The 71,228-nt window shown below is 41.7% G+C and overlaps 4 protein-coding genes across 4 annotated transcripts; 1 reads left to right on the top strand and 3 right to left on the bottom strand.

Annotated features, from left to right (window-relative positions):
• Positions 1-2,682: 2,682 nt before the first annotated feature.
• Positions 2,683-13,954, bottom strand: LOC146653168 (uncharacterized). The gene is made up of 9 exons (XM_085382102.1): positions 13,555-13,954; positions 13,093-13,245; positions 12,345-12,450; positions 12,026-12,149; positions 9,401-11,758; positions 9,101-9,269; positions 5,117-5,279; positions 4,878-5,010; positions 2,683-4,040 (listed from the first exon to the last, which is right to left on the bottom strand). The coding sequence occupies exons 1-9, from the start codon at positions 13,617-13,619 to the stop codon at positions 3,874-3,876; spliced, it is 3,438 nt and encodes a 1,145-aa protein (XP_085238228.1). The 5' UTR covers positions 13,620-13,954; the 3' UTR covers positions 2,683-3,873.
• Positions 13,955-14,902: 948 nt separating this feature from the next.
• LOC146653169 (intestinal-type alkaline phosphatase-like) lies at positions 14,903-23,550 on the bottom strand. Its single transcript, XM_085381784.1, has 11 exons — positions 22,539-23,550; positions 22,196-22,312; positions 21,158-21,273; positions 19,080-19,254; positions 18,529-18,701; positions 18,095-18,220; positions 17,897-17,966; positions 17,484-17,622; positions 16,414-16,604; positions 16,209-16,325; positions 14,903-15,353 (listed from the first exon to the last, which is right to left on the bottom strand). Exons 1-11 carry the CDS (start codon positions 22,612-22,614, stop codon positions 15,082-15,084), a joined length of 1,572 nt encoding a protein of 523 aa, XP_085237910.1. The 5' UTR covers positions 22,615-23,550; the 3' UTR covers positions 14,903-15,081.
• A 409-nt stretch (positions 23,551-23,959) lies between these two features.
• On the bottom strand, positions 23,960-44,553 carry alpi.1 (alkaline phosphatase, intestinal, tandem duplicate 1). The gene is made up of 11 exons (XM_085381783.1): positions 44,343-44,553; positions 43,571-43,696; positions 34,230-34,345; positions 32,746-32,920; positions 28,693-28,865; positions 27,762-27,896; positions 27,597-27,672; positions 26,719-26,853; positions 26,369-26,560; positions 26,056-26,172; positions 23,960-25,223 (listed from the first exon to the last, which is right to left on the bottom strand). The coding sequence occupies exons 1-11, from the start codon at positions 44,434-44,436 to the stop codon at positions 24,943-24,945; spliced, it is 1,620 nt and encodes a 539-aa protein (XP_085237909.1). The 5' UTR covers positions 44,437-44,553; the 3' UTR covers positions 23,960-24,942.
• Positions 44,554-65,064: 20,511 nt separating this feature from the next.
• Positions 65,065-69,762, top strand: srek1ip1 (SREK1-interacting protein 1). Its single transcript, XM_085383008.1, has 5 exons — positions 65,065-65,212; positions 67,354-67,401; positions 68,128-68,280; positions 68,539-68,614; positions 68,924-69,762. Exons 1-5 carry the CDS (start codon positions 65,200-65,202, stop codon positions 69,159-69,161), a joined length of 528 nt encoding a protein of 175 aa, XP_085239134.1. The 5' UTR covers positions 65,065-65,199; the 3' UTR covers positions 69,162-69,762.
• Positions 69,763-71,228: the final 1,466 nt, after the last annotated feature.

The following is a 71,228-nucleotide window of genomic DNA, read 5'->3' on the forward strand; positions in this document are numbered from 1 at the left end:
TCTATATAGTTATACAAATGTAATATTGGTGAATAAATTGAGTTACAGTATTAAAGTAGAGTGTGTGTGGGGGTGTGTATATAGCTTTATACATACACAACACCAGGACTTAAAATCCAAACAATCGAAAAGATGCAAAAATAACTTCCACAAAATTGTTACACATTAAATACACAGTTTTTACCCTTTGATTTTTTGTAGTGTGGTTTCCACTTGCCATTTATAAATTACGCAATATATGCCTGCAAAGAGTTTTCTATTTGAAAATAGCATTAAATTTAAGGATTCTCTTAAGTTGTGAAAATATTCTTGTATATGCGAAGCTACTCTTTAGACTCTTTCTAAAGTTTACAAAGTGCAAGGCCAGAGAGATGCTTTTTTTGCCTAGGGTTTGCTGAGCTACCTTACCAGGAAAGTACCTGCTTGTTTTTCAAATGAAAAACTGATGTGTGCCGATTCTGTATTATAACACTTCTTGACCAGCAAAAATCAAGAACAGTACTGGTGGACTTGGAAAACCCCTGCAAGTGGTCTTTTAGTTTCACTTTAGTTTCACCACATGTACTGTAACAGTAATTTGAAGCTTTAAAAGCAGGCCTACTTTATATTCTTTAATTTTAGACATGCCTCTATTTTTGCGATTGCTTATATTATGTAAGTTAATGTCCATCATTTTAAGATGTTATCTAAAGAGTCTAAATTCAGAAATGTTTGCAGGGGAAAGAAGCAGTTACTTAATTTACCATTTATAAGAGATGTGCAGGCCTCGTTACTGGCTTCAGGACTGACACCAGTGGCAAATAAGAGTACACTTAGTGTTCTTTTGCAGATCATGTGAGAAATATTGCCTAACCACTAACAAGAAGCTGTAGATGATACAGAATGAGTCATGATAACAGTAATTAAAGAACATTCTTTGAAAATTAGTTGTGAATATTTTACCAAGTAGAGAGATAACTCATTCTCACAAAGCAGTTTTATGCGCACTGTTAATGACTTTGTGTGTGGGTGTGTAGGGAAGATGCAACCAAAGGTCACATTGATTTTTTTTAAGGGGGGGAGGGTACAAACAAAATGAAGGCGTATCAGACTTAAGCACAGTTCAACGATCTGCATGACATGTGGGCTACACCAAAAACCACCTTCAGTGAACTACAGCAGCTAAAGAGAAGTTATTACGTCAAGAGAATTGCCTTGTACACATAATAACAAAATTAATTACTTCCTTTGTCCACTAGAGGGCCACCAAAGACTGGGAATAAAGAAAGGACAAACCAGTGAAGCAGTTTGCAGATATATTTTGTTTCTTTTGTTACATTGAAATCACAGAAAGTCAAAATAGAGCATGTGATCACACATTTACATAAGTTGCAACAATGTATTTTTGTGCATGACAATTCAAAAAACAGTGAAATTAACAGACTACAGAGAAGGGGCTTTATTTTTCATAACAACATGAGGGCTAAATAAATCTACACAGTTTTCATGCTATTACACACTTAAAATAGTAGAGTTTGTTTTCATACCACTTGTATAAGAGTTAAAGGTTAATGCTCTCATATATCCAGCGCTTTACTCGCTCATGGAAAAGTTGAACGTAGATTTTTATTTTGGGGGGGGGGGGGGGGGGGGGGGGGTGCAACACATGTATATCTAAAATGCAATTCCAGTTGTTAGAATTAGTGTTGTTTTGTGATATAAAGTAATACCTGGAGCTTCCACATCATCCTGACACTGTAATAATGTCACTACTTAGCCTTCCTTTTTTTACATGTCTTATGAGATAATTGAGATATAACTTACATTCAGAATATCCTGAGTACCACATGAAATGGCCTGAAACATTGAAACTGTTTCTGCTACTGACTCAGAAAGTCTGCTGGGCTTCACATATGCAGATCATGGAGATATACTTCCAACCAGCTAAAGCATTCGTGTACTTCCTTAAATGGGTCAGCCACAGTCAAATGGCAAAACTGGGTTTAACACTATTATTTTCCAGTAAACTATGTAATTGTATATGGAGTTGGCCCTAGTGATGAAGCTCACCCGGCTTTAGTTGGAATCACAAAAAATAAATTGCTGCTTATTTTATATATGAACAGAAATACCCTCCAAAAACAATGGAACACAATTTCATTTGCTCTAATACCAGTTTGTAAATGGTACATTTGTTTTTCAAAAACATAGCAAAAAAGTTCATAATGATATTTTTTTATGATATTGATGAAATTATATTTATTTAGTTTTAACTGAGCTTTTTTTTTTATACTTTTAAAATAAGTGTTAGAATTACTGAGCATATCTTTTTATTATATTATTATTCAAAGCCATGCATGAAGATCACCTGACTATAACCATTTTCATATCAATCTGCTATGTAACTGTATTACAGACTGTGGAGAGGATGCTGCAGGGTGCAGTGTCAGTAAATGGCATACGTCAAAGGGCACAAATTAATATGCACAAAGGAGAAACATCAATGCCAAAGGTCAGATTTAAAAACACATGATTTAAAAATTAAATCAATTTTAAGCAAACTTTCTCTTATTAGTATGTGCTTGTTATTCATTTGACGTGGAATGTAACATCTCCATTATTTCAAGATAAAATCCAAATTGTTGCTGCATTACATTAACATTTATTTGTGTGTGTGTGTGTATATATATATATATATATATATATATATATATATATATATATATATATATATATATATATATATATATTCCATATGGGTAACCTGCAACTGCTATTAAGTGCAACCACTCTGTAGTGTCTGATGCACAAAAAAAAAAAAAAAAGGTTCCTTTTAAAGTTGTATATCTTTTTTTATTAATAATGGATACATCTATTTCATAACATCAGAAAGTTGCAGAAATAATCATAATAGATCAAATGTTTTGCCAATAAAGTGTAACATTTGTCTGTAGCTGACCCATAACACTAAAGCATCCTGCCTCTACTGCTGATTTTGTAAACACCTGGATAGAAATGTACCCACATCAACTTTTTTTTAATGCAATTTAACTGAAATACTATATTTACAAATGACAAAAGATCCTATTTTAGAACACAATGAGGTTCTAGGAAACCTAACATGCTAACCCACAGTTAAAAAGCCCTGATAAGTACAACATTTTTTTAAAAACAGAAATAGTAACCTGATTAGGTGTTCCTGTGTTTACTGCTCTCCTTGCTTCTTTGGAAAATTTTGCAGTCATAACCAATTTATTCTACAAGAGTCAACAAAAGTAACCAAATGGGAATAATGTTTGTAGTAAATAGCTTGATCTTGATTTCTATTATTAAAATCTTGAGTTTTTTAAAGTTTTGTGATAATATTGTGTCATCGTGTTAACCACATCTGGCCAGACCAAACAAAGTATGCTCAGAAAATAGCTCTTCAATCTCCATGAAAAAATTAAATGCAAAATGTGTGTTTTCAAAGTGAAATCCTCAAGTACTCTTTAAAAAAAACTACAAGTAAAAGATCTCAGCTAGCATAATATGAAACAATAGAAAATGTCTGCTAGTTGGGGTTCAAATCCATCATTCTCTGCTCATGGCGCAGCGTTAAATACGCTAAGAGCACTTTGAAGAAGGATATTTTAAAATATGACCACGATATACATTTAAGATGCTATAACTGAACTTAATGTCACATTTGTCAAACTGCAAATCCCTGGGTATGAGGATTCAGTGTTAGTTTATCAGCAAAAGATGATAAAATTCTGGTAAAAGTTCCAGAGCTCTTAATTTTAAAGTCATTACTCAATCTTTGTAAAATGAAGGATTGCGTCGTCTTCTGAAGTAGTGGTATTTTCCCTTCTGGTGTTTAAGCAGTTCACACCCCACTGCAAGTGGGTGTCTCTACTGTCTGATGTCAGCTGGTCTAAGCTGTCTTTCACCCTCAGCCAGGAAGATCTGCATGGCACGGTACAGCAGGTGGATGCCGAGCTCCCGTTTCTTCTTTGTCTGCCAGTTGGACACGATGCCATAGAAATCCCCTCGCTTCTGATTCGTGAGCATCTTCAACCCTGCAACAGTTGAGAAAGTCAAGTTGCTTCGCTGACAAATCTATCAGTGTTGTCAAACACAGTATTGCGTTTAGCAGTTTATGAAAACCAAACCGAGCACCTATCACAGGTTTAAACAGTAAAATGTTGGTATTAGTTAATATCGCTCAAACTTAATGCTGCTATTAGATACAATTTCTCTATTTTTCCTCAATGTTTGTGTTAATATCTTAAAATAATACAGTTTCAGGGTTTTTTTGTCCTCTATCCGCCCATTTTTATTTTTTAACTGCTTATAAGCCGTTCACATAGAATGCAACATGCACCATGCTCTAAAACCCATTCTTTTCCATTGCTTGCACTGCACAACAAGAGTTTCCTGTGGCATTGAGAAAAGCGTGCCAGCCAGGGCACACTCGCACATGGATCTCCACAGGTAGACCCAAGCGGCTGGTGGATCTGAACCCCAAACCTTTTTTGCTTTTTCTTAAACACTGCACCACTGTTCCATCACTTCAGAGTAACTTAATATATGCAGGGTTGCCAAAGAAAAAAGATACTCAGACAATTATCAATATTAAAAATTACAATATTCCAAGAGGTCGCTAGGGCTCAACAACACGGACGTATTAAACATGGAGGTGTACACTTCAACAGTAGTAATTTAAGGCACCAATGAGGCAGTGATGAGCCGCTAACATCATTGGTCCTTCCCCTATTTGGCTGATGTTTGCAAGGGTGGTTTCAGATTCTGATACATAAAAAGAGGGGGAAGTACTCAGCAGTCGTGCTGTGGATTGTAGTGATGTTATTATTAGTTATTTCAGTTTTTGATAAGTTTCGCCCTCATGCACTCACCAATCGCCTCCACCATACAGGCCTCTCTTGTGTAGGCTTCCACAGGAATAACATTTTGGAAACAATGCAGAGAGATGACACCCTGCCCTGTGTTCCACACCTGAAGGATGTGCTGGACTTTGGAGCACAGTTTCTGTGACAAGGAAGAACAAAAAAAAGAATCAAACTACATATTTACTACGCGATTAAAGACTATTTCAATATGATATATTAATACCGATCAATATTTGCATCCTTACCTTTGAGGTTTTGTCACCTTTAAAGTATTCTAAAGCCTCGTACAGATGACTGTAGGGACGGGAGCGTTTTCCTTTGCCAACATAAAATATAGCATGGATAAAAGTCTGGAAACACTCCTTTGGGGTCATGGTGTGACTGCGAAAGGGAAGGTTTTTTGTCACTCTGTCAGAGAGGGAAATAAACGATTCAATTAATATTTTTAGAGTTGAGAGGTGTTTATGGTATTCTATTTTAAAACTATATTTGGCTTAGACATTTAAACTGGGGGTTTCAAAGATGGTGCCAGTGTGCCGTCTTCACCTCTCCTTTCAACCCCTCTTTGTTGACTTTTGCATTGTATTCCTCATTCTCTTGGTAATATTCTCATCAGGTGGCAATGCACTAATTACTTATGACTGACAAACACTTAAATCTTCGATTCTCTCACTCCTATGGTTCCGATCCATGCTGGACTCTGGGAGACACCACCCTGTCACAATCGGACTCCTCCACCAGCATATCCTGACTACCCCTACCCACCATGTATAAGAAATGCTATAGGAAGCGGGGCAAACGGAGTGGTATTCACGTCCGTCTTAAGGCTTACCTTAAACCACAGGCTATGGCTAATCCACATGGATATTCTACATCCTCTCTCGTCCTCCCGTGATTGCCTTCTTGCCAGATCGCTTAGTCGTCGGTGGATCTGCTTGTCGGACAGCAAGTTTACCCAGCCCTCCCAGTCCCATGCCTGCCTATTCAGACCTGGATAACGTCTTCCAGAGGTGGCGTGCATCACAGCAACCTAAGCCGTTTGCGACGCACTACGAGTAGGGACATGGCGCCCATGACACGGATGGCTCTACTAAATGTAAGGTCGCTGGTGTTTTAAATGACTTTTTCCTCGCCTTGGGGCTGTTTTGTTCCTGACGGAGACTTGGATTAGCCCTGGTGAGACGTTCTCCTTCTCGGAACTTCTCCCCCCAGACTGTGCCTTCTTCAGCTCACCTAGGCTTACAGGCTGAGGTGGTGGCTTAGCCTCAGTTTTTAAAAATAAACATAAAATTCGGCAGCTCCCCTCCCCTACCTACCCTAGCCTTGAAGTTCAATTACTGGAGTTGGCCGATTCTTCTATAACTCTATGTGTTGTGGTCTACCGACCACCGAAATACAACAAGGCTTTTATACAGGATTTTGCTGAGCTATTAGGATCTGTTCTTTTTAAATATGACGGTGTTCTTATCACTGGTGATTTTAATATTGATATCTGTTGTAAGGATGATCCATTAGCCAAAGACTTTCTTGCTCTAACTGACTCTCTTAACCTTGTTCAGTGGCTAAATGAACCAACCCACTCTAAAGGCCATACCCTTGATCTGTTTTTTTTTTTTTCATATGACGTTTGTATTAAGAACACTGACAATGTTGGGATCTCTGATCACTTCCCAGTTATTTCTGATGTTGATTTATGCACCCTGAGAGCCTCAGACGCCCTATGCCCATAATTAATTTTGAAACTGTGGCTAATTTTTCTGTGGTGTTCGTTAATTCTGCACCCACTATTACTGATTGTCCTATACCTCATACAGTTGATGACTTTGCTAATTCTTTGCTATCCACATGCTCCTCTATCCTTGACGTTGTAGCACCTATTAAAATGAAATGTCCTCAAACCAATTCCCAACATTGGTTAAACGACTCAACACGTGCCCTACGACGTGTGTGGTGCAGAGCCGAGAGGAGGTGGAAAAAAGATAAGCTTGAGGTATCCTTTGATATCTTACGTACCAGCCGCCTGAAGTTTCAAAATGCTGCTAAAATGGCTAACGCAGCTTTCTTTTCTGAAATTATTGAGACTAATAGCCCTAATCCTCAAATGTTGTTTAAGATCTTTAATTCAGTGGTTAACCCCTGTCATGAAATGCCGACGGTGTCGTCTCCAGGTCTCTGCGAACAATTTTTAAATTACTTCACAGATAAAATTTTATCTCTCAAGTCTTCACACCCTTTAGTTGTGAGCCTTGCTTTCACCCCAGGATGTTTATCAACCTTTCATCAGTTTGCGCCAGTGTCACTCACTGCTCTTAAGCAAATAGCTGAACAACTGAAAAATACAAATTCTGTACATGATATTCTCCCATCACGCATTATCAAGGATAGTTTTGATACAATTGGGCCCAGTATTTTAACTCTAATGAATTCTTCATTGCTTTCTGGCCATGTTCTGACAGCCTTTAAAAATGCCATAGTGCAGCCTGTTCTCAAAACAAGAGCCTCGATCATAATGACCTTGTGAACTACAGGCCGATTTCCAAACTCCCGTTCCTGTCCAAAATCTTGGAGAAGATAGTTCTCTCGCAACTTCATTCATCAACATCAGTGATAAATTTCAGTCTGGCTTTAAACCACGTCACAGCCCTGAAATAGCTCTGCTGAGTCCTTAATGATCTTCTCCTAATTGCCGATTCAGGTGGTTCAGCGGTCTTAGTCTTACTGGACTTGTCCTCAGCCTTTGATATGGTGGACCATAATATTCTGCTAACGAGATTAGAACATACAGTTGGCATTAGAGGTGACGCCTTTAACTGGTTTAAATCCTATCTTTCGAACAAGGTCCCCCTCTGTCACTCTGGGTACCTATTCTTCCTCTGCAGCATCCTTCTGCTGTGGCGTGCCTCAAGGCTCTGTGTAGGGCCCAATGTTATTCTCACTCTATATGCTACCTCTAGGCTTAACCGTTGAAAAATGCAACATGTCATTTCATTGCTATGCTGATGATATACAAATTTACTTTCAGCTAAGTGACGATGTTGCTGTCACTGCACTGCTTCCTAGAGTGCATGAGAGAAGTCAAATGGCTTTTGGGCAACTCTCTTATCTTAAATGAAAAGAAAACCGAAATTGTGGTGTTTGACAGTCATTTCCCCCAGGGCCAACTAGTTGATACCTTTGGATCCCTTGCCACTTTTCTCTCTGACACCGTTAGTAATCTAGGTGTGCTGCTGGACAGCTCTTTCAAATATGACAAACAAGTGTCCTCTGTAGTCAAATCTAGCTTCTACCAACTGCGTCTACCACATAAGGGTCTTGAAAAGCTTATTCATGCCTTTGTGACCTCTAGATTAGATTAATGTAATTCCCTTTACTTGCTGCTCTTCTCCATAGATTACAGCTTGTCCAAAATGCTGCGGCACGCCTTTTGACTGGTACCGGAAGGTTTGCCTCTATCACCCCTGTCCTTGCTGATTTGCACTGGCTCCCCATCAAATTTAAAATATTGCCGCTTACCTTCAAAATTATGAATAATGCAGCCCCTAGCTATCTCGCCGAACTTCTTAGACCATACACCCCTGGGAGAGCCCTCAGATCGTCCGACCAATTACTCTTGGTACAGCCTCGATCTCGGCATAAGAGCAGAGGTGACCGTGCGTTTGCCCTGGTTGCACCTAACCTGTGGAACAACCTTCCCATTGCTATTCGCGCATCTGACTCCATCCAATTATTTAAATCACGATTAAAAACTCACTTATTTAATCTTTCTTTCCCGGTTGGTTAACGCCTGTATTTTATACTTAATTCCAATTTTATCTTTCTTAATATCTTCTTCTACTTAAAACCTATGTGTTTTTAGCAAGTTTTATTTAATATTCACTTTTATTCTTGTGTAATTAGTGCCAGTGACCTGTTAGCATATTCAGTACTTTGTTAATTCATGTTTTAACCTGCTGTTTTATTGTGAAGCACTTTGGTATACCGTTGGTTTTTAAATGTGCTATACAAATAAAGTTGTATTGTATTGTATTAGACACAAACAAGCCCATTACTAGCTCAATTTAGACAACTAATATGACTAGAGATTTATAGGGGTGAATCCAGAACACAAGTGCTCTCTGATGCATCTACTGAAGTGTGAATGTGAACATTTTCACACAGTCAGCAACAACTCATCTCCTCTGAATGCACAGAAGAAAACAAAACATAAATAAAAATGACGGTAAAAGCACCTTGGATCAAGCAGCAGGTAGTTGAAACTGGACTTGATGATGCCCTCTCTCCACTTCCTGTTCTGATCTGGTTGGTCAAACTGCTGGCACAAAGCCTGCTCATCAGCCTGGCAATTGGGAAGATTAAAGGTCTCCAGAACCCTACACAATTCTGGACTGTAACCTGCATCTGTAAAAATAAAAAACTAAATGTCAATGTATGTGTTCATATATTTTAAGAGTAGATATTATATTTAATGAAATGTTACAACAGAGCTCAACTTACCTTAAGTCACTTAAAAACTTGAAATAAAGCATTACCTGCTTGTGGTTGCTCTAACTTCTTCTGTTGATATTGTGACTGGCAGTTGGACTCCTGTACCAGGCGGCACAGTCTTCGCATGTAGGTGGGCCTTGTACGACTGCTGATGGGGCCTGGACTTTCCCCCAGCTCCACCAGCCTCGATCTGAGCTCCTTGTCAGTTATCCCTCTGATTTCTGGCAAAATATTGTCCACACACTTCTCATTTTCCGCCTTCTGTACCTCCACCTGGGGTTTCTGATTCTCTTTTTCTTTGCTGTCCACCATGTCAGCATGCAAAGTACGCCAGTCATAAAGTATGGTCTCCTCACTGCTGGTAGTACTCACGCTGGAGCTGAGGGAGGTGTCTGCTGTAGGTGGGACATGGGTCTCAATCAGTTTGTGGCCGCGTTCGGTATCTGTGTACAGGTACTCTACTGGTTCGTCCACATCCTGAATGTGTGGACGCCCTCCAGGGGTGTAGGACAGGTTAGCCAGGTGCTGTGGCCTACGGCAGCTTGAAAGCCTGCTCATGCTGTACCTCGGTGTGCAGCCAGTACCTGGGGTGCAGGGAAAATCAGAGTCCTCCTTGGATCTCCTTGGAGAACCATAGCTGGAGGTGGATGATGACGACACAGAGTCTGGCAGAGAGCTACAGTCCCTAGTTATCCAGGCATCTTCATTGTTTAGGCTTTCTGCCTGCTCCTCATGAGGGGTATCGTTTACATTTCTCTTTGTAGTTGTCTCATCTGAACTTGTCAGATCGTCAGTCAGAAATTCCCCGTCTTCAGTGAGATTACAGTTCTGTTCCTGCATAGCAAAAGCAATCTCTGCAATGTTTCTCTCATAAGCACTGACTGAATTGTCATTATTGCTCTCGAGTAGAAACGTGTCACACAAAGTCTGTGACTGAACAGCAGAGTCTGTCACACTTGTAGAGAGGAGAAGCGTATCAGCCTGGCTGTTACTAACACTTGAGCCTCTGAGAGTACTGGACTGTGTCTCTTGGCAGTCCACAGACAAGCACCCTCCTTCTGTGGGTCTGCCTGAAAAGCAGTGTGCACTGGATGGTAAGCGTGGTGAGTTATAAAACTCTTCACTGGTTGGAGATCTGGGAGTCTGGCGGCGTATTCGAACTGGTGTAGGCAGGGTATCTTCGAACAAAGATGTGGAGAGGCTCTCAGTTCTGCTTGTTCTCAGCGAGCAACGGCTCATTCTTGAGCGTGTCCTGCCTGTTACAAAAGGACTGGGTGTGAATGGATGATCACTTTTTTCTTCTACTGCTGCGGACTCAACAACATCTTCCTTACTTGGACTGTCTACATCATTACCACCACAACCCTGAACTATATCATTGTTTGGATTTTTTACTCCAGACAAGGTCAGTTTATTAAGCATACCTGATAAACGCTCAACCGTTTGAGGTTTGGAATCAGTATTAGCTTCCATATGAATCTTTGTAAGTTCACAATCAGAATTTGTAGAAATCAGAGTCTTTCTGTCTAATGCAGTCTTGGCAGAAACATCATCTGCTGCACTAAGTGAAAGACATTCAGGGTTTACAGAGGCATCCAGAGCACTGGTGTAATGGTCACTCTCACAGCTACTATAATGGCTACTACTAGTTCCACTGCTGCTGCCGGCGGCATGGCAGTGTACTTTGTTTTCATCACTGTTCCCCTGAGTGTCTTTTACACGCTCTGTTTCCTGTTCATCATCACTTTCTTCCAAAGCACAGTGAACAAGGACTGTTTTCTCCAAGTCCTCTTCTGTGCTCTCACTGCTTTCCCTGCAGAAAATGTAGACATGATCCGGTGATGTGGCGTCAATGCCCTGCTTGTCTAAAATAGTAGCCATGCGTTCTGAATCCAGGAAATCAGAATACTCAGATATGTCAAAAGGTAAGCTGCGCTGGCAGCCATCAACAGCAGGATTCTGCTGGGGAGATTCGGGGCTGAAAACAGGGTAATATTCATCCACGTCATCCCTGAAGCTCACGCTCTTCCGACTTGCTCGCATGAAGGAAACTGCAGGGAAGTTGGAAGGAGGGATTATGCCATCAGGTGAAGCAGTACATTCCTCGCCTTTCGATGTGGTATCATCGGTACAATTGCCATCTTCTTTAAGATTCGATACTGCAGCTGCAGGCTCCACCGCAGACATGCGAGTGCTTGAAAGTATGGAAGGATAAGATGGTCTGTGATGCGATACACTTCTGCAACTTAGTCGTCCATTAATGTTAGACAGGTTAAAAAATGATGAGCGCCTTGTGCTGCTCAGTGGGGCTTCTCCAAAGTCACTTATCATGGATGTGTGGGAACTAAAGCTGTAGTCCGATTCAGGATAGCTGGACATGTCTGTCTGGCCGGAATACAGAGCTGTGAAGGAAAAAAATGAACATAGTTTAGTCTGTCAGCAAAATTCTGTAAAGACAAACCTGAAACTTTTCTTATCCACTCTTTACACCCTGGCGGGGAGTTCTGCAGGTTATAGTTCTTGTGTTTTTTCATTATTTGATAGTAAAAACAGGTAATGCTACTGCCAATGTTTTAACTCCTTTGGTTTCACAATCGGTAGCGGAGCTTCTCAACAGCGCTCTCAGTGTGATTATACAACTGTCAAAGACTTGAAAAAGGTCATCTTACAGTATTGGAACTGAGGTATGTCATCCTCCTCAGTGTCTGTTGGGCCAGCCTGGTATTCCTGAAGGAGATGGGCACATTTTCGATTTTCCTGTTGCTCTGCAAGCTGCTGTGGAGTGTTTCCTTCCTGGATTAATAAAGCGGAAGTAAGAGAAAACTCAAAGTAAAATGTTCACTATATTCAAAGCAAAAGATTAGAATTTTATAGTATACTTTACAGTACCCTTCAGGTATTCTCTTGAAGTTGTCACAAATATAAACAACAGATTAACCTAAATGTTCCCAAAAACTAGTCTAAAAGCCACGATTAAGCAATTCATACATTATCTTTGATATATGGATTCCCTCCGTTCATCAAGAGCAGCTTGAGATTTTGATAACATCCCCACAGTGCAGCAACATGAAGAGGAGTGAGGCCTTCTGATGACCTAAAATCGACATTTCATCATTACAAGTCGGTGCAAAGTTTATGAAAAATCTGGCCAATATTTCAAACAAAACTACTGATATACCACGGTAAGTAAACAAATACAAACAGCACAATGTTGGCAATTCTGTCTCTGTAAACCACAACAGTAGATTTTAAATGAAACAATCCAGATGGGATTGGAGTGCAGACTTCACTTTTTGATTCAAAGAGTTTAACAAAACTTTTGCAGCAATTGTTTAGGAATGACAGTCATAACATACTGCAAAAGCAACCCAAGAATTTGTATAGAAAAATAAATAAGATGTCCTTCAACGGGCAACCCAAGAGAGCATGTTTTTCAGCTACTGAAGACACTGGCATAGACATAAACAAACCAGCAACTGAAGGTGGCTGCATTAGAGGCCTGGCAGAGCATGTCCAAGGCTTCTACACTTCAGGCAGTCATTAAGTGCAAAGCATTTTCATGCAAATATTAAATACAATCCTTTTATAAAATGGGGGACTATGTAGTAGTGAGTTAATACAATGCTTGTGTTAAAACCCCAGAACTAAGGCTGAAAAACTGTCTTGCTTCTTTGACTTAAAATACACTATAGTGACTAAATGTATATGATGTTAAGTGACTGTTTTGGATCTATACCTTATATTGGGGTCAGCTCCATATTGCAGCAAGGTTTTCAAGCATCTTATGTTCTTCTCAGTTTCTTTGCCAACAGATAAGTGTACAGCAGCTACCCCTTTGGTACCCACCAGATTGGGGTTTGCGCCTTGTAAAAGAAGTTGCTGCACAGATCTGTCACGAAAGCAAGACGTGTTACACTGACAAATACAAACTAACATATCGAAAAATGAAAACACCCGTAACAAACTAGTAAGGACTGAAATATGTAGCTATGTAGATATATAGAGTTCATGCACACTTAATTTTTTATTGGAAAACCGACATCGTGGATAGTATTGATTTTCTTTTTGAGAGATCAGAGCTGGATAAGGTATACAAATGTAAAAACGTAAATCCTAATGTTAGTCTGACGTGGGTGGCTGTAGCATGTTTACAACACAGGACATGTCAGGGGAAAGAAGAAAAAGGGATGGACCTCACCTGGGATCTCCTTCATTCACCGCTTTACACAGCTGACTCGTCAGTCTCCTCGTGTGTCGATCCATGGCCAGCGATACTTGTTTTTTAATTTATCTAAACTCTGAACATCTTCCGAGCAGCGTGTAATAAACTACGTGGCTCTGGCTCACGTTAGCAAGCAGAGCTAACGGCGACTTGCAAGCTGCAGAAATCGAGCTATTGTTTGCGTACATTAAACTACGTTTTCCTAAAGTTTAAGCCGGCAAAACGTTAACATGATTTTTTTTTTCAATGCAGCTTGGACGATTGGGCGAGCGTTTCAGATTCTAAAGCAATAACTCACAGTTTATCTACATTTTGTTTTTTTACTTTTCGATGAAGCTACGGTACATTGTTTTCAGACTTCCCTCCAAGCCCCGCAGCAAACGGAAATCCCTCCCACATGCGCCTCTGATTGGACAAAGTTAACCAATGAGGTGATAGATTCATTTAAAGCAAGGCACAAAGTCTTTGCCTGAAAAACTACTGATGTCTTTGTAGGTCACAGCGTTTCTATTCCACTGCTGTATTTTATTTTAGCTTCAAAACTTTTAATTAATAGACGGAGTCACATAAAACTCAAATGCTCGAACACACACTGCTAATTAACTCATTATAATGCAACAAATGCTTACATGAAATGGTACTTCAGAATCATTAAGCCACTCAAAAATACACATGCAGTCTAATATCAAGGAAGGCGCACAAGGCAAAGCTGAATATTAATATCCCTTTACAAGATACATTTGGCAATTTGCAAGAGGTTCAAATAGGCTACTTAAGTAGGATAGGGACGGAGACTGCCTTAGTTCTATATTTATTTATTTATTTATTTATTATGTTTATGTATTTACAACTAATATTTTTTTCTGTTGAATATAAATGATTTATGGGAGGTATTTATGAATTTAAAATGCGTATTTTCTGCTGATGATACTACTAGCACATGGTAGTGGGGAAAATTTCGATCAACTCCTGGATACTGCAGAGAAAGATTCTGATACTTTCACGAACCAGTAAACTCTAATAGCGAATAGGGGTTTATATTGAAATTGATAATGTATCCAAAACTAAATTCTGAAGTGTGTTATTGGGTTGTAAACAAATAAGGAAACCTCACATAAAACACATGACAACAAAAAATTCTAAAAGAATCACATTATTACATACAGCCAAAGTATGGCTGTATGTAATGCAGTGCTTGACAGTAACTCCAATATTTGTCAATATGAAATCTCTTGTTTATTCAGTACATCTCCAATATAATTACAAACATGATTTTATTTACAGGAGCTTAACACAGCATTAAAACATTGCTCTATGCAATACTAACAGAAATGGTTTTCACTGCAAAGTTGTGTCAACACTTGGAAATTACATAAAACAACACCGCTGTCTAAAACTACTGCATCACTTTTAAATTACACACAGTAGAGCGAAAACAATAATTTATTCCTCATCCAAATTCTCAGATAGCACCGATTTTCCAGGGATAGATATCATGTCATCTCAGATAGAGTAGAAAGGAAGTAGAAGGAGGCTAATCAGAAGAAGCAGCAGGCTAGGGTGGCTTGCTACAGCATGGCTGCCTTCAGGTAATTGGCAGTCCACGTAGGGTTCTATGCATAAAGCATAAGCCATCACATGAGCAATGTAGCTCTGTTCCTGGACTCCATCAAAAAGATGTGACATGGGACCTTTGGCAAAAATGGCTACATCCTCTATGCCGTGGGTCTCTGAATCAAGAGGGACAGCAGTCTGCTGGACGTAGTTGTTGTCCGCTGAAGGGAAACAAGAGAGAAGACTTCAGTATTAGCTGCATAGCTTTAGTTAGATCAGTGTTGACAAAAAAAGCCAACAGTTGGCTTACTAAACTAAAACGCATTGTACTGATGACATTAGCTGTATTGATAATGGATTGCATTTATATAGCGCTTTACAATTCCACTATTGTCTGTGAAGGTTCTCAGCCATCCGGTCATCGTAGTCTAAGGTGCTTGGAAAGAAAAGCATTCCACTCTGATTCCACTATTCATTCACTCTCACACACTGGTGGAGGAAAGCTACAATTGTAGCCACAGCTGCCCTGGGGCAGACTGACAGAAGCAGGCTGTCATATCGCGTATCTGGCCAACAGAGGTAGGGTAAAGTGTCTTGCCCAAGGACACAGTGACCAGGACAGAGAGCCCGGGGATCGAACCGGCAACTTTCCGGTTACAGATGAGCGTCCCAAACTCCTGAGCCACAGTCGCCCCGTGATGAAAGCAGATGAAGACACTAACCTGTTTCATTATCGTAATCCTTACTTTCTGACACTTAGTAATGATTCATAAGTAGTCTTTACAATTCAACACTCCTATGAAAGTACTGTACAGAATTTTTTCTAAATCATCTGCTGTTTATAGCCCTTATTTCAAATGCTGTACCGTCAAAAAAACAACCTGAAAGAATGGTGTATATATACACAAGAAGCTGTATTGTCCATTCAATGAAACTCCATTGCTGAACGTTTGTGAGGTGACAGTGAAAAGCTAGATTGAGTGTTTTGTGGCAGTGCAGTTGGTTTACTGTTACACCACAAGATGGAGCTATTGCATTGATTTGGATTCCATAAAAAGATGCTCAGTGTCACTTACTTGAAATTGATTCATTCACATCCGGGCGACTTCCATTGGCAATCTCGTATCCTGGTCCATTCCCATACACAGCAGTGGTGAAGTGTTTGTTGTCAGTAGCCTTGGTATCAGCGATCCCTGTATATCACAAGGGCAAATTACCACTCAGAACATAAGATGAGGCTGACTTGTTAATGCTAAAGCTTCTTCCAAAAGTGCATTTTACCTAGAACAGGGTTTCCTCTTGGAGAATAACCTCCAAAAGCAAAAACATGAGAGTGGTCTGCAGTGACTATAGTCAGAGTGTCCAGGTCACTGACGAGGTCAGCCGTTCGCTCGATTGCTCGGTCAAACTGTACAGCTTCATGGAGTGCCTTTTTGGCCATTGTTGCATGGTGACCGTGGTCGATTCTCCCCCTTGAAGTTCAGAAGAAAGTCACTGATAAATAAGCATCTGTAGTAGTACGTCTCTTGCAAAGTTTGAGATTGCAGTGAAAACGTAGGCGTCCCAAAGTACAGCCTTAATGCGACATAATGCTACAACTGTGACCAGCACAACAAATATTAGTTTGGCCAATGGTATTGCAGCAAAAGTGAGTTCCAGTTATGGAAAATGGCATGAAATTAATAATAGGATTATCTGTGGAAACCATTGTGTTAGTAACTGCTCCTTCATAGTCATATTAGACCACATTTCACTTGTTGGACACAGTGCCATGTGTAAAAGATGGAAATGGACAATGATGATGTCAATGTTGCATCATCGTAAACTTGTGTGGGGAAAGTCGTATTAATGCACACGCCTGAAGCAAGAGATGAATGAGAAGAAAAAAAACTGTCAGTGAGAAGAGCTTCTAATATGAACCAGCCTTTTTTTCAAGTTTTAAAGAGAAGAAGAGCAGAACAGTTCATCTAAAAATAAATACATAAGAATGAAACATCTGTAAAGAAACACAGACAATATTTTTTTCACAATCTTCTATGTGCCAAAGAAGCAAATCTGTCATCAAAAGTAAAGGTGGACTTGGCAAATAAATAAATAAATAAATGAACACTGGTTTTACTTCTGCCTGCAATCAAGATTAATCAGCACTCAGCCGACCCTCCACATATCTCTGGTGCAGGCTGATACTGATATTGATTTTGCCATTGTCACAATATGAGAATAACATGAAAATATGCCACAGTTTTTATTCTGTCTGTTGTTGCCAATCGGACATTCACATTAAAAGGTCAACCATGATTTGTTGTTTTGATTAATATTCCTGATTTCTTTCTTTGGTGAATATACTATACTTATCTTCCACAAAGAGGAAAAATCCTTTGGGGTTCTTGCTGAGGATCTTGATAGCTTTCTCTGTCATCTCTGTAAGGGATGGGTCCATGGAGGGGTCACGATCCAGCTCGTACCGGCAGTCTTTGGGCTCAAACAGACCTTAAAAGAAAGAATTTGCAGGCTTCAGTTTTCCCCTGTTACATCTGCCATATTACATATAGTATATATAATCTTTATATGTAATAAATAAATAAATAAAATGGCACAAACTTGATAAATTCCTTAAAAACACTGACAAATGAGTTCAGCAGAATTTAGCGAAATGTCACTGTTTAAAAATCTAAGGTTTTTTATTGGGTCTAGAGTACTTAAGGTCTTGTGTTTTTCTTCTCTGTATGACGCAGTTGTAAATGATGCACCTCAGAGTTCTTACCCATCAGGAAGTCTGTCGTTGCAGGATTGATAGCATCAAAGTCAGCCTTGTTCCAAACATATTTAGCATTCTGTCGGTGGGGAACAATGACAAACGTGGAAAATGTTTGTTTTTTAAAAAAAAAAGCTTAGTGATGAAAATCACGATACATGTTCAAACTAAAAACTGATGAGCACACTTGATGAAGGCACTGTTTACCGGTTTGTTCTTTAGCCATTCATCGACCAGATTTTTCCCGTCCTTTCGGACTCCTGTCTTATTTAAATACTCTGGGTCTTCCACTGTTGTGGGAAACATATAGGTACGACCTCCACCAAGGATAACCTGCAGAAAGAAATATATTCCCCTTTTGATTTTTGTACATGTAAAATACTTTAAAAAAAAAACACATTTAGTGTATGAGGATTTATTCACCGAGTACTTCTGAGGTTTGGATTAGAAAGTGGTTTCTTAGGTTCGCTGTCATCCATGTTTTACAAAATTGTCGAGGAATCTGCTTTTGGTAAAATTTAATGACTTATCTAAAAGACCTTATCTGGTTTATTCAGTCTAGAGGTACCTTGATTTTTTTTCTATTCATCATTTGTGTGAGTGCACTGTTCATTTGCCTGCCCGTTTTGATTAAGTCTTACATTTATCTCTGTGTTGTAAACCAGCTGGTAAGCAATGTCACGGCACTCATTCTTGACTGCCTCATTTGGGAGATCAGCATCAGAATACCAGTCCCGGCTGGCAACGTGAGCGTAGGCTGCAGCAGGAGAAGCATGTTGAACTCTGGTTGTGGTGACAATGCCAACTGATTTCCCTGAAACAAGGACCAGATTTTTCATAGCGTTAACATATTTGCTGAGTTATACTTGGAGAACTTGAACTGATTAGGCTCCTGGAGGTTAACAAATTTTGTTTGAAAATGCAGGACACATTTATTTTTTAGATTTAGATATATTTAGATATATACACTTGATGTGAGGTATGCTACAGAAAACACGCCTGTTTAGATGTAAAATTGTTTTATTTATAGTAGTTGAATAGTTGTCCAGTTAGTAAGCTAATGCTGTACACTGAACAATAAATGTATATAGGTTATTTCTCTTGTACACGTTCGACTTTTAAGATTTTATTGCTTTGTAGCATCATTTTCATGTGCCTTAAAGTAGTCAAAGCTTTGTGGATGTGGGTCTACCTGCAGCCTTGGCACGGTGAAGAACAGATATGACTTCATTTCCATGGGAAGCCTGGCAGTCGTACCTTGGAGTGGCAGCACTGACCCCCAGAGTGCCATAGTTGGCTTTCACACCACACTGGTACGCTGTTGCTGTGCCAGCACTGTCTGGCATCTGCCGATCCACGTTGTACGTCTGCAGGCATCCGAAGCAATCACACATATTGCATGTTAACCAATATTCACGCTCACTGTCAAAGAAAATGCTGATTCTGTCATTGACATCAAGAAAATTAAAACACTGAACATTCATAAATTAAGTGTCCTAGATTATTCACAAAAGTTATGTCACCTGACTTATAACACAGATAAAAAAGCCTGTCTTTGTTAGGCTGGTAACATGTATCCTGCTAGTGAAAGGGCAAAACCTGAAACCTTGACCCTTACATTAAAGGCATGACTTTGCTTTGGAGGAATTTCACTGCAAATTAATAGCTGTTGTGAGTGATGACCTTTATCTATGAAATGTTTTTATTCTAATTAGAGTGACCACTTGCAGGATCATGTTACCCCCATCCGAATCATTGGATGATTTGATGAATATGGCAAATATATATATTTTGTGCTACGGCCATAGACAGTTTTTAGGAAAAATTAAGCCAATGAAGTACCTTAACCATGAATTCTATATGAAGGCCACCAGATGGCACTAGTTACCATAGAGGTCTGTGGGAAAACAACTTTGACCTTTGTGAAGACCCTTCTGCTCAATACATGGGCTCAGTCACTCATTTTGGCTCACATTGAACACAAACTTAAGTCTGCTTTTATAGTTTATCTTTTGAAACAGTGGCGTTCCACCCTTCCAGCACATACTTGCAGAATCAATGCCAAGTGACACTGAAGCTGTTGTTTGTAATCTTGCCAGAGGTGGGACCAAGTCATTGTTTTGCAAGTCTCAAGTAAGTCTCAAGTCTTTATCCTCAAGTCAAGTCTCAAGTCTCAAGTAATGTCAGGCAAGTCAGAGTCGAGTCTCAAGTCACTGGTGTAAAAGTCCGAGTAAAGTCACAAGTCTGAAACTTTGAATTTCAAGTCCTTTCGAGTCTTTAAAAAAAAACGAAAAAAGAATGTTGCAGTTATGCTAAATGTAAATATTAGACCATGTAATTTTTAAATCTGTGTTTTTCTCAACACATGACGAAATAGTGAACTTAGAAAATATACACAAATTGTGAAATTGCACCTCTTTAAAATGCAGCTCAATTAAACTTAGCTCCAAGAATAATTTTCACCGACAGTTCTGAGATAAGCTGCATGTTATTCTTAGATGCACTTGTAGGACCGGCTTTAAAATCACATGACAAAAATATCATACACATTAAAAAAAAACTGTATCACCAACGTAGCCTGGAAAACATTTGCTAGTTAGATGAAGTCAGCTATCTCATCGTAGCAAAAGAGAAGCACCACCTACCGTTCTTTATGCAACTTCAACCGTCGGAGAAAGTTGGAAGTTGTTCCATCTCTGTCTGTGATTCTCTACTTGGATGTTTTGCATATTGCATTTCGGTTTTTTGTTGACTACTTCATAGTTTATGTACCTGAAAAAATAACTCCTTGCAGCATTTTTGAGCGTTTTTTTTTCTTTTTAAAAAAAAATCTGGTTAATTTGATTGGCTGTGCTACAGCTCACGCACACATACGTACGGAGTGTGGTTTGAATAAATGAATGAATGAATTGAATTAATGGTGCACACTTTCTATATAATATAATATAGTATGCATGTTAAATTTTATATTTGGGGTGAAATATCAAGTATTTTCAAGTAAACTAGTTCAAGTCCAATTCAAGTCCCAGGTCATTAGTGTAAAAGTCCAAGTCAAATCACAAGTCTTAGAACATTTTTTCAAGTCAAGTCTAAAGTCATAAAATTAATGACTCGAGTCTGACTCGAGTCCAAGTCATGTGACTCGAGTCCACACCTCTGAATCTTGCTTTCTGGTTGTTGTTTTTATCAGTAAGATTTAGAACCATAAAAGTATGTGCGATACAGTTAAGGATGCAAGTCTACGGAGTGTGTTGCTCATAGTGTTCTGACCTTAGAAAGGGCCAGGTGGGGGAAAGAATCCATAGCTAGACTGGACTCCTCCCCACTTACTCCTTCCAACTGGCCTTTGAGGATCCGGGCAGCAGTCACTGTTGGCATACCCATACCTGGAAGTAGGAGGAATCACACGTGAGTAGATAACATCAGCCAAGAGAGTACACTGTGCTCTTTGAACTCATTAGGTCCAGCTAATAAAACAGCTAGTGAAACTTGGTAAAGGACATTCTGGTCATCAGATATAAACCTTAAACTCTTCTAATGTGTCACCAATAGGTCATTAACTAAAAGAACTTTCCTATGTATTCTCACAAACACGTCATTTATTGAGCTGTTACATATTACTTATCAATCATAAATATTGATAAAACTTTAAATGTGCTGAAGACAGCATCAGTGATGGCAAAAGTCGAAGCTCATAAAATCATAATCAAGATATAAATTTGTCATTTGTACAGAGAAGCTGCTAAACAGTGATGTTGGGTCAGAGATTAAATAGCAGCAAATGTATGATTTCATGTAAGGCTATATTTCCACAACGGAATAAAGAAATTCGTTTCTGTTGTTTTACAATAGCGGAAAATATTTCGCCTGCTTTTGGTTTTGGTTAAATGGAATTAATGAAGCAAACTGAACTAACCTGTTATTAATTTCTGTTGAACGTCCAGACATGGTAGATGACTTCAAACTGTTTCCGATTTACCCTTTTTTGGTATTAGCCCGATTAAGGATACAAGAGCAAATATTGCAACCCCACATGCACTGTGGGCTTTGCAGAGCCTCACTTCACTTTGTTATGCCTGGCTTTCCGAGCAGATGATCATGTGTCAGTGTTCATCTCCTACCATGATTTTTGTGGTACCAAAATCTGGGGCTTTAAAAGACCTTATTATGTTTTGGTGAGTTACACCACAGTGATGGAGAGACTCAAAATGTCTTTCAGCTGAATAAATGAACTGAGGTACAAGAGGAAATACTTGATAGTTTAAAGAAACTTCATAAATGGTAGGAAAATTTCTTTCTTAGACTTACCATCTCCTAGGAAGAGGATGGCATTCTTGGCTTGGTGTGAATTACGTGGTTTATTTAGGGCTGCGTGAATAGCATTCCTTCCTTTATTGTTCCAGTAGAACGGTTCGAGCTCATCCTCTATAAGCGAGACAAAATAAATGTGAAGGTGGTTAGAGCCATTTAAATGTGTTTCTGTGTTTTTTTTTAATGAATAAACTGCATAATAGTCAGTTTTTGCAACACCGAATATGCATTGCATGTCTGTTACTGTCTTTTCTTTAAGCTTGAAATTGTGTTGCAAATTGAAAGTAATATTCTTAGTTTCTGAAGAAGCTCTCATGAACAAAATGTAGCAAATTCTTACTGTTAGCACACGAAGTCCACTGCACCGAAATGGAAATCAGTAATCCAATAAAAAATAGATAATGTCTGTTGGCCATGGTCTAGACTCTATATGAATGCAGAGAGAGAACAAGAGCACGTTTTCCTCACTCTGAAGCACCTTTATATATTCAGCCAAGGAGCAAAGGGCACATGAAGGAACTTGCAATTGAGGGAAAAGGTTTTATGCAATCTCTCACACACATGCACACGGGAGAAGAGGCAGTAAACTACGCAATGTCAGTACAAAATAGTTAAGAAGATCTAAATTTGCTTTGTAGAAGTAATCATTATTGGACCACGGTGAAATTAAAACCGTAGCTCACACGATAATGCTAAAGCAAAAGTGTTCTTTGCAGAATGTGAAACAGAAAGGAGTTTCCTAAAATTGTTGCTGTTAGCTTTATACCTAATAGTTAATTTGATCCCTTCTATCAGTATCATTACCCAGATTAAGTACTTTTGTGCATCAGCCAGCTAGCTAGACGCTTATAGATAAATATTGATCCCACAAGGGAGATCAGTGTGCCACAGCAGCAGGATAAAAAAATTAAAATTGGACCAAATTTTTTTGTTTTTTATTTTAGTTTTGGATTTAAATGTACATTTGCACAATGACTGAAACTTGCACCACTGAAGGAACAATGGGCTGTGAGGTGAGTTCCTTGATCCCACAGAAACGTCCAGATTGGAGATTTACTTATCTGGATGATTGAGCTAAGATGTGTTTATTAGTTTGTCAGCCCGAGTACAGACAGCTGCAATAAAAAGCACCATCTGATAAATGTTTACCAGCAATAGCTTTAATCACTCTTGTCTATAGCTACCATAAATCAGTGTGATATGCATAAAATTTACTGATTTGTTTTTGTTTTTCACTCTTCCACACTTTTACATTGCAGTGTTAAAAATCTGTTTACTGTACTTTATGGTCAAGTGGTCCAATTTTCACAAATTTTTGAAAGTTGTTTATTTTAATTTGTGGTACAATTAACTGAGCCATGAGTGTGTGTGTACAGGTGGCTTTGATCACACATCTGTGTGACGTTTTCAGAAAGTGGTTTAAAAATGTTCATTCTTTTATATCCACTGGCTTTGGTTGTTTGGACCAGGTTTGGGCTTATTGCAGAAAACAGTTTTATTAAAACAGGAAGATTTTGAAAGATTCAGTGGAATACACTTTTACAATGTCAAAATTTCATTTCTTACAGGGAAATACATGTAAGTGAGCCTGATAATTGTATTATTATTTATTTTATTTTATCATTATTTCACAGACTCTGTTGGAGGGCTTAACAGGAGTTTCAGTTTCCACATTCAAAATGTTAGCATCAGTATCTAAATCTTTTCTTAAAAGTTTGGGCAACAATGTAATACGCTTACTCTGGAACACAGCCAATCCAGAAAATGTAAAAACACATATGCTCTTTCTTGGCAATCTTTATTAAATGAAATGACCCATAAAGTTGGGCATTACCCAAAATATTTTCTATCAAATGGAGAACGATTTTACAAAGAAAACCAGATGTTCTATGCCTACACATCTGTAGGAAAAGAAATAGTATGAAAATACATTTTCAACTTGCTTATAAAATACATTCGTTTACAATCCAATAGATTATGGTATCAAGTGACAGGCAATTTAACAGAGAAACATAAAAGGTTAGGAGCTATTAAGGTCAAGACACATAATGAAGGGCTGATATTTTAACGCAGTCTTTCTGATTTCTTCTCAGGTCTGATAACGCTGGTACTCGCCATGACGGCTCATAATTCAGGATTACATTATCGTATTTTATTTCACCTGGACAGTGATGATCATGTTACAGCTCTGTGCCCTGTATACGTGGCCAATAGAAAAAAATGAGCTCAAATCTGTTTGTTTCAGTTTATGCTGTCCAAAGCTTTAGATTACACTGAATGTATTTAACTGGAGAAAAAACATAATGGGCAAAACTCACACTTAATAATGAAAAAAGTTAGTGCATGTTAGACGTCACATATGTACATATAGGCTGTAATTGCCTTTAATAAAATACAACAAGTTTTGATGGCTCTGCAGTGGAAACACACGGAGGGCTGTTTACATATGAATTATGGTTAATTTGCATATGTAGTAGCTTGAGGTTCCTGCATAGCTGTTGGTATGCACCTGAATAGAGTTAGCACATGCAAGTTAAGCCTACGCTTGCATGCATGTTTGGTTAACTGTGCATGTAAATATGGACGTACAGAGAATCTTTTTTTCTCTTAAGAAATACAGTACTTTTATCCCTGGATTCTAAGTTGACAGCCTGTGCACATACAGTGCACATGCATACCCTGCGAGTGTTTAGTGCATATTGCTACATTTATACAAAGTAACACGTGTGCCGGATTGGGCGGGGTCATCTGAACAACAAGAGAACACAGAGAAGGAAAAACAAGAGGCTGGAAGGTGTGTTCACAGAGCCAGAGGAGGAATGAGTGTGACGGTGCGTGTGAGGAGGACAGTTTGTGTAAGGCTCCAAACAGGTAGCGTAGGCCATGACATGTGCCACATAATTCTGCTCCTTTACACCATGGAACAGGTGAGCCATTGGTCCTTTGGCATAGATGGCCACATCCTCCCCACCATGTGTCTCAGCATCCAGTGGCACAGCAGCCTGCTGCATGTACTCCTCATCATCTAAACAAAAAAAATGTGTAGCCAATCACCAAACAACCTTTCAGAATAAGTAGATGTTTCAGCGTTTCCATTAATTCACCATGATGACCTTATACACTCTACCTTACTTACAAATTCATAAACTGTCATTGGGATAAGAGACATACATTAGATTGCACTATTATCACACTTTCCTCATGTATCCTGTGGCACAACTGTGTTTTTCAAATCCTCTGTAATTTATTTAATCAAACTTAATAATATAATTTTCACAAACCAGAAAGGAATCTAAATCCCTTTGATTCAGCGACTAACGCGAAGCAAAGCGTGTAAAAATACCCCCAGTGGATGTATTTGGAAAATGACTGCAGTCTTTGTTTTGCTCTGGTTAAAGGGGCCTTTTAAGCATTGTGCAAAGGTTGAACCTTTATTCTCTTTTATCTCTACATCTCACAAAAACTTTTTGGCCTCATACGCTTACATTAATCATATAGATGTTGACTTGCAGGGGATAGGTGCCAGGTGGGCTGAGTGTACACTGGTTCCCAGAACAAGTATATTAAAAAGAGAAGGCATTTTTTTCACCTTAAGTTACACACACTTGTTCAATGACAAAAAACACACAGTGTAGGACAAGGAACATTGCTGTTAACCTTCCAAAGTACAGGAGACCTGTGCAAAGAACTAAACAGAAGACAGAACCATGAATCCGTAAATAAAATGACCATCATAATTTATCTCTGCTCCCTAGAGAAACATGCACAAGCCAACCATAACCGCATCGCTTCAAGGTGTCTGTGTACACATCAGCACAGACGAGTGCCACAGCTGAAAGATATTAATCTGTACTTACAGTAATCCACCAAAGTGATGTTCTCTCTAGTTCCATTTATATGGACGTAACCCGGGCCATTGGCATACAGGATGCTAGTGAAAGGCATTTGGTCGTCAGCTTTCTTTGGGGCTAATCCTGAATAATAAAAATAAAAAGAATGTAGGTAAGGAAGAGGCTAGTTCCAGTATTCTTCACAAGTGGTCCGTCTGCACCCTTTTTTTGTTTTACCCCTTTTTTCGCCCCTTGTACTTTTAATTTCACACACCAGGGCATGATTTTCATGCTAGTTTGAACCCACAATGCCTTCACGTGGCAGTGCTTTGAGTCATACCAAAGATGGGGTTTCCTCGAGCCGTGTTGCCACCAAAGGTGAAGACATGAGAGTGGTCAGCAGTGACCACAGTCAGTGTGTCTGATTCTCTGGTGAGCTGTGCAGCACGATGAATGGCACGGTCAAACATCACAGCTTCTGTCAGTGCCAGTTTGGCAATGCCATCGTGGTGACCGTGATCGATTCTCCCTCGTAACAGATAACAGAAAAGAGATTTAGACATTTAATATTTATTTCATTGTCTTGCAACTTAAGGAATTAAACCTCATTAAACTGGATCCACAAGCTAAATAATTAAATGAGTGTGCTTGCTGAGATTTTACATTACAAAATTGTTTTATTGCACTCATCTTCCACAAACAGGAAATATCCTTTTGGATTTTTCTTCAGTATTTGAATAGCCTTTTCTGTCATCTCCACAATGGATGGATCACGCGTGCTATTTCGGAAAACCTCAAATCTCATGTCTTTGGGCTCAAACAGACCTAGAAGCACGAACAAACAAGAAGAAAATGTTCATGTTGGACCAAAATGAATAAAAAATATGCAGCAGCACACAGCAATGTTGTGGTTAATCCAAACTGTCAGTTAGAACAAAAAAAAAAAAAAAAAAAAAAATGGAAACTGAAAGTCAATTTCAAAATATGTTAGAGTTGAACAGCTAAACCTTCTGACCCCGTCTGTAGAGTTAAAATCAGCACTGCAATCTCAGATCATTAATATGAAAATCTATCTAAGAATTGGTACACTTGCTCATTTAAGTTATATATAAGGCAGTTAACAGTTTTAAAGAAATAATTGCTAGCTGCTAGTCAAGCCTTCTCTGTGATGGCTTGTTTTAAAAGTAAGAACACCTTTAAATGCAGCAGATCTAATTTTCTAAATTTATCATACAAGTGGGTAATATGCATAACATTGATAACAAGATGATAACACCTCTGAGCTATTGGCGGCTGCATTGCTGTCATGCACACTGTGTTGTTTTATCACCAAAGCAGTAAGAGATGATACTAGTCAACATCATAAGTATTTACATGTCTATAAAGATTAAAGTTGGGTTAAGTGGACTCCTCTTCTTTCTAAGGCATTTATAAGATTTAATAACTTAGATATATGTAAACAGGTTTATGACTAAATTTTTCCCTACCTTTCTACCAATGTTAATATATTTAATATTCTGCAGTAAGTCTGTATCTGCTCATTAGCAGACCCAATATTAGTTACCCACCCATGAGTCGGTCAGTATTTTTAACATTTATCTCATCAAACTCCTTCCTGTGCCAAACATAGTGTGATTTCTTGTTCTGAAACACAAACCAGAGGAAACGTGACTCTGTGAGCTGTCGTGGGGGAATTGAGGAAATATTTGCACAATAATTGTCAATAATCCTACTGGTTTAGCCTTCAGCCACACATCAATGAGGTTCCTCTTGTCTTTGCGGTCCCCCTTGCGGGAGTTGGAGGTAGGGTACTCTGGGTCTGGGGTGCCTTTTGGAGTCATGTACATCCTGCCTCCACCGAGAATCACCTTTAAAAAAACAACAACAAGCAGAACCACAAAGATGTTTGGCTTTTCCAACTTTCCTCATATTTCTTTGTACTGACCTTAAAGTTATTGTTAATTATAATCTGACAGGATAATCGAAATAAAACGATAAAGTCATGAACTCTGGAAATCACAATGGAAAATAACTGGGAACACAGAGTGCTCATTTGTATATGGCAATTAAAGATAGGCCAACAAGATCAATTCCATTATTTATTTATTTATTTATTTATTGCAATTTTATAGAAGGTGGTGCAGCAAAACAGGGTTCTAACAGGGTTCTAACAGGGCTGATCGAGCTTACAATCTTTGCTTTAAAGTGTTCGTGTACTGCTCTCATCAAGTAGAGTCATATGAAATTACACACACACACACACACACCCTGACCTCCACTTCTGAGTTGCCTACAGATCAAGTATGGACTGTGCCTGAACGGACATACAGAACTCAAAAGAAAAAAGTTTGGTTCTCTGTAGAGCGTTTCCCGCTGGGCGGTGCCTCACAGCCCTCTGCCTCTGGGAGTGACCCTTTCAACAAAGGAGGCAAGAGGTGGCCAGGAGGCCTGTTTAACAGGTGGGTGCAGCCTGATCTATCTAGTGAAAGTCTAGACAGACCAGGCCAAGATTTTAAACGTCAGGGCATAATAAAAGAATTATCTGGTCCCTACCAATTTATATAAAAGTATTTAAATAAACCCTATTATATAATAGCTACACTGACAATTGATGTTATATCTTATTTGTTGATTGAAAAGAGCCAAACAATTTTTCTTTCTTACATCAATGTCAACATTGGTGACTAGCTGGGTGGCAATGTCGACGCAACCATGTTCGCGAGCACTGGAAGGCAGATCTGCATCACTGTACCAGCTGCGGCTGACAGAGTGGGCGTAGGCGGCTGCTGGGGAAGCATGCTGGACACGGGTGGTGGTCACTATTCCTACTGATTTACCTGAAAAACAATAGAAAACTGCAAATGAAAAATGGATAGAATACAGTACATCCAGGAGTTCACACTACCGGTCAAAGGTTTTAAAACACCCTAATTCTTCCAGTTATTGCTGTTTAAGTTGTTCAAGTCCAATGAATAATTTGAAATGGTACAAAAGTAAATAGTGAATTGCCAGATGTAAAAAAGAAAAAGAAAAGAAAAGAAAAAAAGGTAAGATTACCCGAAACCAAAAGTAATGTACTTTTCAGAATTATACAAAATGTTTTGTTTTCATGGAACACAAAATGGGTTAACAATTTAAAGCTGTTCGGCAGCAGTGGAGGTTGATGAAGCCTTAGAAGCTGGTGCTACTAAGTCCTACAGGTGTTCCAACTTTTCTGGATTACTTACAACCCCATCTGTCTGCATAAAAGTGTGTTGGAACACACTGTGGTACCATACCCTCATGAGCATCAGTTGAACAGTATTGTACTACAGAAAGTAAAGTGTTGCCACAAAATGGCAAGAAATAGGCTATTAATAATGGAAGAGAGACAGACCATCGTAACACTTCAAAATATAGGTCTTTCCCACAGAGAAAATGCAAAAAAAGTCAATGTGTCAATGAGTACAGTTTCCTTCACCATCACAAGGCACTCAGAAACTGGGGCACACTCTGTCAGGTAGAGATCTGGCAGACCCAAAGCAGCAACTGAATCAGAGGACAAGTTTCTGAGAGTTAACAGGTTGCATGACAGACAGCTCACAGGACAACAGCTTCAAGCACAGCTTAATAGTGGTTGCAGTAAGCAAGTCTCAGTTTAACTGTGAAGAGAAGACTTCGAGCTGCAGGTTTGACAGACGGGTCTCAGCAAGAAAGTCTAACATATAAAATGAAATCACCTCTTTCAAATAAATTATCTTGTGTTCTGACACCATTTCTCAACCCCTGAGCCCCTCACACAGTCTGTGTACCAACTTTTATTTTGGAATTAAAGCATAAAGATGATTATTTTTATGATACAAATTATATTTTTTTGTGTACTTTGTACCAAATAGTTTTGGAATTTGTTAGAAATGGGTTTGTGTCTTCTTCTGTGCCAGAGAACTCCAATTCTAAGAACTATCTGTTTTATTGGTGACAATGGTGAGATGATTTTGATAGAGGGAGGTGAGATTTGGAGTTTTCGAGCAGTTACGCTCATAGAATTTGTTGTAGTTACTGCTGTCAACACTACATTTGTAACAGTACAACACAGTACAATACATTATCTCTGTGGACAGGTTTGATGGTTCCATGTTTGTTTATTTATTGATAATTATAGAAGAACAATTTTAAAAAATTGCCTTAAAAGAACAATCCACTTAATGAACACCTTATCATGGTGGGGTGGTTTTGGTGCCCTAGTGATCTCCAGCAGTTATGTTATTGGAGGCAATTTGCCCCCATCAGGGTCTCCCAAGGCAATTTAGTTCTAGTTGAGCAGCTAGACCAGGGGTCAGCAACCTTTAGCACCCAAAGAGCCATTTGGATGCGATTTCCACGCAAAAGAAAACACTGGGAGCCGCAAATACTTTTTGACATCTAAAATGAAGATAACACTGTATATATGTATATATACATATTTTTTACCTTTATGCTTTGTGTGAACAACTAAGGTGTGTTGCTTAAATCCATGAAGTGCTACAGAGAAAATTACATTTTATTTATGTAATTAACACATTTTAAACTCTTAAAGAAATATAACAAAAGGAAAGACACCCAGCTGAACTAAAATGATCCATGTAGCAAACAAAAACTGTTGTGAGCCGCCACCTTTATATCACCTTTGGGCTTTTGGAGCCTTGACCAGATTTTTTAAAAAAATAATTGGAAAAAAAGCACCATGCTGCTGAAAAATGAAAAATAGGCGGACGCACCGGAGCGGCACCAGCAATCACGCCTCGCCACCTTAACGTCTGTGCTATCTATGCTGTTGTGTTGGTATGTGTCGGGCTGTGAGCTTTAACACCGGATGTATGTGTACAGCAACCGTGTGTGAAAAGTGGTCAATAAAGAGATGCTGAAAAGCATGTTCATGGAAACATCGTCGGGTCTGCCGTGATATGTTTACAATGGGACTTCTGCTCCTGAACCTCTGCGCACAGTGTCTGCAAATCGGGGCTGTACGAAGTGACTTTCATCTTTACGCAGGACTGTAAGCTGTCATCTATGAGGCGTGAGCGGTGTTTGTTTTTAATATAGTTCACGGTGGAGAACAGCTGCTGACATAATGTAGATCCGAAGATCCATAATTGGCTTACCTGGGGTTGAAAGTCTCAATAAATGCACGGCGTTTCGGCAGGTACACCGGCTTCCACAAGTGTGACGCTTATTTTGAGCGATCAAAAACTAATAGAAGTTAAAAAAGAACTAACATAAATAAAATACACTTCAGCTAATTACTTAAAAAAATAATTTATTTTCCCAAACCACGCGGAGCCGCACTAAAAGGACTAAAGAGCCGCATGCGGCTCCGGAGCCGCAGGTTGCCAACCCCTGAGCTAGACTATGTGTAGACCTCTATTAAAAAAAAATTAGTGGTCTGTGTTACCTCAGCCATATTTGGTTTACCGGGGCCTTACCCTGCAGCCAAGGGTGCATTAAATGATTTAGTATATCGACACATGATGCAAATAAACATATATGTGACAAAAATATAGCAAACTCAATCTAATGTTGTGACACGACAACATTAGCAAACATTTGCAAACAACAATGCAAATTCACTTGAAACATGCACATGCCTTGACAGACAACCCTGCACAAATTGCATGTCATAAAGTGACCACAGGCACAAAGGTCAAGGCAGATCAGCGTGGGTGGTTCTCCTAACTGTATATATATTTTTTGAACGTTGAACCGTAATTGGCAAGCAACACTGAAGTAGCTTGTCAGATTATTGCTGCAGCCTGTCAGCATCAACGGGGAGTGCGTGGAAAGGGTCTCCAGTTTCAAGTTTCTGGGTGTGCACATAGACACAGACCTCCAATGGAGCTCTAACACCTCTGCGGTCTTAAAGAAGGCCCAACAGCGTCTCCACTTTCTGAGAATCCTCAGAAAAATGGACCTGAAGAAGGAGCTGCTGACCGTCTTCTACCGCTGCTCCATTGAAAGTGTGCTGACATATTGCATCGGTGTGTGGTTCTCCAGCTGCACCACAGCACACAGAAAGGCACTCCAGAGGGTCATCAACATGGCCCAAAAAATCATTGGACATCCTCTTCCCTCCCTGAAGGACCTGTACAGCACTCGCTGTCTCAAGAGGGCACGCAGCATCCTACGGGACTGCACACACCCAGGACACCGGGTGTTTAAGCTGCTGCCGTCTGGCAGGAGGTTCAGGCTGCTGAGGTCCCGAACAAATAGACTCAAGGACAGCTTTTACAACAGGGCAATAGCCCTGATCAATGTAAATAGCTGACCTGACTGGATACCTCCCTGGACTTTTTAGGGGGAGGTAACAATGTTTAAAACAATAACAATAATATTTATATTTATAACAAGGTGCAATAATAATTAATGTGCAATAATAACAGTGTGCAATACACATACACTTATTCTTCTTTTTTATACTAAGTTAATATACTGTGTTGTGTTGTTTGTTACGTTGTGATGTGTCATATCGTGTCGTGTTGTGTTATATGTAGTGCCGACGTAGGACAGTTTTTCCAATTTCATTGTACTACTGTACTATGTATGACTGTGCAATGACAATAAAGAGTTATCTTATCTTATCTTATCTTTATTCCACATATTTTATTTTAAAGCATTACATATCTTAAGATCAGAAAACAAACTGGTTGACCTGTCCTTTACACAGCAAACTCACTACTTGACCAAGCAATCAACTGTCTTTACCTTGTGCTTTAGCGCGCCGCAGAACTGAGTAGACCTCATTACCAAAGGTGGTGTTACACTCGTAGGCCACCGCTTTAGCGCTGAGTCCTACTGTCTTTGCATTGGCCTTCACACCGCAGTGGTAGGCTGTAGCAGTGCTGGCACTGTCTGCTACCTGCTTGTCCACACTGTAGGTCTACAGAGTAGAAACAAAAACAGCATTAAAACAGGATAGCATCAAACACAGATGGACCATGTCATTATTTTTAGAAGTGAAATCTGCACATGCACATTTGGGGAGCTGAGATATTTTATGCATTCACTGCATATTGAAAGTAGCATTTTTGCTTCTCCCCTGAGAAAAATTGCTTGAATGTGCTTCATGTTCTAATGTGTTAAGTTGAAATGACTGTCACTTAAGTTGCAAAAGTTTCCGGGGATGATCTAAAAGATGGAGCCAGCTAGAATGTGTTATATCAGATATGTTCTCTTTTTGATTATAGGTTGGGATATCAGAGGCACCAAAGACACTAAACACTGATTCCTTCTTTCAACCACACAGTGATTTAGGGATTATGTTCAATCCAGGATGATGAGTTTAAATCTGTGTTCACATTTTCTACCACAGTGTCAGCATTTTCACTTCAGCTGTTGATTGCATTAGGATTTCTTTTTTCACGTGAGAGTTTGAGTGGCATATGTCGTGTTAAGGGAACGAAGCATGTGAATAAAAAGACACGTTCAAGCCCCTGATCAGCCTTCCTTATAAAGGGGTATTCACCTGCAGTGCAAATCTGTCTTTGTCTCTATGATAGTTCTACTTCATGTCTCTGTACTGATTTACCAGGTGACTGTATTTCTACCATAAACACACACTCAAACACACACGCACATTTTACAAGAATGTGAGTGAAAGTGGGGAAAAATTCAAAGGCCACAGAGAAAAGGTACGTTTCTGTGAGCTGTTGCTAACCTGGAATGTGTTTTGAAATTTGTGTGAAAATTCCCCCCTGCTTTGTCACTTTCTTCACCAGGAGGAACACCTTTTTTAGGATAATGTAACAGTAAAATGCAATAATTTTCAAACACAGTAAGAAATGTTTTACTGCAGGTTTGAAAATACAGAGCTATTTACTGGTTAATATGTATTCCAACCTTCCAAGGAATTACATAAAAGCATTTTTCCTAGCAACCAACTGACCAACTCTAGAGAAAAAAAAGTTAAAAAAAAAAAAAGAACATTAGATGTAATGTGAGTGGCTACAGTTCAGTACAGGCCACAGAAGAACAAGAGCACACATTGGAAAAGTTACTCTACTTCTCATGAGTGGAGAAAGCAACTTAGAAGAACTATTAATAAAATACAAAATGTAAAATACATTTGAAGTGCAGCTGAGGTTATAGGATGACACTTTACTGGCTATTTTGAATTTCTTTCTACACATGAATAATTAATTGATGAATAATAACTGATGACCTGCAGGTCAGCAGTGCTGTTTTGTCACCTTAGAGAGGGCCACGTATGGAAAGGTGTCCATGGCTAGTATCGTCTCTTCTCCAGATCCACCATCCATCTGACCTCGCAGGATTCGAGCTGCTGACACTGTGGACACGCCCATTCCTGCGAGACAGTGATTGACGACCAAAGGTCACTGACGTGGTCAGTCTACATTATACACATTCACTGGACATTTTATAAGGTTGATAGTAAGGGGGCTCGATTCCCCTTGTTATTTCTTGAGAAATGCCTTAATTGTTCATGGCACACATTCAAAAGGTGATGGATACATTTATACATTTCAATGAGACTGATTCTTAGTCACCAGTGTTTAAATAAGAAAATGCCGAGAGGAGACTAAGAAAGAGTTTTGCATGCAACACAAGAAAACTCTAAAGCAGTGATACCTGTTCCTCATATGTGTACTTATTCTTTGTTGTGGTACTTTACTGTTCTAATGAAAAAGAGCTCAAAAGAGCTCATTTTAAGATACATTTTTTGCCATCCTGTATCTCATTTGGCATATTCTGTTAATATCTTAGAGCTTTTTCCAGGGGTAAGAATGTTTATGTTAGATTATGTTTGAAATCAGGTTGTAATCTTAAAGTCAATCTTATAGCTTTGGTTTTAGAGTAATGTACAACAATTGTAATGTCATTTAAACTTCCAAACTGCCCTTTTCTACACAAAACCATTAAGGGTTACAGTGAAATTTAAGTTTTCCTTTTGTTTCATTGCACACTAACCATGAAAAGGACCCCTTAGTAAGCAGAGGTTTCAGTTCATTTTTATCTATATGTCACCAAATTACAACAACAATCATCTGGAAGTGAGAATGTTAAGTCACAAAAATGGTATTACAGAAAGTAATGTTGCAGTTTAGAATAAATCAAATGACTCAATTAACATTTTTGGTTCCCTTTCAGTCGATTCACTCGGTACAACACATAAGTATGGGATATCACACCCTCGCGTGTCCTGGCTGAAGAAACCTTTATTCATGCCCTTAAGGCAGATGACGTGTGATGACACGCGCACGACCCCGCCTGCACATATAGCCCCTGTCATCACAGTCATCCCTCAGTTCGATAGCCGCTCTTCACCAAGCCAAACTGCTCAGTGGGGCCACATTGTGTTGTACCTCGTTCCTCTCCTTCAGGGAACAGAAGTTATAGACATAACTATTCGTTCCCTTTCAGTCGATTCACTCGGTACAACACATAAGTATGGGACATATATACACGCCCCGCAGAGCAGCCACCGAACCGGAATCGGACCACCATATCCTTAGTGAGTGGTAGGCGCATGGCCCCCGCCTGCACATATAGCCGCTGTCATCACAGTCATCCCTCAGTTCTTACGCTCTTCACCTCGCTGAGAACACCTCTGCTGAGTTGGGCTAGCTAGCTGCTGGTAGTTAGCTCCATTGTCTGCCGACTTGAACTTAGCTTAACTGCCCCTGTTGGTGTTAGCCTCCACCACGCAGTTGGTGTGTAGGCTGCCCGCGGAGCACTAATTTCAAGTTTTTTCCCGTGCAGCATTTTGCTTTGCGTTTTGGAATGGACTCCAAACCGAAGCGAGCAAAGCAGAAATCTTCTGTTCGCCCCTGTCCTCAGGGATGCAGTTTCTCTTTGCACGACAGCGACCAGCACGATGCCTGCCCTGTCTGCCTGGGGCCCGAAGCCTGTGCGTTTTGTCGCCAGCTCCGGCGCTCGACCCTGGAAAGACGGGTGACGTTTGTGGAAAAAGTGCTGGGACGCTTGGCTGTCGCACGGCATGACCCTCTCCTTTCCGAGTATGGAGCCCCGGCTTCATCCGAGTCCGAAGACGAGGATTTTCCGGTCGATGTCCCCACAATTAGCTGGGCTGACCACATGGAATATGTTGACGGGTTAGCCGATGACGAGCCGAAACCATGCAGGAGCGCTGACGGGCTTCAGCCTGGGTTGAAGCCCGCCAGCGCTCCCTAGGAAAACGATGACGTACTGGACATTGGCCTGGATATCCATGGTTTGTCGGAGGATGAGCAGGAGAGTTCATTGTCGGCCCAATGTGCCGCCGCTGCTACGCCGGTCGGCCACGATGACACCTCTCTTTTTTTCCCTGTTTTGCCGTGCTGCTGAGAAGCGTCAGGTGGACTGGCCCTCTCCTCCTGCCTTCCCATGTTCCCAGACTTTCTCTGCGAGCTAACAGCATGGAACAAACCTCTGTCTACCCGCGTCACTGTGCCCGGCTATGGACAGTACAAGGAATTGGACGGCGCCGAGGGGGCTGGCTTAGCTAACCCACCCCCTATGGAGCCGTCTCTGGCTGCTTATCCCATAACCATGGTGTCGGCGGCCCCGCAACTCTGCCGTCCAAGTACAGATTCTCCGCTTCGCAGCTGGAGAAGATTTATTGGGCTCAGGCCGGCACTGCTCACGCCATGAGCTCCGTCACCATGCTCCAGACGTACCAGGCAATGTGCCTGGTGGTGCTCGGATCGCTGGTTCCTGATGACATCCCGCTGGCACCTCTTCTTAACGAGGTCAGAGTCGCCACAGATTACATCCTCCGTGCGTCTCGCTGTGCAGTGCTCTCCCTGGGCAGAGGGATGGCGTCGACAGTAGTGGCGCAGGGGCACCTGTGGCTGACCCTCTCTGACGTCCCGGATAGGGACAGAGCTATATATTTGGACGCGACATCATCCCCAGATGTCAGCCCAAGCCCAAGCCCGCAGTTAGCTCTCACAGGCCCACCGCTGCTCTGACGACTGGCAAGAGACCGGCACCCACTGCTGAAGTGAGTGTGCCGCCAGCGAGAGCACATCCTCTGGCATGAGCTCCACGCCAGTTGGCCTGGAGCAAAGGCCCACCCTCGGGCCCCCGGCGGGATCCGACACCTCAGCCTCAGCCCTCCTAGCTGTGGTTTCGAGTGGAGAAGGGGTCCAGCAGCAGGGAGACGCTGTTTTTATCCCTCTGTTGCCGCACAAGAGGTGCCGCTTAAGTTCTGTTCAGGTTGTCAGCCCCAGAAGGCGCTGCACTTTCCTAACACTGTCTCCCAAGCACAAAACTCCTGCACACAAAATGCCTCAGGTCACTCCCTGTTCAGGTGTGTTAAATGTTCAGGTGACCACATAGAGAAAAGGTGCCTCCAACAAAATGTATGAATGTACATGTTTCCATGTTACAATCAATAAAGAGTGTTGTTTATTCTCAAACAATCACAAATGCTCAGCCTGCAGGCAGAATGAGCCAGGTCAGGCAGGTGATGCAGTCCCCTGCAGACAAACTGGGGGGCGACAACGCCCCGCCGACGGTGCTGCAGGTCAGCCGGCTGGCTGCTCACTTCCCTCAGTGGCGCACTTGTGCCCCCTCTCCGTGGGTGCTGCGAACCATTGCCATGGGTTACCGGGTCAAGCCGCCTCGTTTCCAAAGAGTTGTAAACACGACTGTCAACACCGAGGCGGCCATGATACTCAGAGAGGAAATAAAGGCGCTATTGCAGAAAAGAGCAACACGAGTGGTCCCCACTTCGGAGACAGACAAAGGTTGGTACAGCCATTATTTTGTTGTTCCAAAAAAAGAAGGAGGGCCTTGTCCCATCCTCAACCTGCGAGTCTTGAACACGTATCTACGAACGTACAGGTTCAAGATGCTAACACTCAGACAGCTATTGAATGCAGTCGGCCCGGGAGATTGGTTTGCAACAATTGATCTAATAGATGCTTAATTTCATGTGGCTATACACCCGAAACACAGGCAGTTTCTGAGGTTTGTATTTGAGGGCGTAGCCAATGAATACTTAGTGCTGCCGTTCGGGCTGTCGCTCGCTCCTCGCACCTTTACGAAATGTGCCAAGGCAGCGCTAGCGCCCCTCAGAGAGAGAGGCATCCGCATCTTAGCCTACCTAGACGACTGGGCTCTCGTAGCTTGCTCCAGAGAGCAGGCAGAGACACAGCTGTCGCTGGTTCTGTCACACATTCAGACACTGGGGTTCTCTGTGACACATTCAGACACTGGGGTTCTCTGTGAACTTTCAAAAGAGCTCGCTAATCCCGAGTCAGCAGATTACTTTTCTCGGTTTGAAAATATGCTCGCTTTCCAGCCGCGCATGTTTGTCGGAGCACAGAGTGGCCGCGTTTCATCGCTGCCTCGCTCAGTTTCAGCTGGGAAGCAGACTGCGTTTCCAGACGATATTAAGCTTGTTGGGCATGATGGCATCTATGATCGCCGTGGTGCCACTTGGACTGTTAAAAATGAGAGCGTTTCAACGCTGGACTCTCTCTCACCGTTTGTGTGCATCGCGTCACCTCCGGAGGAGGCTGCCGGTAACCGCGTCTTGCATGCTAGCTCTCCGTCCTTGGAGGGAGCCCAGGCTGCTGCATCAGGGCTCTCGGATTGGGAGGGTGTTGTTTTGCAAGGTGGTGTCCACAGATGCTTCCCTAAGAGGGTGGGGAGCGCTTTGCGAGGGTGCATCAGTGAGAGGGATCTGGTCCGCAGCCCAGCACGAGCTGCACATCAACCACTTAGAGCTGTTAGCAGTGTTCTTAGCTCTAAAGCATTTCCGTCCAGTCCTGGATGGCCAGCATGTCTTAGTCAGGACGGACAATTCAACAGTGGTGTCTTACATAAACAGGCAGGGAGGAACATGTTCTCTTCCCCTGTTGAAGCTGTCTCACTCTCTGCTGTTATGGTGCAGTGTTCATTTTCTGTCTCTAAGAGCCACCCATGTCCCGGGCCACCTGAACCTGGGGCTGGACCTTCTCTCCAGGGGAGGTCCTCTGGTGAGAGAATGGAGGTTACACCCTTAAGTAGTGGCTCAGATTTGGGATTTATTTGGCAAGGCACAAATAGATCTTTTTGCTTCCAGGGTAAATACTCACTGCCCCCTGTTCTTCTCCATAATCGACCATGATGCACCCTTGGGCATGGACGTGCTAGCGCACCAATGGCCAGACGTGTATGCATTTCCCCCAGTGGAAATGATATCTCCAGTTCTAGAGCGAGTGCATCGGTATTCCCTCTCTCTGATTCTAGTGGCCCCTTGGTGGCCCACAAGGTCGTGGTATGCGGAGATAATCAGCCTTCTAGCAGCAAGTCCTTGGCCCCTTCGGTGGCTCATGCTGTCCTTTCTGCTGGGTCTACCACTCACTAAGGATATGGTGGTCCGATTCCGGTTCGGTGGGGCGTGTATATATGTCCCATACTTATGTGTTGTACCGAGTGAATCGACTGAAAGGGAACGAATAGTTATGTCTATAACTTCTGTTCCCTGAAGGAGAGGAACGAGGTACAACACAAGGTGGCCCCACTGAGCAGTTTGGCTTGGTGAAGAGCGGCTATCGAACTGAGGGATGACTGTGATGACAGGGGCTATATGTGCAGGCCGGGTCGTGCGCGTGTCATCACACGTCATCTGCCTTAAGGGCATGAATAAAGGTTTCTTCAGCCAGGACACGCGAGGGCGTGATATCCCATACTTATGTGTTGTACCGAGTGAATCGACTGAAAGGGAACAGAAGTTATTGACATAACTATTTGTTTTATTTACTATTATACCTTCTTTTATCAGTCCTCTTACATCTATGTCAAAGTGTGTACAGGCTGTATTGAGGACACTTCCTTGACTGTTAAGCTCACCCTTTAAACATATAATATCTGTGTGAATTACTTACTTAAATAAGCAAGGAGTTTATGAGTTTTCTCAAAGAAAAGAAAAAAAAACTCACAATATGTGAAGTTCCAGCTCAGTTTACCCAAATGCGTACTTTCTCTTCGTCACAGTGCTTTTACAACATTCACAGTAGCTCAGGTAAAATACAATCATCACACAGACAGGAACAGTACTTTAACATTTCAAGTTCCAGTCGAATCTTTTAGATGATGTGAACCATCCTTTCTTGTATTATGAATCAACCTTATGTAAATCACTTGTACTTTATTTGAACACAATAAGGGAGAAGCAGCTCCTCATTAGCTTCTGTGATGCATTTACTTCACACACCTTAAACTAGATGTTAGAGTTGTCACAGTTAACATTTCTCATGTTACCATGTTGTATTTCTAAAACCCAGCCTCAGTGTATGTCCTGTAGACTCTCAAATGGAAACACCAATATCTAGATCTAGATCTAGATATTCATAAATTTCACCAGACCAGCTTTAATCCTAAGCTTTTGTTGTTTTTATGTGTTACATAAAAAAACGTTAACATTTTATATTTTCAAGTGAAAACACAGTGACATGTTTTGTTGAAGAAACAGTCTGTCTTCTAGTTCTCAGAGGTTACCGTTAGTTTTTCAAACACATTCGTTTTCATTTCTGTCTACGTGGTTTTTATGGATAAAGTGATTTTCAATAGTACAAGCATGTTTAACTTTTTGTTGCTCTCCAGTATAAATGCAGGAACTTGTAGGCTTTATTTAAACTGTCACAATTTACTAAGCAATGTCAAAAACAGGGTTGACCCATGACGCATCTGAACACTCCTGGAGAAGCCCGAAGCATTGTACCTCCTTAACTAAACAATCAATTTGTTGCCTGTTTTTTGCTATGGTGCCTACAAGTTTTCCTTTGCTGCTGTAAGCCCTTTACCATTGTATTTAAAAACCCTACTGTGGTGCATTTAAGTTTCCCTTAAAAGTCACACTCATAAAATTAAGAACAGGCTTAGGGCAAAGCAGGGCAGGAGAGATGTGTAAAGAAAACTCTGCTCACCGACCACCCAGAAATGCGACTTGATGGGTATGATTTAAAGCAGATATTGTTTGTCTTTAACACAAAAAACATTCTCACATCTTTGTGCCTTTAATCAGCTTCTCCCACCAAAACTGATTTAATCCCTCACCAGTCATAAAAGTAACAATTAATGGCAGAACAATTTCCAGCCAAATCTAATGCAGATGGAAATTATTCTCAAATGTCAATAGCTGCCTGTAGATGTTGCAGTGTCAGACTACAGCGCTACAGAAGGACACTTTGTTATCTCAAGAGTGGATCTTTAAGGTGGCGCCCCCACTGATGTTGATACTCTAAGATAACTAAGTTATCTTAGAGTATCAACTAATGTAGCAGCATAGCTAAAAGACAACTGCTAACAACAAACAATGCACTCTAAAAGAAACAAATGGCTCTGTAAGAGCTGTGCGAAAGAAAAAAAATGCACACTTTTGTTTGTGTTTGACATTTTTATCCGATTTATTTCTTTTTCTTTAGATGAAACTACATTAATCTCAGATGAAGCAGTGCTATGCTGCTATGTCAATAATGGGAATTCCATTTGAAGTTGGAAAGTGGAATTTCCAAGTTCCCAGTCACAATCTTCGACTGGAATGCTTCCTCAAATCAGAATTTCAACTGAGAAAGTCAGGACGGCACGACTAACCCTGATTTAATGATCCAAGATGGCGGATGTGCATAGGAACATTAGTAAAACTGTAAAACTTGTGATCTGTAGGATCACTGCTATGTATTTGTAACTCACTACATAAACCTCATGCATACATGAATGTGCTGGGGCAGTGTGTTTCAGGGCAAAAAACAAGTATACACAGTAAACAAATCTTGTGTTTACACACAGTAAACAAATCTTGTGTTTACAAACAGTAAACAAATCCTGTTTTTCCTCGCTTTTCCGAAATGACTACTGGAACGCAGCTCCCAGCTCTGACATCTGTCTTCAGAGGTAAATGCAGTACAGTATAAGCCTCTTACACAGTTTTGTATCATTGCATCTGGGTTCTGGTACTTAAACTGTGTGACAACAGTGGCAAGAAAATATCCCCACACCATTATTCCATCACCAGTGTCCTGAACTGTTGATACAAAGCAGAATGGATTCATGCTTTCATGTTGTTTATGCCAAATTCTGACCTATCGTCTGAATCTTGCAGCAGAAATCGAAACTCATCAGACCAGGCAGCACATTTCCAATCTTGGGTTGTCAAAAATCGCATGTAAAGACTGTAGCCTCAGTTTCCAGCTGGCAGCTGACTGGAGTGGCACCTGGTGACACCATGGCTGAGTGGGTCACACACCAGATACATGAATGGCTCTACATTGCTAAGGAACAAAGCAAATACTTATTTTCCTTGATTTTGTGACTTTCTTACTGGAACATCTTAACTCAGGAGTGGGAGTCACTCTAAGCCCACCATCAAACGTCCAGGGTAAATGGAACACAGAATAATCCTAATAAATACATTTGTGAATCATTGTTTCTGGGTTTGAATACTCTAACTGTGTGACAATGCTGCCATTATAAGGTCAAGATAGAAATGATAACATTGCTAATTGTTGCACTATTAAAAAAAAAAAAAAAAAAACCAACAACAACAGCATCGCTGATGTCTGACTTCCAATAAAGACCTCTACTATTGCATCCTATCTGTGAAAAGGCAAAGGTGCTAAACTGTGACACATGTGTGCCTGGTCACAGTGGACTGGAAAGAATTTTTTTTCTGCCAAACCAACTACCAGCTGTTCTCAGGATGTGGATCTCAGTGATTTTGTTCTTTTCCTTAAAATAAAATCTGAGTTACGGACACAATGGAAGATTCATAAAAATACAGTTTTAAAAGTGGCCCAGTGCTTTGAATGAGATAATGAGACAAAAGATTTTCATTGCCTCCTGTACACTGATCACACATCAACATTAAAACCACTAACAGGTCATCCACATCCCCCACCTGCAGTTCGTCGGTCTTTGACCAACGTGACCAGCCCAACAATCTAACAACCATTGACATCAGAAAGAAAAAGTTCAGGAACAGCTCGTGGAGCACAGCAAAGAGCCAAAGGCTTCCAACCTCCCGTGACCCAAAACTTGATGGAGCATCTCTGGGGCAGACCGGAGCAAGCCTGATTATCAGAAGCCTCACCTTTCAACCCACAGGAATGAAAGGATCTGCTGCCAACACCTCACTGCAAGACAACACAGCCTCTGACCTGTCAGCGCAGGTAGTGTTAAAAAATGAAAATTGGCCATTTAAAGTTTAAATGTCTATCACAATGCTACACCAACATATGTCTGTACAAGTATTTTTTTTCCACCTATTCTATATTTCGCCCATAAAGTTCCAAAGCACTGCAGTCAAGCTTAATTTTCCCAAATATTTGAACCATATTTGTTGGTAATTGCTGAATGATATTTGATCCTTCTGTTTAGTCTTGGCAAAAAAAAAACACAAGAACCCCAAAACCTCACATTGCTTGCCCACTTTGAAAACAGTTTTATAATTATGTAGAAATACTGTTACATCATCCACTTTTTGTCAGTGAAGTTGAAAGTAATGCATTTTCTACTAAATCTTTAGCCACAGCTGTGCCAGCACTGAATGCTGGTTAAAATTGATTTCTCAGAAGCTTACCGTCACCCAGGAACAGGATGATGTTCTTGGCCTGGTGCTCCCGAGGACGTAATCTGAGCGCAGCATCCAGTGTCGCCCTTGCTTGTGCATCCCAATATGCCGGCTCTTTCTCAATCTCATACAGGGCTGCTCCATAGAAACATGCATGGAGAAAGAATGAATGAGATGTAGGTGCAGTCTTGGATATGAGTAGATCTCAGAGATTTACAGGTAAACAAGCAGGCATGTGTGTGGGGCTGACTGTTTAGGGTTTGTGCGTGGGGGGGTTTCCATGTGCAGAACTTCATAAGAATTCATGTGTGTGCGCGAGCACACATTTTTCTCTCTTTAAGGTTAATGCCCTGACATATGCACATGTACTTTACCTTGATTCAGACAAGAAAAACAGGTTTCTTAAAAGGTGTCAAAGTGATAAAAACAGCCTTGAAGGCACTTTGATATCTATCCATTCATGCTCACGGAGAAGCTCTAGGGGGGAAAACAAAGCTAAAAAAGAAAATTCCTTTTGCCACACACTAAAACAAGGAAAGACAAACAGTCCATCCCAAAGTTTACATAAACAAGTAGACACGGACAAAAATACACTGACACCAGCTTATGTTCATCTTCAGCCACTGGCACCCACACACCTGCATTTTCAAAAGCAGTCTGTCTTTACTCACAGTCCCAGTTTGAGGTTACCTGCTTGAGTCTGTGTGTCCATTTTCCTCCCCACAAAGTGCTACTAATATCCCAACCTCAGGCAGCAATAATAACTCTGACGTCTCCTCACCTTGGCTGTCCATAGCGGCCCGGCTGGCAGGCATCAGGATGGGGCCCAGCAGGATAACCAGGAGACTGGGGACCCTGTAATGTGGTGTCAGCATCTCTGTTCCACACGACCTGGAAGCTGGAGAAATTGACACAGGCTTTCAGTGCAGACGTAAAGGCAGAGGAGGCACAGGCAGAGAGTGTGGCTGCTGAGACCTCCGGCCCTGCCTTTATAAAGCCCCGCTGGGTGTGTGTAGTAAGGAAGGGCCCAAGCCAGCTCATAGGCTTAGAGCCACAAAAGAGGGACGAGTGAGTGTGAGAGAAGGAGGAAGAGCAAGGGAGAGAGACAGAAAAAGAGGACCACACAGGAGCTGCACAGCATCATAGAATAATTCTTGAAAATGCACAAACCCCATTTTATTTTATTTTTATGATTTTAAATGTTACACCTTTTTTTCCCCTCCCTTCTGCAGTACATTTCCCTGACTCCCCTGTTTTGTGTGTGATTGTGATAGAGATCTCAATTATTCTTTGATGTGGTATGTGCCTTCTGGATCTTTTTAAGCTGCAGTCCCTTTAACAGAAGGAAAAAAAACCCCAAAAAACTATCAATTTATGCTGGCATCCATCATTTTACAAATCATTACTGTGTCCCTTTCAATTTCGTCCCCCCACCAATCTCTTGGACAAACACTCAAAAAAGAATGAAAGGGAACAAAGTCCAGCTTAGTCTTGAGAACATCATAATTGAGTCTTGATGTCTTCTGTTTTTTATGTCAGGAAAACGGTCACATTTCCATTTCCCTCCCCTGAATTTTTGCATTTAAAAGACCCCAATATTTTCCCTCTCTGGCTAAGTCAACTTGGCCCGTTTTTCTGTGGCAAATGAAGCAGGGTTAGCATTTTTCTTCTGTGAGGTAGTGGAGCCCGACTGCAGAATGAAAATGTCTCCTCTCTTCTATGCAAACACAACAGTTAATGTGTGAAATGAGGTGAGCTGGGCCAACTTTGTTCCGCACGGCCAGAAGCATCAAATTCCCGGTGAACAGCTCCCGCCTTCTTGAACGCGGTGTTGTTACAATTCTTCTAGAAGATCACTGCTTTCTGCCAACCGCTCATGCGTTGCCAACATTGGTTTGCAGTTAGTCACATGTGCCTAATCAAGACTGCAATAAAATCATAAAAGCAATCTGGGTAGAGAGGCCTCACATGATGTAGCCCACACCACATGAACTGGAAATACCAGTGGCATGTGCAAGAGCAGGAAAACTTGTGTGAGCATGTCTGAGTATTCATTTGTTATGGGTTTGCCCCAGAGAGAAAGTCTAGCTGGGAAAGTCAAATTAGTGTAAACACCTGGTAGCTGCTTAGGACTCAGCATGGATCATCCATGTATCAAGTGGTACTTTAGCCTCTTTGGGAAACAGAGAAAAGCACAACAAAAACAACTCACTTCTGCAAGAGAATAATTTCTTTGACATGCAACATTGTGATCCGTCTATTTCAGTGTTGCATGGAGTATATCTGGACTATTCGCTACCTTTAAGGGTAGGAAGTTTGATACGTTTCATTTAACCCAAGTAAAATAGTCACAGGAACTCAACTTGGCTTCTGCTGAAGAGTGAGTATACACGTATGTGATATTTATAGCATAGCAGATGGTGACTTGTGCACACATTGAGATCATGTATCAGCGGAAACTGTGCAGCAGGGTGGCCTTCCTCCATTGCGTGGTCTGTTTAAACAGACCTTCTATCCTTTCTCTACAAGGAAAACAAATCTCCGCAAATCTAAAAAGAATCCATCTTCTGAATAATAATTTCTGTTTGTCGCTGAAACAGTAGTATTGTTTATTTTGAATTTATATCAACTATGAAGAGCTAACATATCTTTCTAATGGTGAATATATCTTCATTTAGAATTTCATGTAACACTGTAGTTTTTTTTAAATGTATAGAAAACTTGCAGTTTCATGCATACCTCTTCACACACACACACAGCTCTTTAATTTCAGCATCTGGATCCTGGGTCAGATTCCCCTGAAACGTCCCTTTCCTCTGCTTTGAACACGCTGGGGTCTTTTAATGTATAGATTGCGTAAATTACAGTGATTACCTAGACTCTGCCATTCAAGGATTTTGGGGGGGGGGGGGGCGCATGTTTGGGTTCAGGTTGTTGAGGCAAGGATGTATGTGTGGGTGGTGCCAGACCACCAAACCGCAGTTCTAAAAGAAAGAGCCCAATCGTTCCTCCTGACTTTTAAAAGACAGCATTTAAAAGACCATTTTCAAGATGACACAGTGATAGAGGAAAAACAGCCTGGGCCAAGGATATTGATGGTGAAAGCTGCAGATGCTTGAGAGGACATCTTTAAAAACAGGACATTTAATAGGAAAAGATGGAAAAGACAGACTGGCTGCCAGATCAGAACTTAAAGAGGACAAAAACAGCACTGCTGGAACAATTAAACTAAGTCTGCAATGATGCTTGTGATCTGTTTTGGCCGTGTCGCAAATATGGCCATAAAATGTTTTATTGCTGGCATGCAACTGAATTGGAAATGGGGAGTGGAGGGAGCAATGAGAGGTGAAGTCCCCCAAGACCCGGGTCCAGGCTTAAGACAGCAACTCGTATCAGCTATGGCAAGATGGTGCTACTTCAACAAGAAACACTGACAGCTTTGAGAAGTGCGTGCAACTCTGTGATGTCAGACCAAAGAAGTCATAACATAGAAAAACAGTTAATTACTTTAAACCTATTCCCAGGTGTATAGCACCACTTTAACTGCATGCACTGAAAACTGTATTGCACGATGTCATAGAAATAATGCTTTCATGGGCGCTTGGTGACCACATCAAAAATGTCCTAATGATCGTTGGTTTGCTAACCTTTGCTCTGCTTCTGGCTCCCTTTGCAACATCGCAAACACACACACACGCACACTCACACACACACACACACACACACACACACACACACACACACACACACAAAACCGACTTACCTGTGCAGCAACATCTATGGAGAAGAAATATAATTAGAAACAGTATCATTTTGACTCAGAGCCTCAAAAACGTCTTCAACACCCCCACTCCCCAGTTTTCTCCACTTACTTCTTCTTGCTGATCCACTTCCTCGACCTTTGCCTCTTTCACTTTCTCTAAACACCAGGTGATTACAGTCTGCCTCTTATACTGCCTTCTGCAACAGTGGCTGATTAACTTTCTTTCTCACTGCCAGCATATCCAAAGACATAATAAATAACCGATGCAAAAATGAAAAGCTATTTCTCTTCCAGCACTACCATGTTGCTGCCTTGGCCTGAATCTTTTGTATGAGGCAGATGCGGAGTGGGATAAGGAAACACACTTGTTTGGACAAACACACATAAATGCACTCACCTTCTTACCAGTTTACATCAGAAACATCCATCAAATCAGAGAGCCGGGCCTGTTTTCCCTCCCTGCGCTGCCCATCTTTTCTGTCTACAATGGACTGAATCAAAGTCTTTTTCTCTCTTTGTGTCCTCTGTGGACACATGATTGTCAGCAGCTCACATAGGTTCAGGCTTTGTAGTTGGCTATGAGGAAGAGCCTGAGTTGGTTTCAAAGGAGTCAAACTGGGACAAAGGGTTTAAAGAATAGACTCGAATAAACAAGTGTGAGGATGCTGTATGTTGCAAAGACACGAATATGTGCTAATGAGAGGTATATTTGATTGAAAACAGCCAGTATCGGGGAGCGCAGACAGCGTGGAAACCCAGAGAGAAACATTTGTATTCAGGATTGTTGAGCAGGTCTGAGGGGAGAGAAGATGAGTTCTAATCAACACGACTGTGGTGTAGGCTACCTGCCTCACATTCCTTGCCTCCCACTCAACTAAGCACTCTGCTTACCCTAGATACACTCCACATCAAAGAGCCCTCATTACAGAAGCGATCACACTTGCAGGGAAAGAGTCAGGGTGCGAGAGCAAGAGAGCACAGAGGGAGGGAGGGAGGGGAGGGAGGACAGGAGGGCCAAGGAAGAGCAACAACGCTCAGAAGAAGCAGAAGTATCATACAAAATAAAAAATCAATTCCAGCTGCGTTTTTCTTCAGCTGGCAAGACCTTGAAAAAACACAACAAACAGCTGCTGAGAACAATGTGCAAAAAAAAACAAAACAGCTTGAAAAATCTTATTCAAGCATAAAAGAAAGTATGTGAAGGCCAAGAAGATTAATTTTAATAAATCCAGAGTCCAGTCAGCGCAGTCAAATAGCATAAATTCAAAGTCAAGCTCCAGCTCCTCTTGGCTTTTGTTTTTCCTTTTGAAAGTGGTCCAGAGAGAGTTCCCCTTTCCCCCCACGGCCACCCAGGCATGATGCTTGTACTTGTGGGAGAACATTGTGTCAGTCGGTTAGGTCAGGCGACTCCACGACTGGCGCTTGAGGTCAGACGTAGGTTTATTTTTCTAGGCAGGCCCCTGCCAAAAAACATCCTCTGCAGTATCCTCAATATTCTCCAGGTGCTCACCAGACAGGGAATGTAAGCAGCACCGGAGGAGACTGCTTCTTTCGTTCAGCTTGTAAAGAGACTTTTATTTCTGTTTTACAAATTGACCATTTCGGTTGAAAGCTCACGCGTGGATTAGCAACACAGAAATTTGTCGCTGACATTTCTTTTCGGGGCTCACTCGACCACCCAGGGGACTTCATGCACTGATACATTTAAAACCCTTTAAAGCAACTCCTCAGAGTTTCAACCTCTGTCATTTATTTGACCTATGGAAGCAATTCAAGAAGTGTAAACTTTCACTCAGAATAAAATATTGCAGAGGCTACACAAAAATTCAAAAAATATTAAAAAAAAAAACGTATCATTCTGTCCGATCCTTTTAGCACCACTAACATGCTAAAGTCTGCAGTTATTATACAGAAAACAGCTGCTGTTATGTATTGTAGATAGAAAGGGAATAAGCATCTTGCTAAAGCACTCTTCACAACCCTCACTCAGCCTTAGGAGGAAAAAAAAAACTGCTCATACTTAAACATTCAGCTGCCCCCAGCCCAATTTCCCGATTCTGGTTGGGAGGAGGAGGGGGGCTCAAAGAGTCACCACAGTACTTTGTGTAAGGCCACAGTTTGAAGCTCAGTCTTTGCCTTGTTTTGGTGCCACAAAGTCGTGAATAATGAATCTGAACGCACGCAAAAGCTGGCAAATGAATCCGAGTGTGAGCGTCCCAGCAGAGGACAAATTGTTTCAGTGTTTTGTTTTCAACTGCGCTCATAAACTCACGACACGTTGCCAAAAGTTTTTTAATGACTTCATAATGGTGCATGCATAAAGGCCCATTATTCATCTAATTTGGAGAATTTCATAAAGAGATGGCAACGTAACCCTTCTATTTTCTGCACATTAACCTGTTGCACTTTATTATTATTTTAGTTCAAAGTGGTTTGTGTGCGTTTGGGTATTTCTTTTTTTGTGTCGTTATCATTTTTGGAAACATATTGCATGCACTGCCACTCTTAGATATGCTTAAAGAAGATACCCGCAAATTATCAAATTATATGGCATGTTTTCTTTTTAATTCCCATTTTTATTTAATCTTTATTTAAAAGTTATAAAGTGATAATAATTTGTTTCCTTAGGGGAAAAAAATTATTTTACAGCTTTTTACTTTTACTGCATGGAGATGAGCTGGTTTATGACAGAAGACTGAGCAAAAATCGATGATGAGCTGAAACATAACAACCCCTTATATTTGGAACACAGATGCTAAAGAACGTGTAAAATGGAATAATAATAATAATGATAAATGGATGAGATCAGTCATTGATTTTAACTGGAATAGTTTTATCATCCTCAATGAAATGGTACGAAGGACATGTGGAATAATCATAACTGTCTTATATAAAAATGAATCATACAATAAATTTATATCCAACAGAGGAATCCCCCATCCTTGACTTTATGATTTCTTCCAGTAACTCAGATACGCAATTATAGTATCAGTTTTTTAGAAGTGAATACATCTTTGACAATTTTCTCTTCATCACAGAGTAAAATCCTTTGACCCTCATACTTACAGTATGTATTGGGTCTTTTATTTGTTTAGTTATCTGTTCTCACCATCAATTTCCATTCAAGCAGACTGTGAGAGTCATTTTGTCTTTTCCACTAATTAAATTCTTTGCATCTTCCAGTGGCTTATTTACTGTAAAGTTTCTCCACAGATCTGATCTCAAATAGCCTTTGTTTTAAATCTCTCACTTGAGGCAATAAACCAAAAGAGATAAAACCTGTTCCTTTGAAGTGTGTGTTAGCCTTGTTAAATAACTGATGCTTCTTAACGGCAAACCTTGAAAAGAATCACAGAGGTTTGCTGCAAAAGCTCAGATAAAGACTATCCTTAGAGTGAATATTCTACTGCTGTTAGGACCATTTTTTACATCATTTTTAACATTTTTAAATGTTTGAGGCATAGCTCTCATGAGCCATGATTGTCCTTTTTATTTTTTTTAGCATGTATACCAATAACATGAGCAGAAAAGTGAGTCAACCAAAATGAAGACTGGTCTGAGAAATAAAGAGCTTTGTGTTATTTCTGTTTGACCACAAGATGGTGTCACTCCTTCCACTTTCCAAGCTATTTCTTCTTCATTTGAAACAATTATCATGGTCAGTCATTGTTTGCGTTCTCAAGAATCAGTCTTGAGTAGGGATGGGTATCGTTTAGGTTTTATCCGATACCGGTGCCAAATCGGTACTTTTGAAACGGTGCCGGTGCTCAAACGGTGCTCAAAGAATGGAGCACACAAAATTGGTCCTAAAACCTCTCATGTTCAGCTGGTTTTTTGTAAAAAGATAACAAAGTTAGCCTTTTCTGCAGCTTCGGGGCATATATGGTATCACTCTTGGCTGGAAGCAGTGCTTAATCAATGGAAAAAACACAAACTTTGTCCAAAAACCTCTCATGTTTAGCTGTTTCCCTCTTTTTCTTTAGTCATTTTAGCCTTTTTGGCCAGGGTGAAGGGAGTATCTGCCATCAAACAAGAAGACAGCCGCATGTAGCTATGATGGTGTTTGCTAGTTCACCTTACATGCATTAATGTAATAACTGTGGTGTATTCATAATTGTCTCTGGTACATTTGTTGTATGGGCAGTATGTGTTCACTGTTTGATTGTGTAATTACGTGTTACGCACTGGCAATGCATGCCGGTAGATGGTAATACAGGTAGTAAAAGAGATGGTCTTACCGCACACAGTGGTCCCGCGTACTTATTCAGATTCAGAGTAAGAATCACACATGGTGTCAGAAGTGCTGTGTGACTCGTAAGACTCCATACATCTGCCGAGTGTGAGGAGAAGGGGAAGGTGGAAACAAAATGCCGACGTAGACGATCGTCCGAGGGCAGGAGTTAGCACCGCGGCTAGCACTCCCAGCGCTACGTTTAGCATCCAACCACCGGAGCCCTTTGATTTTTCCAAACCACACGAATGGACAAGATGGGTCCGTCGCTTCGAGAGATTCCGTCAGGCAAGTAATCTGTCTGCGAGCTCGGAGGAAAATCAAGTGAACACTCTCATATATTGTATGGGAGACGAAGCGGATGACGTCCTGAGAGGACTAAAGTTAAGTGATGTAGACCAACGGGACTATGCTAAAGTGAGAGATAGCTTCCACAACTTTTTCATTGTCAGGAAAAATGTTGTTTATGAGCGCGCACGTTTTAATATGCGCAAACAAAAGCCGAATGAGACTGTTCGTGACTGCCTTGCATGCATTAGCAGAGCACTGTAACTACGGACCGCTCCACGATGAGCTGATAAGAGACAGAATAGTAGTGGGCTTGGCCGACACGAGGCTGTCTGAGCGCATGCAGATGGAAAAAGACTTGGACTTGGATAAAGCTATAAATATGGCCAGGCAGTCAGAAGAAATCAAAAAGCAACAGTCAGCTTTGAGAAGTGAAACAAATGTAATGCATGTAAATGCGAAAACAGTTGACAGAGTGATACAAAAGCACGACAAAACAAAGTTCAACATGTTCAAAAATAAAACTGTCAAAACACAACAGCAATATAGCAAGAGACAAAGTAACAAATGCTACAAGTGCGGAGGCTCTCCACATCCGAAACCTGAGTGCCCAGCAAATGATGCAAAATGTCATTTATGTGGAAAAAAAGGTCACTACCAGCGAGTCTGCAGACAAAGCAAGACAGTGCAAAGTATTGAGGAGGAAGAGGAGCAAGGTTTCTTCCTAGGCTCAGTTTCCAGTGACGGCCAGGCGTGGACAGCCAACATACAAGTGAAAGATGCAAAAATCACTTTCAAACTGGATACTGGAGCAGATGTGACTGTAATAGCTGACTCGGACTTATCAAAGATTTTTGCTAACGAACACAGACCAGTTCTCCAGCAGCCAGAAAAACCTTTGTTAGGCCCTGGAAAAACACCACTGGACGTTGCAGGTTTTACAAAGCTACAGCTCAACTACGGAGCGAAACAGACAACAGAGAAGGTCTATGTTGTAAGAAACCTGAGCACTCCACTGCTAGGCCTGCCCGCCATTACAGCTCTTGGCCTGCTGGTGCGAGTTGACGCGGTTTCAATGGACACTCTGAAGACTACTTACCCTAAACTTTGCAATGGTCTAGGGAAAGTGCAGCGGGCCTATCACATTAAACTCAAACCGAATGCTGTGCCGTACTCACTCAAAACTCCGCGAAGGCTTCCTCTGCCTCTGATGGGAAGGGTAAAAGAGGAACTCCAACGAATGGAAGAGCTTGGTGTCATTACCCGAGTTGAGGAACCAACGGATTGGTGTGCCGGCATGGTTGTTGTTCCAAAGAAAAACAGCCCTAGGCTAAGACTTTGCGTAGACTTTACCGGACTAAATGAGTATGTGTGCAGGGAAAAATATGTGCTGCCATCGGTTGAACAAAGTCTCGGAATGCTCGCAGGAGCCAAAGTGTTTAGCAAACTGGATGCCAACATGGGCTTCTGGCAGATTCCCCTGTCCGATGAGTCTGCCAAACTCACCACCTTCATCACACCCTTTGGGCGGTTCCACTTTAACCGCCTACCGTTTGGGATCAACTCAGCGCCCGAACACTTTCAGCGCATGATGGCGGAGGTCATCGAGGGTCTCGAAGGAGTGGTGTGTCACATTGACGATGTGTTGGTGTGGGGACGTAACCATCAGGAGCACGATTCCCGTCTCCATGCTACACTGCAAAGACTGGAAAAAGCAGGCATAACGCTGAATGTTGAAAAATGCGAGCTCTCCCAGAGCAAGGTTGCTTTCTTGGGTCACATCATAGCGGATACAGGAATCAGTCCTGACCCGAAGAAAACGGAGGCAATTACAGAAATGACAGAGCCAACTAATGTGTCAGAGTTGCGCAGTTTTCTGGGCATGGTGAATCAAGTGGGCAAGTTCATCCCCCATTTAGCTGAAAAAGACAAAGCCCTGCGAGATCTTCTTTCCAAAAAGAACGCATGGTATTGGGGAACTGACCAAGTGAGAGCTTTCAAAACATTACGAGATGCCCTGACCTCACCCCCAGTGCTCGCAATGTATGACCCCAACAGAGACATTAAAGTATCAGCAGATGCTTCATCCTATGGTCTCGGAGGTGTTCTTTTGCAGCTGTGGGAAGAAGGATGGCGACCAGTGGCGTATGCATCGAGGTCCCTTTCTCCTACAGAACAACGATACGCACAAGTGGAAAAAGAGGCACTGGCATCTACATGGGCGTGTGAGCGTTTTCGTGATTTCCTGATTGGTAAACATTTTTGTCTTGAAACGGACCACAAACCTCTCGTTTCCTTATTGGGAGGACAAGCTCTGGATCTCTTGCCACCCAGGATCCAGCGATTCAGAATGAGACTCATGCGTTACTCGTACACTGTGCAGTACGCCCCAGGGAAATCGCTCTGGACAGCAGATACTTTGTCCCGCTCACCTCTGAAAAAACCAATGAACCTGTCAGACAAAGAGCTAATGGAAAGCACAGACATATATGTTGACAGTATTGTAGCAAACATGCCTGTCAGTTCATCATATATGCAAACACTGAAGGAACAACTGAAAAGCGACAGTGTGTGTGCTCGCGTCATGGACATGTGCACCGAAGGCTGGCCAGAACATGCAAAACAAGAGCCTTTACTGCGAAATTACTGGCCTGACCGAGCCACGCTCACTGTTGAAGACGGCCTTTTGTTAAAAGACACACGGCTTGTCATTCCTTCAGCAATGAGAAACGAGGTGCTGGAAAAACTACACGAAGGACATCAAGGTGTTGTAAAATGTAAAGCTCGTGCACGCCAAACAGTGTGGTGGCCCGGGCTGAGTCAACAAATCTCTGAGATGGTGCTCAAGTGCAAAACGTGTATTCAAGAAAGACACAATAACAGTGAGCCACTCATGCCAACAGAATACCCTGCCCGCCCATGGCAGAGAGTGGGCACAGATCTTTTCGAGCTGGGAGGGAAAACTTACCTTCTCGCTGTTGACTATCACTCTAGATTTGTTGAGATTGCTTTGTTAAACAGGACAAAATCAAACGATGTCATTACTCACCTGAAATCTTTCTTTGCCCGTCACGGCATCCCAGAGGTCCTCATGTCTGATAATGGGCCACAGTATTCAGGTCAAATCTTTACAGACTTTGCAGCAGCATACGGCTTCAAACACATCACAAGCAGTCCCAAGTTTCCGCAAAGTAATGGAGAAGCAGAACGTGCTGTGCAGACTGTAAAAAATCTTCTGAAAAAAGCAGCTGATCCTTATCTAGCTCTTCTTGCCTATAGAGCTACACCACTGCAGTCCGGATACAGCCCTGCAGAGCTTTTAATGGGCAGACGTCTGCGAACCACACTGCCGATGCTTCCATCGCAGCTGGAGCCCACACTGCCGGACAACGCACTGCTCGCTCGAAAGGAAAGGGAGAAGAGGATGATGGACATGGCAAACTTCAACAGGCGCCACCGCGCAAAACCTTTATGCAGCCTGTCCCCAGGAGAGCAAGTTTGGGTGACTGATGTCAAAACTACAGGCACTGTTATCCAAAATCACTCTACACCCCGATCATACACAGTGGAGTTACCACAAGGGACTGTGAGGCGTAATCGTGTGCATTTGATTCCTTTAAGTTCACCTGTGCATGAACCTGCTAATGTGCCTGTGTTGCAGAAGCCTCAAACACCCAGTGTGGTCCCTGCTACACCTGTTAACACTGATGTGGTCAGAACCAAGTCAGGGAGGCCAATAGTTAAACCTAAAAAGTTAGATCTGTAAGAAAAAAAAAAAAGGTTGTTGTTATGTAACTGTGTTATAAGGGTTTTGTAGAGCACAGTAAAATAAAGCTAAAAAGAGTTGTTAAGAAAAGAAAAGAACAAGAAAACAAAAACAAAAGGTTAAAAATGTAATGCAGATTGTTTGCCAGATGTTCTTGTATGGCTTTGAAAAAGAGAAGTTCTGTCCTGAGAAAAGGAATATTCTGTTTTTGTTTAAAAGGGGAGATGTGGTGTATTCATAATTGTCTCTGGTACATTTGTTGTATGGGCAGTATGTGTTCACTGTTTGATTGTGTAATTACGTGTTACGCACTGGCAATGCATGCCGGTAGATGGTAATACAGGTAGTAAAAGAGATGGTCTTACCGCACACAGTGGTCCCGCGTACTTATTCAGATTCAGAGTAAGAATCACACAATAACGTGGTACGTAAATTACACATGAACAACATTAAGCTACTCACGCAGAGAAGAACGGCTGCTGCTGCCATCATCATTTCTGCTACACTGACAGGGCTAGGGGCCAGGACTCTCCTCTTCGGGGTTTTTGGGGGCTATTGCTAACTCCGGGTCCGTTAACAGGCAACCCACGCACAGTAGATGTGCTCGCTGTGAGGTCTCGCAGCAAGCTATCATACGGCGCATTTCTGGGCTTTTAAAAAAAAACTATGCGTCGCCAGGTGTTTCATCGGATTTCAGGTGTTACCTCCTTTGACAGTATCACCTTAAAGCACTTGTTGCAGGCTGCTGAGTTTGCATATTTTGCTGTGAAGTACAGCCAGACTTTTGACCGCTTCGCCTTGGCCATTTTTAATCTGTAGCTCTGCTCTAAAAGAACGTACGTACCTGGCCCCGCCTACTATCCTCGGAAACATAAAATGATTGGCTAGAATCTAAAGTGTATCACAGCTCAGGAAAAAAAAGCACCGAAATAAAGCACCGAAATGTGCGCTGCTTTTTGGTCTGGTTACTACCGTTTATGTCAGAACCGGTGCCATCATGGCACCGGACACCGGTACCCATCCCTAGTCTTGAGCGAGTTGTGATGCATATTTTGCTTCCCTTCCTTTTATAAGAACCCTTATTTAGCCAGGAACTCCTATTAAGATCAGATCTTTTTCACAGGGAAGAGTTGGTCAAGCAAGGCAGCCAAAAATATTAAAAATACAACAAGCTCAGCATAATATATAAGATTTCCTATTTTCCTATTTAGTCTAAAAACGCAAATTGTTCAATCCTTTCAGGTTCTCATTAAAAACTTCAGGCTTGCCTACACTCTCACCAATTCTTCCAGGAAAAGTGGTCAAATATTCAGTCAGAATTATGAAAGTAGCGTGTGGATAGTCTTTGGGGCCTTTTAGTTTGAGAATATGCTTCACTTCTGATTCAATAGTCTTCTCCATTTCTAAAACAAAAGGCAGAGTCCTGGGTAGTTATCCCCTTGTGGGGTTTGGCCCCTTTAGAGATGGTCTTGAGGGCCACTGACCCACTATGTGAGCCAATGTGTGAAAAAAAATGGGTGGGTTGTCACCATCACTTTGAGACTTTCACCCAAATTATGATGTGACCTATTGAGGTCATCTGAGTCGTGGTATGAATTGAAGCACCTGGGAAGCGATCCCTGGTTGTGGTAAAGACCCACACCTTTTTTTCACACAAGTACCCATATGATGACTCACATAATCAATAGAGGGTCAAGGACCCTCAGGACCACCTCCAAAAGGTGACAAACCCCACTAGGGTTAAATACCTGGGACTCTACATCTTTTGTTTTAGAACAAAGAAGATTCTTGGATGAGAGGTGAAATGTCTTCACAAACCTAAAGAAGTCCAGTTGCCTTCTTTTTTCAGTCTCCTAAGACTTAACAGATTAGAAAAGTGCTTGTGTGAACGGGTGTGAGTGGATGAATGAATTAGTTGTATAAAGCGCTTGGACTGCTCAGATAGAGTAGAAAAGCACTATATAAGAACCAGTCCATTTACCATCATGAACTGGATGACTGAGAACAAGCTTGTTGATGGCTATCGAAAATGTCTAGTCAAATGTAACTTGCTAAGAGATATTAAATCAAATATACCCCTGCATGTATACTTTTGATCCTTTTTTTCTTCCCCGCCTGTCCCGTTTGGTTCTTTTGCCATCAGAATTATCGTCTAAAGGCCAAGAAAGATGCCCAACGGATTTACTTTACCAAATGGACCAATACGGCAAGCCCCCTTGCCGTATTGGTCCATTTGATTGACCTTTGTTTTTATTGTTTATTTTATCTTAACTTGCTACACACGGGACAGACATGACTGGGGGAAAGAAAAAGGAGATTGAGAGGTAGGGGAAGAAAAACAGTGTGGAAGAGGAACGGTGATAAAGGGCAAAAAACAAAAAAACAAACAAAAACAGACAAAAAAAAATACATATATCAATCACCTGGATCATCTGTTGAGAAAGGGAGGGAAAAAAAAGAGCAATATAATAAACAACATCATGATAATCTATGTAAATATAACAGTAAATGCCAAATGTTGAATATTATTTTGCAGCACGTAAGATCGACAGTGCACAGTGTGCTTTGAGGTAGCAGCCAAAAAAGGTGTAGTTTATGTCTGTGAGCACCCGTGTGTACACCTGTGAGCATGAGCGCGCTTGTATTCAAAAGGTTCCTTCATGTAACGATGTGCTAGAGGGTGTGGGGAGCCATTGCCCCGTCCACCAGGGCATGAAGCAGGTATGGAGGAGATCCAGGCTCCAGACATCCAGAGACCCTCAGAGCACAAGAGACCAAGGAAGACCAACGGAGCGGCAACCGTGCCACTCTCCCGGAAAGAGCTGAGGAGAGCCCCAGATGAGGGGTCACTCCGCAGCCGCGGAGCAGAAGCCAGAGGGGGGTTGCAGGGACGTGCCCGTGAGCTCCGCCGGCAGCCAGCTGTGCCAGAGTGGACCAAGCCCCAGGCCCAGAGGCCGAGGGCACCCCACCCCCCAAAGGGGCCCAAGTGAGCCCCTGGCTCCGACAAGCAGCCACCAGGAGTGAACCGGTGCATACCTGAACAGCACACTGGACAGTACCGGTCTGACTTGGGAAACATGAAAAACTGGATGAATCCGTAGACTGGGAGGAAGCTTGAGTTTCACAGCAGAGGGCGAAATGACCGTGTGGATGACATACGGCCCAATAAACCGAGGAGCCAGCTTGTGGGAGGAAACCTTAAGGGGAACATCTTTAGCCGATAGCCACACCTTCTGCCCTGGAGTGTACTGAGGAGCTGGTGATCATAGACGATCCGCATAGTGGCGGTGGCAGGCAGTAGCCTTCTTCAGTGCCTCCTGAGTCCGAGTCCAGACGTGGCAGCAGCACTGGAGATGGTGCTGGACGGAAGGCACAGCCAAATCAGCCTCTTCCTCAGGGAATAAGGGAGGCTGATAGCCTAGGGACACTTCAAATGGAGAGAGACCATTGGATGCAGAAATATGTGAATTGTGCGCATACTCTACCCATGGGAGATGTGCTGACCAGGTAGCCGGGTTATGGGAAACCACACAGCGGAGCATGGATTTTAGTTCTTGGTTGAGTCTCTCAGTCTGTCCATTGGTTTGAGGGTGGTAACCAGAACTGAGGTTGGCTTGTGCACCTAGGGCTGAGCAGAAAGTTTTCCAAACCTGGGATGTAAATTGAGGTCCCCTGTCAGAAGTGACTTCAGCAGGAATTCCGTGGAGTTTGAAGACGTGGTCAATCATCAGTCTTGCAGTTTCCGTGGCAGTGGGTAGTTTTTCCAGGGCAATGAAGTGAGCTGCTTTAGAAAACCTGTCAATCACAGAGAGTATTACTGTTTTACGGTTGATCTGATATCCTCGTGTTGGTGTTGTTCCCAGATCATCATACTAAATGTTGTTCCAGGATCAACATTGCAAGTGACCAATCAGAATGTTGTGACGTCATACTTTTGCGACTTCGGGAAAAACCGGCGTAAAACAAAAAACTGTACTAAAGCTGCGTGAAACCGCCTCTGTCCGCCGATCAACGGACCCTGACCCTAACCGTAACCCTTTAATAAACAGTAAGCAGAATTGATATTGTCCTTGCAACATTGGAATTTCATAAATGCACGAATGGCTTGGCGCGCAAAAGAATAACGTCACAACAATGTGATTGGTCACTTGCAATGTTGAACCTGGAACAACATTTTCATGATGGTCTGGGAACAACACCAACACGAGGATATCAGATCATCCCTGTTTTACCTGCTGACCTAGGCAGTCCAGTGACAAAGTCCAGGGAAATGCGGGACCAAGGATGGGAAGGTACAGCTAGAGGTTGTAGAAGACTGGAGGGTCGCTGATTTCTTGTTCCTGGCCCACACGTCACAGGCAGAGACGTATTCCCGCACATCACGCTCCAGAGTTGCCCACCAGAAGTGACGACGTAGTAGTGCGATGGTGCGGCCGATTCCAGGATGGCAGGAAAACCCGGAGGTATGTGCCCACTTAATTACAGCCAAACAGGCTGCTGTGTGAATGAAGCAGCGACCTGGAGGACATGTGCCAGGGTCTGGCTCGTCCTGTAATGCTCGCTGGATGGATTCCTCTATGACCCAGGATGAAGATGCCACGCGGCAGGAGGTAGGAGCTGGTTCAGTGGGTTCAGCGTCTGGGTCGTAAAGACGAGACATGGCATCGGCCTTGGTGTTCTTGGAACCTGGACGGAAGGAGATGGCAAACTTGAAGCGATCAAAGAACAGAGACCAACAGGCCTGCCGGGCGTTTAGACACTTGGCAGTTTTGAGATAAGTAAGGTTTTTATGATCTGTGAAGATGGTGAATGGGTGTTCAGCTCCTTCCAATAGGTGACGCCACTCTTCCAGGGCTAACTTAATAGCCAGCAACTCTGTCTCCTACATCATAGTTGCGTTCAGCTGATGAGAGTCGACGCGGGAAAAAAAAAAGCGCATGGGTGTAACTTGGCCTTGGGTCCTGAATGCTGTGAGAGGACAGCTCCGACACCAACATCGGACGAGTCAGCCTCCAGAACGAATGGCTTGGAGTGGTCTGGGTGACACAACACTGGAGCTGAGGTAAATAGTCGTTTGAGTCTACTGAATGCTGCCTCAGATTCAGGTGTCCAGATGAACTGTCTTTTGGTGGATGTGAGTGTAGTGAGATGAGTGGCTACCTGGCTGTAGTTGTGAATAAACCTCCGGTAGAAATTGGCAAAGCCAAGGAAATGTTGTAGGTGCTTGCGTGACGTGGGCCACTCCAGAATTGGCTGGATCAGTCTTCACCTGCCCCCCTGCGAGTATATAGCCAAGAAAGGTGACGGATTGTGCACGAAACTCACATTTCTCGGCTTTGACATAAAGTCGGTTTTCCAGGAGACGTTGGAAGACTGCTCGGATGTGGACATGGTGTTCCTGGGGGGTTTTGAAAAAAATGAGTATGTCATCTAGATAAACAAAGACAAACCGGTTCAGGAAATCACGGAGCACATCGTTGACCAGGTTCTGAAAGACAGCGGGGGCATTGGTTAACCCAAACGGCATGACCAAATACTCAAAATGACCTAGGGGCGTATTGAAAGCCGTTTTCCATTGCAGAGATCCAGTTTGGAGATGTTGACTAGCCGGCTAGAGGGAAGCGGAGCACCAGGTAGAAGGTCGATAGCGCAGTCATAAGGTCCGTGAGGTGGCAATGATGATGCTTTGCGTTTACTGAAAACTTCTTGGAGGTCATGATACTCAGGTGGGACGAGGGTGAGGTCGACGGGATCTGTGTCTGAGGTGTTAGTGTCAGGGGAACCTGGCGGTAGGGCGGACGTGAGGCAGTGGACTAGATAAAAAAGGCTCCAATTAGCAATTTACTCCCAGACCAGTCTATGTGAGGGTTGTGTTTCTTTAGCCAGGGGTAGCCTAAGATGAGTGGTGAATCAGGAGAGGAGAAGGTGAACAAAGTAATGGCTTCACGGTGGTTTCCAGAGGTGACAAGGGTTACGGGGCCGGCCTGATGGGTTATCTGAGAGAATATTTGATTGTTCAATGCAGTAAAAGGGATGGGAGGATCAATTTTTTGGAGTGGCAACTGAAGGCGTCTAGCGATAGCTAAATCAATTAAATTTTGCTCTGCTCCAGAATCAACGAGAGCGTGGAGAGGGTGAGAAACCTGATCTAGACAAAGGGTGACTGGTAGAATTAACTGGGGTTTGGAACTGTAAGAGGATCCGCCCACCTGTATCCCTGAAATTACCGGCGGGCAGAGCCTTTTGGCCAAACCGGGCACTGTGCTAACCTATGCTCCACTGAGCCACAGTAAAAACATGCACCCGACCGAAGCCGTCGCTCTCTCTCCTCTGGTGTGAGACGAGAGCGGCCGATTTGCATAGGCTGAAGCTTAGCCACCAGATATGCTGAATCACTAGCAAAAGAACGGGGAGAATGTGTGAATGCGAGAGAACATTCTAGCAGAAAGGCAGTACAGCGACACTGCTCAGCGACGGAGTAAGGCTCGGGTTCTGGGAATGCAGCATCGCGGAAAACTGAGCCTGAAGGAGTGGCCTGAGCTGGGGAAGACTGGGGAGATTCTGCCACGGGTGCAGGAGACGCCGAGGACGGGTATGGAGTAGTGGAAAGAGCTGACTGAATTTCCTGCAGGGAAGCTAAGATCTTAGCCTGAGTCTATGGCTTGGCACCGGGTGTCGAGGGCCTGCAACGCTTGCTCATGAGCCCCTAAACTGGCTCCCTGCTTGGAGACTGTTGCACGTACTGGGTCTGCTGAGTCCATATTCTGGCAAGTTCATACTGTCACGGGACCGAGTGTTCTGTACTGAACAGGACTCAGGCACAGAAACCCAGAGCAGAGACAGCAGACGGTGTAACAATAATTTATTAGGTTTAATCGCTAGAAACGCAGCAAGGGCAAAAAACAACCAGATGTGGAGTTTGACATGGCGTGGCCTGGGAAACGTGGCTAGGGCGAGGGCTAGATGCAGAGTGGAGCTGAGCAAGGAACAGTCACACTGAAGAGAGAGGACAGTGGAGTTATGGAGGTAGTGGAGGTAGCTCTGAAGTGGTAAGTTGTAAGTATAGCAGTCCTTACTTGCAGTAGGGGACGCAGAGTGTTGAGAGGGGGGGTGATGAGAATTCAGGGAGCTGAGTGGCGTGGCAAGGCTGACCTGAGATGCAGGGTCTTCAGATGGAGTGTGATGGCAGGAGGGCAGGCAGGTGAGGCACAGAGTGATTTTCAAAATGATTGCTTGGTATCCTGAGTCTGGAGGCGGCACATGAGCCAAAGTGAATCCAGCAAATGGGTTGATGACAAACTGGTAGTGAATGAACATCATCGTGTGGCTTAAATCCCTCTGGCTTGATTGCCTGCAATAGGCTCCAGGTGTGCAGGAGCTGGAGGAGGTGGCCCTGCCCAGGGGCGGATCCCAGGTAGGTTCAGGAGCCTTATGGAAATTCCAGCCACCCACCGCAGACCATGACAGACCCAGGTAGTGTTACCCTCTTCCCTGGGGTGGAGAGAAGCAGACCGCTCCCGACTCCACAGCAGCAGGGAGGCCCCACATTCCAGACCCCAATCGGACAGCCAACTCCTCCTCCCAGCCCCCCCGCCCCAACAGGCAACAGAGAACGGGGTGTGTGAAGACTCCAAACCTCCCTCCGCCCACTCATATGTAGTGTTGATGCATGTGTGTTCCAAGGTGCATTTAAAACCCAGGAGGGCATGGAGCTACCTGCCAGAGAACAGCAGGTAAGCGCATAGCCCCTCCCGGTATACTTTCGATCCTATGTGTAATAGAGAAAACACATTCATCCCCATGGTGATTGTGTGTAAACTTTTGACCACAAGTGTAATCTTGTTTCCCCAAAAAGAATTCCCGTTTTATTATTGCAAAACATTTTCCAGTTTTAGTAGGAGAACTGGAGTACTACACACCTACAGTATATTGTGTTTTTCAGTGTAGAATTTCCTTGCCCTTCTCATCTTCAGTACTTGTTAAATTTGGTTCCTGGATTTAAAAGTCTTTCCAACGGGTTAATGTACATATTCAGCTCTCAATATTGCCTATTGTATGCATTTAGTGCTTATTTGTTAATGGCATACTTCAAAGTAACCCCCCCCCCCCACACACACACACACACACACACACACACACACACCACAGAAGCTATTTCTATGTATTCTATGTATGTATTTGTTAATTCAATCTGATGTGTAATCAACAAGGACCGGGGAATTTTTAGCCACAGCCCAGTTGAAAATAGTGTGAAGTTAAATGGGGCAAATTCATTTCCAGCTTTCCTGTACTCATTTTGGAAATCCTTAACTGCTTTTTGTGTTATTGTGTTATTGGCTCTCTTTCGACTGCGGTTTTCATTTGAGTTATTCTTGGAAACCTGTGCCTATAGAAGCTAAATCCAGGTGGTCAGAAATGCTAAATACTAACTAATTTGAGGTTGAAAATTACATAATAAGAAGTTGTTTTTAGAAGTCTCTAGAATCTGTTTTATTTCCTTTAGTTTATGATTAAGCTAATTGGACTTGGGTCATGCAGTTCATGGATCATAATTTCTGCTAGTTTTTACTGTAAATAACAACTAGCAGAACAAGTGTGAAGAAATTGAGTTCTTCACACAACAAGCTACAGGAAATATCTATGAAGCTCAATTCAAATGAGCCAATTTTTGTAGCAAAACTTAAAACAGACAGACAAAGTTACTGTAAGTAACAACAGTTTCAGTTTGGGGGCTCATTTCATAGTATTTTTTAGCATTTATAATTTTATTTTAGTTATATTATTTTCTTTAAATATCTTGCTTTTGTCTATATTTTCCAAATTAAAAAAAACTAATAATAATAAAAATGAGGTGCAAAAGTTCTTTGACTGGGCTGAACTTCAGAGCCGTGAGGCATCATATGTGTAGTTGAAAGGAACATCATTTCAATAGTAAACAAGGTAAATCACATAATTAAAACTAGCCCACGCTAAAGCATGTGGCATCATCAAAGATCAGGACTGAGATTGTTTTCGTGTATGTGCGTCCGTGCATTTGTGTCACAGCCACAGACATGATGATGAGAGCATGTCTGGGGGCCATGCATCTGTCAACATTTTCCATCTGCCAGTCCGACTCTAGCTGCCTGCAATTAACCCCTTACAAAAACCACAGCTGACTTTACTGGCAAAGCAGTCATGCATGGCACAAATATTTCAGGGTTTTTTTGTTATAGCGTCACCAGGGTCTGACAATGGCAGATTATTCATAGCTTATGTAAGTGTAAACATTGAAGACAATAGAACATTATATTTAGATTATTCACTTTTCTATATTTTTTCTTGTTTTTTTTCCACAAGAAATCCTTGTGAAAATATGTCACACAGTCTGCTGCTCCAACTCCTTTCCGTCGGGCGGCGATAATGCGCCACTAGTTTGGTTTCCTTGCCGTCAGTAAGAAAAAAATACACGAACATAAGCAGGGGGAACGCGGTAGTTTATAGAACAAGTGTTTCCTGTCGACGGTATTTGGTGTGAGGACGCTGTTGGCTGATTCGCGCTATAACAATACTAAGTTTTGCTGTTTGCGGGCTTTATTGTGGACACAGTGATGGCTGTACCAGGTGGGAATTATATTTCAAATGTGTAACTTACTTATCTTCGCAGTTTCTATTGTATTATTCATGTAGTTTTCGCTGGAATGATAAGAGCTGACAGGGTAACTAACGCATTGGTAACACAAAGTGGGGCTTACGTTTACGTTAGCTTAACGTATTTTAAGAACACAAACCCTTTGAAGTGAAGTCTGTGCAATGACTAACCCAGCGAGGAACTTGGCTACGTTTAGCACACGGGGCTACATTGCGGTTGATGTACAGAATAGCGTAAAGCACAGTACTTGTAAATGTCGAGATACTCCATGTAAACACTCATGGATTCGATTTTAGTACTTTTTGTTATGATTAGCTCTTGTAACTAGCATTAGGCTTATCTCATTTTTGGTTGAGTAGAGAGAGTAAAATAATAATAATAATAATAATAATAATAATAATAATAATAATATATCACACAACATATGCACTCAATTAGTAACTTTATTAGATACATCTGTTACCCTTGTTGCCTTTTAAAGTAAATAATCAATCAGCTAATCACGTAGCAATAACCTGGTGCATTTAGTCAGGTCGACATGGTTAAGGTGAGCTGCTGAAATTGCGCCGTGAGAACACCGGACTCCCCACAAATCGTTTTCAAACCCACCGCTGTCTTTCGCTACTCAGGTTAAATATATATGAGTCACTTAGATAACTTAAAATGTTATTGTTTGGCTTTTTTTTTTTAGTATTTTATTTGTTCCTGAGTAAATCAGTTTGTCTGAGATTAAAGTTACAGTTTTTGCACAGCTGAATAAACGTCAAGCAGACAGCTGATTATCAGAAGTGTGAGATGCTCCAGAATATACTCCAGTGTCCTGTTATAGTTTAGATAGCAAGGAGTTTATTAAACTTCACCGAAACAATCTGCAAATTTCATAAAAATTTAACAAACTATCATCTTGTCTTTACTTTTAGTGAGCACATACCTTAAACACTTAAAGCTGTAAGCTAATGATAGTTATATAAGAGCAGATGCTGCTGGTGCAATAAGCTGTAGTTTTACGTCTAATGGATGATGATCTGATTAGTCGACTAATCGCAAAAATAATCGGTGACTAGTCGACTATCAAAATAATCGTTTGTGGCAGCCCTAAGTGACAGTTCTGTGAGCAAAAATGCTTTATTAATGCCAGAGGTTAGAGGAGAATGGCCAGATGGTCTGGAGCTGATGGGAAAGCTGTTGCTGATGGGAAAGCAACAGCTTTCCCATCAGATGCTCTCCTGCATCAAGGTATGCAGGAGAGCATCTCTGAACGCACATGTGAACGTACACGTTGAACCTTGACGCAGATGAGCCCAGAGCACAAAACTGGACAATAGCTGATTTGAAAAAAATGTTGCCTGGTCTGATGTCACTTAAGCTGTCAGACGGTAGGAATAAAATTTGGCATAATCAACTTGAAAACATGGATCCACACTGCCCTGTATCAACAGTGCAGACTGCTTATGGTAGTGTTATGGTGTGGGCGATATTTCTTTTGTACAATTTGGGCCCCTTTGTAATGCAACAGCCTACCTGAATATCATTTCTAACCATATCCACCCCTTGATGACCACAGTGTACCTGCCTCCTGATAGCTGCTTCTAGCAGGAGAATGCACTACAACACTCAAATCATCTCAACCTAGTCTCTTGAAGATGAAAATGAGTTGACTGTTTTCAGATGGTCTCCATAGTCAGCTGATCTCAATCTAGTAGGGCACCATAGGGAGATTCACGGCACAAATGTTCAGCCGACAAGTCTGCAATAACTGTATGATGCTATCATGTCGATCTGGACCAAAACCACTGAGGAATGTTTGCAGCACCTTGTTGAAGCTCTGCCATACAGAATTAAGACAGGTCTGAAGGCACAACGCAGTCCAGCCCTGCACTAGCAAAGTGCACTTAATAAAGTAGCTGTGAGTGGATACCTACTGTATGTTTTGGGTGCTTAAAAAGCATAGTAGCGGGTCATTCTTTATCACCCTTTCACCACTTTATATAGAGCTCAACCAGTATGTTCATTTTATAAAGGCATATGTATTTAATTAGAAGTTTACATAATAATGTGAATATGAATGCATACTTGCATGAAAATCATTAAAAAGCTCTTAACGATCTTACAGGACCTAATAAGGACAACATCAGAGCTGGGTGCAAGAAATGTGGCTATCGTAAGTAAAACTAACCAACACGTTTCATTACAAGCTTCAGAGATGTGTGGATGTCATACTGTTATACTTGTACCCCCAATATTTACTCAGTGAAAATAGACTTTATTTTCATTATTTATGAGTTAGGACGGAGTCTGTTTTATGGTGCCTCTTACCCAGCCTTTGAGCCAGATTTATTTTGGAAATAAATTGTAATTAGGTTATTTATTTATTTACAACAAGAACACGGGTGCGGCACGGTGGTTAGCACTGCTGCCTCACAGCAAGAAGGTCCTGAGTTCAATTCCACCATCAGGCCGGGGTCTTTCTGTGTGGAGTTTGCATGTTCTCCCCGTGTTCGCGTGGGTTCTCTCCGGGTACTCCGGCTTCCTCCCACCGTCCAAAGACATGCAGCTTGTGGGGATAGGTTAATTGGATAATCTAAATTGCCACTAGGTGTGGATGTGCGAGTGAATGTGAGTGTGAATGGTTGTCTGTCCCTGTGTGTTGGCCCTGCGACAGACTGGCGACCTGTCCAGGGTGTACCCTGCCTCTCGCCCTATGACAGCTGGGATAGGCTCCAGCGCCCCCTGCGACCCTGAAAAGGAGAAGCGGATGGATGGATTTTTTTTTTTTTTTTTACTTATTTGCATGTCCTCTTATGAGTTTCAAGGTTGAGGTTCAGAGATGTTAATTAAAAAGTGTCCTCACCGCTCTTTACCGCTCTCTCTGACTTTCATCTTTCAGCGGGCCATTTAACATTTGAGTGCCGAAATTTTGTTAAAGTGGACCCTCATAAGGACATTGTTCTGGATGTGAGCAGCACTAGCAGCGAGGAGAGTGAAGATGATGAACCTCAGGTTCAACGCGGCGAGAAGCGAAGCGGCCAGCATCGAAAAGGTCAGAATTGATGCACCTGCCCTTGTTTTCTGTAAGCTTTTAAAATATGCAATTATTTACTGCAAGGCAATTTGCAATAAATACAGCAGTTTTACATAATTCAGCATCCAATCAATACAAGCTGGAGCCTGATTAAAATCAAAAGTGTGGATTTTTGCAATTGGACAGCAGTTATTTTATTAGTTCTTTATTTATATTTATTTATTTTTGATGAGGCCTCTTAGTTATGAGATTAAAGGTGCTGGTTTTGCATGGTAGGTTCCCATGACAGCGATGATGATAGAAAAAGAAGACGAAAACGGAAGAAGAGCAAAGACAGAAAGTCAAGAAAGAGGTAACCTAAATATTTTTGATGTCCCAGTCTACTTGTTTGCACATGTTTAATGTTCATATTATATGAGTTGATGTATTAAGATAGAGCTATGAGAGTGTTGTAACACACTTGTACTCCACTGCTGTCATCCTTGTATTTATTGTGCCTGAGTATTTACTTGCACTACTTGCATAAGTCAGACTCAGTATATATTTATTACCTTTGCAGTTTATTTGGCCGCTTTTCTGAAATGAAAGTGTGTTTACCTTCATAGATAAACTGAGTTATTTGATTTGTTTTTGTCTTTTAATACTTTTTGTATTTACTTAGATCTGATTCATCATCGAGCGACGAGGAGGAGCTTTCAAAAAAGAAAAAGAAGCGCAGCAGGTCGCGCTCTTCCTCTGATGTGGAGCGTAGAAAGAAGAAAAAGAAAATAAAAAGCCAAAAGAAGAAAAGCAAAAAGAACAAAAAAGAGCACGGGAAGCATCACAAAAAAAGAGAGAAGAAAAGGAAACACGAGTCTTCTTCCTCTTCCAGCTCAAGTGACTCCTCAGAAAGTGACTGAACCAAGTAACTTTGCAGCTTTTGGATGTCCAACATATTTATTCTGCAGCCCACAAAACGTAGTATTTAGTGGCAGTCATAAATAAGGCACCTCATCTTGTTGTATATAGGTGTTTCATTAGCGAGACGAAGAATTAAAATGTGAATTTGTGTTCTGTGGTGCCACCCAATGACACCTTATGCAAATTTAACAAACCTCACCCACGTTTTTTTGACGTGTTCAGGAAAACATGCACAAAACCAAGGATCATCCCCTGCTGTAGTTTCTCTTTGTTTTTTTTCAGGCTTTATGCAATGTCACAAGTGTCATTTGTGTTGTTTAAATGTATAGCTGTAGTCAGAAATCGTTACAGTAATGGAAGCTTTTAAGTCCAATCAAGAAACTTCAAATAGTTACTTTACAATAATTTTACTGTCTTACTGTAATGTGGTTGTCAGATTTGTCATCCACATCTTACTGAAAACCATCTGTATTTTAGAAGAGTTCATTCCAAACCATCACAAATATCAATTTTGCATACTTTACCCTTCCTATTGATAGAGCTTCATTTCATATTCACCATTTACTACTTCTGTTGTAATAAAATTTTATATTCGTATCAGTTTATGTGGAACTGTTTCCTGTTTTTGAAAAATGTCTTCTTTCGATATAACATTATGATGATGATGCTCACAAGAGATACAAGCCTGTTGCAGCTTGATTTTATTTTTTTAATCAAAAACATAGAGGGTACAGTACAGTCTTGTGGCAGGTAGAGGGCAGCAACATGCCTAAAATGTGAAATAACCCAGCTGAATTGCCAAAGCAGGGACGGTGATCAGTAATCTTTAAGATGTAAACTTTGATGCTGATATTTTGTTCTTGGTTTGGCAGGCTGCTTAATATCAAAATGTGAGAATTTTTCAGGAATAATTGTGAGTAATAAAACAAAAAATGCAAATGGATAAAAGGAAATTATATGAAACTAAGGTGGCAAATGACTTCTTCAATCTGACAAACGAGCATAGAGGGTTAAACAGATCACGCTTCATAGTTGTGTTTTGAAGTTTCAGAAAGTGAACTGAATCACCTCAAGTTACTGGCATCGTGTCTTCTGATGGTGTCAAGTGGATCCAGCCAAAAAGACTTGCTGACTCTTGCTTGATTTGCCAAATAATCCTGAAGTAGCTGAGTAACAACACTCCTTGGCAGGGCTCAGTGCAACAGGCACCCGTGTCAGTCTCACTCTGATGCGGTAAATGTTTAGAACACGGGTGTCAAACTCAGTTTACGTCGTGGGCCACATGCAGCCACCTTTGATCTCAAGTTTAAGTAAACATTTAATCCCTGAGAACTTCATGTTTTATATATCACACATATAATATAAGAAAAATAGCAATTTTGTCACAGTTTTTCTAAAGAAATGCTGCCCGCTGTGAAGAAGGAATTCAGTCAGCATGACTCTTTGGACTTAAACTGTAAGAATTAGTGTATAAAATTACAGCAAGTGTTCTTGTAAGTCATTTCCCAGACAGTCCTGTAATTATAAAACTGAAAGTTTTTATTGATTCAGAGAAACCCCCCTTTTTTCAACCGTAGTGCCAAAACGGAAAATTGTATAACCTGTAGTGAAAAAAAGGAACTTTAGTGCCAGTTATCAGTTACTTAATTGCTTTGGTGTAGTATGAAGGGCCATGGGGGTCTTTATCAGTAAAAAAAAAGCTGTAAAAATCATGGTCTCCTTCACTTGCTCTAAATTCCGTCCAGTGGACTTAGTCTTTGTCGAGCCGATTCTTATTTTTTACACACCTTGTTTAGAGGGCATTTGATAAAGAAAGGGTGTCCCTAGTTATATCGCAGTCTTCCCTCTCACGAGAATAACTATTATGTGCCCTCAGGAGGACAAACCGTCAGCATGATGGCTGGGGCTCTCTGCAGACCCTGTTATGGCTCTAGCACCATCGGCCTTCATACCATTGTTCTTCTTCCAGGGTGTCAATAAGATATGAGGGAGTACAAACACCCACAGAACCTTGGTTTATCTGGGCTGTGTGACAGGTGTTTATAAATAGGCCATTAATTTCATCT

Source organism: Rhamphochromis longiceps, linkage group LG15 (genome assembly GCF_057381845.1).
Source record: "Rhamphochromis longiceps isolate RC_006_pf linkage group LG15, R_longiceps_female_GT1.1, whole genome shotgun sequence".
Lineage (NCBI taxonomy): Eukaryota > Metazoa > Chordata > Actinopteri > Cichliformes > Cichlidae > Rhamphochromis > Rhamphochromis longiceps.

What these genes read in the sequence shown, in the direction of transcription:
- LOC146653168 (XM_085382102.1), bottom strand. Translation starts at nt 13,619, where the DNA reads ATGGATCGACACACGAGGAGACTGACGAGTCAGCTGTGTAAAGCGGTG. An exon ending in ATCCATATATCAAAGATAAT is followed by an intron (nt 12,150 to 12,344) that starts GTATGAATTGCT and finishes TTATTAATCCAG; the next exon opens with GAAGGAAACACTCCACAGCA. An exon ending in CTGTATGGTGGAGGCGATTG is followed by an intron (nt 4,041 to 4,877) that starts GTGAGTGCATGA and finishes CAACTGTTGCAG; the next exon opens with GGTTGAAGATGCTCACGAAT.
- LOC146653169 (XM_085381784.1), bottom strand. Translation starts at nt 22,614, where the DNA reads ATGGCCAACAGACATTATCTATTTTTTATTGGATTACTGATTTCCATT. An exon ending in TTTACAACACAGAGATAAAT is followed by an intron (nt 18,221 to 18,528) that starts GTAAGACTTAAT and finishes TTCTTTCTGCAG; the next exon opens with GTTATCCTTGGTGGAGGTCG. An exon ending in AAGAGGAAACCCTGTTCTAG is followed by an intron (nt 16,326 to 16,413) that starts GTAAAATGCACT and finishes TGTGATATACAG; the next exon opens with GGATCGCTGATACCAAGGCT.
- alpi.1 (XM_085381783.1), bottom strand. Translation starts at nt 44,436, where the DNA reads ATGCTGACACCACATTACAGGGTCCCCAGTCTCCTGGTTATCCTGCTG. An exon ending in CATACGTGGCCCTCTCTAAG is followed by an intron (nt 32,921 to 34,229) that starts GTGACAAAACAG and finishes TCTACTCTGTAG; the next exon opens with ACCTACAGTGTGGACAAGCA. An exon ending in TCACCAATGTTGACATTGAT is followed by an intron (nt 27,897 to 28,692) that starts GTAAGAAAGAAA and finishes GTTTTTTTAAAG; the next exon opens with GTGATTCTCGGTGGAGGCAG.
- srek1ip1 (XM_085383008.1), top strand. An exon ending in GTGCAAGAAATGTGGCTATC is followed by an intron (nt 67,402 to 68,127) that starts GTAAGTAAAACT and finishes TTCATCTTTCAG; the next exon opens with CGGGCCATTTAACATTTGAG. An exon ending in AAGCGGCCAGCATCGAAAAG is followed by an intron (nt 68,281 to 68,538) that starts GTCAGAATTGAT and finishes TTTGCATGGTAG; the next exon opens with GTTCCCATGACAGCGATGAT.